Raw genomic sequence first — 70799 nt, 5'->3', positions numbered from 1 at the left:
TTTTACCGGGATGTTTTAGCCAATTTTCAACTCCATCCGCAAGACACTGGCCCCAACTCTGTTACCAATATGTGCCACTTCCAAGTACTCTGTGAGGTGTTTTTTCAAGAGGAGCCCATAGTGGAATTATTCAGAGATCTTTTTCATCTAAACCGCCGTGCCGAGTTTATTGATGGCTCTAATACGGAGTTGGGTGGCATGGCAATTCAGAAAAGGAAAGAGGTCACATACCCTCACGCCAAGCTGCACAGTCACCCCAAGGAGTGGAATCAGACATGGTTCTACTGCAAAGACACCTCCCCTGCTGGTGAGAATCCCTTGCCTGGCTTTTGTCCGGAGCGGCTCAGCAATACACACCCTTTTCCTCAGAGATTGACTGCCCAGGAGAGAAGCAAATATGCTCCCCAGCTGTCAAAGCTCAGAGCCTTTATGGCCAACGGTTTAACCGGTGTTGATCTCGCTCGCTGTTAGATATCATGGAGCATATTGCCCCTTAGTCAGCGCTCCGGTTTGATGTGCGAGTATACTGATAATGTTGATGACCCACTGCGACATTCAAAACTCCAACTCTCTGGTGAAGAAATCACAGAGGCTGTGCGCAAGATATTGAATGAACCGGAACATGTCTGCGCTAAAACCGGCCTGCTTCCCTTCTATGCCACCAACAAACCGCGAGCTGTAAGACTTTGATTTTTCTCTTTGCTGAATCTGTTATTGACATGTCTGGTCATTGTTTGTAATATCAGTGTCTGTATAATCAGGGCGATGACCCGTTTTGGAGCAAAAAGCTGCCGCAAGAGAAACCAGAGAAGGCAGACAAACCGGAAAAAGCAATCCGGCAAAAAACTAAAGCTGTGAAGAAGACTGCCCACAGGAAAAGAACCACTGCATCTTCTAATCCGGCCCCTGATGATGAGGTGGATAATCCGGACTTTGAGGTAGAGCTTGACCCACTTGGTTTATTTTTCATGCGTCTTATTGATGATGATATTTGTCAGGATGATGCCGAAGCCAGCCACGCGGATGTTGCAGAGGTAATTATTCTCTCTTCCGATTCAGAAACTTTGCCTTCACAAAAAATCCGTCAGGCAAACCAGAAAGTTAAATTTTCTCATCCTCTTGCTTATTTGGATCCTAAACTTCTTATGAAGACTCAACAACACGAGGCTCGCCGCACCACCCGGCACAGCGGCCAGGTAGTTACCTCCGCCGGTTTACCGAACAGTCCGGTTCGGAAACGTCATTCCGAGGTCTCTAACTCGCCTATCAGTGCTTGTCCTAAAGCGGGCTGCTTTCGTCAACCTCTTAATCCGTCTGACTCCGATTACCAGGTTATTTCCCACTCATCTTCTGGCGAGTCATCGGCCACTCAGCTCCCGCCGCTCAAAACGGTGCTTGGGTAAGCCATATTTATTGTGATGTTTGCAGTACATTGCCTTAGAACACATGTTGTATTTAATTTGGTTACTCTTCTCAGGGCCAAACCTAGGCCAAGCAAGAAGGCCCGCCTGGACAAAGCGGCCGAAGAAGATGTCATTCTTGAAGCGGCTATCTCTAAGGATATTCCCAACAATCCACCGCAGCCAGATGATGATCTTATTGCTGAAGAGAGACATGTTGATACCTCAGGCCCTATCCAACAGCCCACAGGTTCCATCCGGATTGAAAGCTCCCCCGGTCCAGCAAAATCTACTGAGAAGCCAACAGCTCCAATGCAAACCGGCGGTACCAAGGATGATGAGGTTGTCATTACTGGCACTGGTCATGCTGAACCAAGCAATCCTGTCGCTTTATCCAAACATTCTGCCAAGGAAGAATTTGCTGCTTTTGGCAAAGGCACGTGGAACGCTGATCTGACGGCTTACTCTGCTCTGAACACCCAAGATATCCATTCCGGCTATCTGAACCGGCTGTATACCAGCCGTGACTGCGAAGCCGGTCTGGTTAATATGATGAAAGATAAATATGAGGTAACTTCCATATGCTCCTTCCTGCTTGTATGCTTTTATTCTTGCTGACTCTCCTAGCCCCCAAGGGCCGGTTTGAACTATTCTTTCAAACCGGGACTTAATAATATAAATCTTGATGCTTTGAAATTTGCTGATGTAGCCCCCAAGGGCCGGTTCAACTTAGCGTAGTTAAACCGGTACTTTAAGTAATTGAAACTGCCGCATCAGAATACATATGATCAAATAGCCATTAGCCCCCAAGTGCCAAGTTGAATACTTGTATTGAGCTTGGGACTTTGTAAACAATTGAAAGATGAAGATCGAATATGCATTAGCCCCCAAGTGCCAAGTTGAACACTTGTATTGAGCTTGGGACTTTATAAACAATTGAAAGATGAAGATCAAATATGCATTAGCCCCCAAGTGCTAAGCGCATAACTTGTTATGTGGTTGGTACTTGAATCCTTCTACCGGTTTGTTGAAACATATATCTGTATGCCTGCAGGCGGAGCTGAAGGCGAAAGAAAGCCAAGTCATCGATCTGCGAGAAAACCTGAAAACCCAACAGGCTGAAACCTCCAAGGCAAAAGAGGAATTGGCCAGTGCCTTAAGCGCCATGGAACAACTTAAGGAGAACTTCAAGAAGAAACGGGCGGATTGGGCTACTGAAAAGTCCGCTTTGATCAAACGAGCAGAGGATGCCGAGGCTGCACTGAAACCAGTGACGGATGAACTGACCAGCATAAAGCGGCACGTTCATGCCATGACCACTGCTATCTTTGGTAAGCCAGCTTGCCTTCTGAATTGGTTCTGCCTTCTTACAGAGTCGCCGGTTTATTAACCTTTTATGGTATTTCAGGGACATGCATTGGTCACTTGGGGTCAGATGTGCGGAAGAAATTGAAAGCCGCCTATACCTTGGTTGAACAATTGTATACTGGTGCCCAGCGGATCATCTATACCGCGTCTCATAACAAACCAGCGCCCACTTTGATTCAAGATACTTTGATGAAACTGTCAATGCTTCCTGCCCGGGTTGAAGAGCTGAAGAAATCTACTGCTTGAACCGGTGCAATCAATGCTTTAATCCGGGCAAAAGCCTGGGTGCCGGATTTTGATCCTATTGAAGCGGCTCAGGGTTATCCCAGTTTGAAGGAAGACGGGTCAGAATTTGGTGAAGCGGATCTGCGAGCCATAAACCGGGAGGTACGTCCGCTAGCTTGTCAACTGGCTGAGGAAGCAGATTTGTCTCATTATCAAGCCCAATATGACAGCCAGAACAAGCGAATAGCTGCACCAATCCATGAATCGGAAAACATGATCCCTCCAATCCGTAAGCATACTTACGCTCCCGATATTGACCCGTCTTTGCTTATCCATGACGAAGCTGTTTTTCAAGCATTGATGGGAATTGACTGGACAACTGTGGATTTCCAGCCACTAGGTAGAGAAACGGAAGCTGAAGCGGCGCAGGATGACCCACAACCATCAGGCCAGGCTGGTGGCCAAGCTTAAACCGGAAGCCGGTTTTAAAACTGTCTCTCCTTTGTGAAAAACAATTATGTTATTATGGGCACCATGTCGCCTTGTAATAGGCTAGCTGATACCTTTGATGTTGATATGCCTTCGCGCATAACTTGTTCTTCCTGTGGTAATGAACTTTCCAAAATACTTTCTGAAATAAGAAATTCGTTAAGTGCCACCGCGGTTGTACCGTCAGGCGGAATATGATGTTTGTATATATAAAGTCAAAACATCCAAAACAAATTTTTAAGTATATGATCAAAAAATTTGAGATACATAATACCTGCCACCATTGAGTGTGAAGTTTGGCTTGGCCAACCTTGAAGCGGAGCTTTTGCAAACCCACACTGTTGGAGGAAATAACAACTCCTGTATATGTATGTGACACTGGTTACCATGTAAACCGTGCCAGGTTATAATGAACACCGTGTTACTCCATAAGAGGATGTTAACAACAAGGATCAAACCGGACAAATAGTCTCCGGATTGACGTGAACTGTGTTCCGTCAATTGATTGGTTAAAAAACTTTGTCGGTTTTAAAGAACAAAATAAAAAGCAAAAAAACCCTTCAAAGAAAAGTATGAAGCAAAAGCAACGACAAAAACGTTTGCCAAAAAAGATTTATTTAAGCTGATCAAATGGCGTAACCATGGCCAAACACGACCAAGCTCCTGTTAGGTGTAACTATGGTTCTAGTTAGCCAGGTCCCCAAGTGATTCTTGTGGCATTTATGCCGACCAAATGGCGTGGTCATGGTTCGGGTTCGACCAAGCCCCCAAGTGATTCTGTGGCCTTAGGCCGATCAAGAGGCATGACTGGTTCAGACATGACCAAGTCCCCAAGTGATCTGGTGGCTTTCGCCTATCAAGAGGCATGGTATTGGTTCGGACACGACCAATCCTCCAAGTGATATAACACGATGCTTTTAGCAAAGCGAACTCAAGGGGTAAACCGGAGGCCGCTTTAGAGCAACTCTGTGTAACCTCACATGATGTAAAAGAACAGATACCCCGCTTTAGCTGAGGTTCCGGTTTATTATACTTAATCATAATATATACATTGTATGTACATAAGTATAGCCAATGGCTCAGGTATAGTAAGGCCGAAGATGAGCTATATTCCACGGCCTGTTAGTCTCTTCCTCTGATGTACGTGAGTCCTTATGCTCTCGAATATCGATCAGATAGTATGACCCATTGTGCAGATTCTTGCTGACCACGAAAGGCCCCTCCCAAGGTGGGGATAGCTTATGCATATCAGTCTGATCTTGGATGAGTCGAAGCACCAAATCTCCTTCCTGGAAGGCTCTGGTTCTGACTCGGCGACTGTGATAACGACGAAGATCCTGCTGGTAAATCGCCGATCGGGTGGCTGCGATGTCACGCTCTTCATCCAACCGGTCCAAAGCATCTTGACATGTTGTCTCGTTGTCCGCTTCAATATAAGCCATGACACGAGGTGAATCATGACGGATATCACTGGGGAGAACCGCTTCCGCTCCATAAACCATGAAGAACGGTGTGTATCCTGTTGATCTGTTGGGTGTTGTATTGATGCTCCATAACACAGATGGTAATTCTTCTACCCAACAACCTAGCGTTCTCTGCAAAGGAACCATGAGCCGGGGCTTGATGCCTCTCAAGATCTCTTGATTAGCTCTTTCTGCTTGACCATTGGACTGCGGATGTGCCACTGATGAAACGTCGAGCCGGATGTGCTCCCGTTCGCAGAACTCCTTCATAGCACCTTTGGATAAATTGGTACCATTATCTGTGATAATACTGTGCGGAAAGCCAAACCGGAAAATCACCTTTTTGATGAACTGAACCACCGTGGCCGCATCACACTTGCTAACAGGTTCTGCCTCCACCCACTTTGTAAACTTGTCCACCGCCACCAGGAGGTGGGTCTTCTTATCTTTGGACCTTTTGAAAGGCCCAACCATATCCAGCCCCCAAGTCGCAAACGGCCAAGTAATTAGAATCATCCTCAATTCTTGAGCCGGTACATGAGCACGTCTTGAAAACCTTTGGCAACCATCACATCGTCTGACCAGATCCTTCACATCAGCATGAGCAGTTAACCAATAGAAACCATGGCAAAACGCTTTAGCCACCAGAGACTTTGAACCGGCGTGGTGACCACAATCTCCTTCGTGGATCTCCCGCAAAATTTCACGGCCTTCTTCAGGAGACACCCAACGTTGAAAAGCTCCTGATACACTGCAATGATGCAACTCACCGTTGATGACAGCCATGGACTTGGATCGCCGAATTATCTGCCGGGCCAGAATCTCATCTTCTGGCAACTCGCCCCGATTCTTGTACGTTAGATAAGGAAGCGTCCAATCCGGAATAACATGAAGAACTGCCACCAATTGAGCCTCCGGATCAGGAATGGCCAAATCCTCTTCACCAGGGATCTTCACCGACGGGTTATGCAGCACATCCAGAAAAACATTGGGTGGGACCGGTTTGCGCTGAGAGCCCAGCCGCCTTAAAGCGTCTGCTACTTCATTTTTCCGCCGGTCCACGTGGTCCACCTAATAGCCTCTGAAATAACCTGCAACAATATCCACCTCACGACGATATGCTGCCATGAGTGGGTCCTTGGAGTCCCAAGTGCCAGACACTTGCTGAGCCACAAGGTCCGAATCACCGAAGCACTTATCTCGACTTAGATTCATCTCCTTAGCCATCCGAAGACCATGGAGCAAGGCTTCATACTCAACTGCATTGTTAGTACAAGGGAACATTAAACGGAGAACATAACAAAACTTATCACCTCGTGGGGAAGTTAATACGACTCCAGCCCCCGAGCCTTCCAACTGCCTGGATCCGTCAAAATGGATGGTCCAATACGTATGATCCGGCTTTTCTTCAGGTGCTTGCATTTCCGTCCAAACATTGATGAAATCAATAAGTGCTTGAGACTTAATCGCTGTCCGAGGCACATATTTCAAACTGTATGGCCCCAGCTCTATGGCCAGTTGCTTCCTGGTTCTGGATGATATCTCCCAAAGGAGCAGAACTGACCACCGTAATTGGGTGCCCTTGGAAGTATTGCTTAAGCTTCCGGCTTGCCATAAAAACTCCGTACACCAGCTTCTGCCAATGCGGATACCTTTGCTTGGACTCAATGAGTACCTCGCTGATATAATAGACCGGACGTTGAACCAGATGCTCCTTACCTGCCTCCTTTCGTTCCACCACAATAGCCATGCTGACCGCACAAGCATTAGTAGCAACATATAGCAGTAACGGCTCCTTGTCAATGGGAGCGGCGAGCATAGGCGGATTGGCCAATTGCCGCTTTAAGTCCTCAAATGCTTCATCAGCAGCAGAACTCCAGACGAACTGGTCCGTCTTCTTCAACATCTGATACAAAGGGATCGCATTCTCACCAAGGCGGCTGATAAACCGGCTTAACGCGGCAATCCGGCCTGCCAGGCGTTGAACATCATTGATACACTTCGGTTTAGCCAGGGAGGTGATGGCTGTGATCTTCTCCGGATTAGCCTCAATTCCCCTGTTGGACACCAGAAAACCCAATAACTTGCCCGCCGGTACACCAAAGACACACTTGTCCGGATTAAGCATCATCTTGTACGTCCTTAGGTTATCAAAGGTTTCCTTCAAATCATCAACCAGAGTCTCCTTCTCCCTGGATTTAACCACGATATCATCCACGTAAGCATGTACATTACGGCCAATCTGCTTGTGAAGACAATTTTGTACACACTATTGATAAGTTGCCTGGGCACTTTTGAGCCCAAAGGGCATAGACACATAGTAGAAGGCTCCAAAGGGAGTTATGAACGCCGTCTTCTCCTGGTCCTTAACTGCCATTTTGATCTGATGATAGCCAGAATATGCATCCAAAAAACTTAAACGCTCACAACCTGCTGTAGCATCAATGATTTGATCAATACGGGGGAGGGCAAAAGGATCTGCTGGACAAGCTTTATTAAGATCTGTGTAATCCACACACATACGCCAGGTGCCGTTTTTCTTAAGGACTAGCACCGGATTGGCAAGCCACTCAGGGTGAAAAACTTCAACAATAAAACTAGCTGCTAAGAGCCTGGCTACCTCTTCTCCAATCGCCTTGCGTCTTTCTTCGTTAAACCAGCGGAGGAACTGTTTCACCGGTTTATATTTAGGATCCACATTAAGTGTGTGCTCAGCGAGTTCCCTCGGTACACCTGGCATGTCGGAAGGCTTCCATGCAAAAATGTCCCGATTCTCACGGATGAACTCGATGAGCACGCTTTCCTATTTCGGATCCAAGTTGGCACTAATGCTGAACTGCTTGGACGAATCGCCAGGTACGAAGTCAACAAGCTTAGTTTCTGCTGCCGATTTGAACTTCAGGGCCGGATCATGCTCCATAGTTGGCTTCTTCAACGGAGTCATGTCCGCCGGATCAACATTGTCTTTATAGTACTTTAACTCCTCGGTGGCACAAACCGACTCTGCATAAGCCGCATCTCCTTCCTCGCATTCCAAAGCGATTTTGCGGCTTCCGTGAACCGTTATTGTCCCCTTGTGACCTGGCATCTTGAGCTGCAAATACACATAACAGGGTCGAGCCATAAACTTGGCGTATGCCGGTCGCCCAAACAGGGCATGATATGGACTTTGGATTTTCACCACTTCAAACGTCAATGTCTCCGACCTGGAATCATGATCATCCCCAAAGGCCACTTCAAGAGCTATCTTACCAACGGGATATGCTGATCTGCCAGGCACTACACCGTGGAATACTGTATTGGACGGTTTGAGATTCTTATCTGTAAGTCCCATACGACGGAAGGTCTCATAGTATAGGATGTTAATGCTGCTCCCTCCATCCATGAGAACCTTGGTGAAATTATAACCTCCCACCTGAGGCGCCACCACCAGAGCCAACTGACCCGGATTATCGACCTGGAGTGGGTGATCCTCTCTGCTCCATATGATTGGCTGTTCAGACCAACGTAGATAACGGGGTGTGGCCGGTTCAACAGAGTTGACTGCCCGCCTCTGAACCTTCTGGTCTCGCTTGTCCAAGCTAGTGGTAAAGACATGGTACTGCCCATTACTCAACTGCTTTGGGTTGCTTTGGTAACTTGACTGTTGCTGCTGTTGGTTGTAACCACCCTAGTTGTTCTGACTATTTTGACCATTATGTCCACCCGGATTACCATTAAATCCTGAACCGGAACTTCCTCCACCGTAACCCGGCCCGGACCCTGAGCCACCGCCAGATCCGTGATCATACCGGAAATTATTAGAATTCTTGAACTCCTGCATAATAAAGCAATCCTTCCAAAGGTGGTTTGCTGGCTCCTCCTTCATCCCATGTCTTGGACAGGGCTGGCTTAGCAGATAGTTCAGGCGGTTTGGGTTGGGGTTGGGCGCTCCACTACGATTTTTCGGCCTACCCTTGCGCCGTTGGCCATTATCCTGTACGTTGGTATTAGCCACAAAATCCATGTTGCCATCCGCTTTACGCTTGCCTCCTCCGCCATTGCCTACCCAGTGATACTGCTGACCTTTGGAGCTGTTGTTCTTCTTCCCCTTCCCTGCCTTGTCATCATCAGATTCGGGATCCTTGGTACTATCAGAATCAGCATATTTTACCAAAGCGGCCATGAGGGTCCCCATGTCGGTGCAATGACGCTTCATCCGTCCCAATTTCAACTTCAGGGGCCCAAACCGGCAGTTGCCTTCTAAGGTTAATACTGCGGTGTCAGCGTTGATGCAGTCTGAGGAGTGCAGCACTTGTGAAACCCGGCGCACCCAATGAGTCGTTGACTCTCCTTCCTCCTGGACGCATGCAGCTAAGTCCACTATCGACATAGGTTGTTTACAGGTATCCTTGAAATTGTTGATAAACCGGGCTCGTAATTGGGCCCATGAACTGATAGAATTAGCGGGCAAGTTTTTTAACCAAGTACGGGCCGTTCCTTCAAGCATCATGGTGAAGTATTTCGCACACGCCGTGTCATCCACATCAAGCATCTCCATGGCCATCTCATAGCTCTCTACCCATGTCTCTGGTGGTTGATCCGCCCGTATAATTTGGTACCTTGTGTGGGCCTTTGAAATCCTTGGGCAAACCCACGTTGCGTAAAGCGGGGACAAGGCAAGGCACCCCAAAGAACTAGAAGTAACACCAGGTTCGATCGAAATGGTTGGACGAACCGGCGTGAGATGCCGAGCCTGATGCTGTGCGGCTAACTCGGCCTCCCTACACGCTCGGGCCCGGTTCACCACTTCCTGAGCGTCATCAGCACCACCCGTCGGGTTGTTACCACGGGGTGCTCCATGTCGTTCATTACTTGACACTGCCGGTTCATCCATATGTCTGCTATAGCTCCGGCTTGGACGGGGGGTCGAGTGGATTCGGTCGCGGCTGTACGAGTACGCCTCCTGTTGGGCCAAAGCTGTCCTCAGAAGTTCCTTGACCCATCACGTCTCTACTGCTTGCGGCGAATCACCTTCAACTGGAATGGCCTCCAGTCGTGCAGCAGCGGCAACAAGATTGTCCATTGGGTTGGAGTAGTGACCCGGAGGTGTTAAAGCATCCTGAGGTATAACGGTGTTTGGACGAGGTGGGTCCATCTGACGGGGTTGAACCGGCGCACCGGTCCCAGGGGCTTCTGCCCGGTTCCCCTCCAGCGGATTGCTGGCTCTTGGCCCTGGAGTGTTAAAAAGGTCTCTAGCCTCGAAAACCGGAGTAAGTGGGATCGGTGCTTCCTCCTCATGACTTCATGCGACGCACTCTAGTCCAACATAAGCCTGTAGGCCTGTGCGTCTAAAGCGGCCCGCTCTGCGGCCATCCTGGTATCCTCAGCTGCTAGATCCGTCTTGGCCTGGGCGATTTGTTCCTTTACCTTTGCAATCTCCGTGTTGTGAACATCCTGATCTGGCGGATTAACTTCCGCCATAAGCACAGCCAACGCATCAAATAGTTCTGATAGAACCTGAGCCGGCGGGCGCACAGGGCCTCCTGCCCCGGCAGCCGTCACCACTGCTGAACCGGAGGTTGTTGCCGCAGCGGTCGAAGAATGAAGCGCTGCTTGTGTGCCAGTCATGAATATTCCAACCTGGTTGGGCAGATCAGAGGGGTCCGGAATACTATCGCCATCGGAACAGCCCCCAATCCGGCCGTCTTGTAGCTGATAAAGAGATTCGGTTTCTCCGGTCGATGACTCGTCATCGGAACAAACAACGGTATCGCCGCGAAGCTCCGATCCATCCTCATAACTCCCTCCATGGATGACTCCCACGAAGGCACGCTTCATGGCCGGTTTAACCCGGGCAGATCGCGCACGCTGAGCCGTCTCGACGAGGTCGGTGCAGATGTCTGGCTCAGGGCCCGGTTCACCGATCTTGCCAATGAAAACGTGAATGCTACCAAAGGGGGCCCAGTACCCGTACTCAATTGAGCCGGCCTCGGGGCCCTGGCCTGCGTCGTTGATGTAGAGTTTGCCACGACGACTCTTAGTCATCCGGCCTACCGTGTAGCCCTCGAGTCCTTCAAAGCGGCCCTCCAAGAACCGGAAACCATCGTGCGATAGCCCCACGGTGGGCGCCAACTGTCGTGGTTTTGTCACGGCAGATGTCCTAGAGAAAGGACTTAGTCGTGGAGCCATCGCTACGGGTTAGCTTGAAGGGGTTAAAGCGGACACAAGGACGCAAGAGAGTTTATACTAGTTCGGCCCCTTCAATGAAGGTAAAGCCTACGTCTAGTTGTGATGGAATTGATGGGTGTTTTGATGACTAGGGAGCAAATAAGCTTCGCCTATGTCTCGAGTTGTTGTTTGTTGTCCTTGAACCGCCGCCGGGTCATCCCCTTATATACATGGGTGACGCCCGTCGGTTTACAGAGTCCCAACACCGGCTCATAGATGTGTCCGGTTTGGTCTCTACTTATTCTTTACTTACAATACAAGTTACATATTGACGCGGTTTACGGCTACAGGCTCTCAGCCGATTATGGGTCTTGAGCCCTCATCTATCTTCATGGGCTTTAACATGCTTAACTACTGATGAAGTTAATCCGGCCCAGATAGGCCGGTTTACGCCCAGTAGTAATATCCCCAACAGGTACCAAAGTAATCCAGGAGTGGATCACTGGACAACGGTCAAGAACATCCTGAAATACCTAAAAAGGACGAAGGATATGTTTCTCATTTATGGAGGTGACAAAGAACTCGTCGTAAATGGTTACGTCAATGCAAGCTTTGACACTGATCCGGACGATTCTAAATCGCAAACCGGATATGTGTTTTTATTAAACGGTGGGGCTGTCAGTTGGTGCAGTTCTAAACGAAGCGTCGTAGCAGGATCTACATGTGAAGCGGAGTACATAGCTGCTTCGGAAGCAACAAATGAAGGAGTCTAGATGAAGGAATTCATATCTGATCTAGGTGTCATACCTAGTGCATCGGGACCAATGAAAATCTTTGGTGACAATACTGGTGCAATTGCTTTGGCAAAGGAATCCAGATTTCACAAGAGAACCAAGCACATCAAGAGACGCTTCAACTCCATCCGGGATCAAGTCCGGGTGGGAGACATAGAGAATTGCAAGATACATACGGATCTGAATGTTGCAGACCCGTTGACTAAGCCTCTTCCATGAGCAAAACATGATCAGCACCAAGGCTCCATGGGTGTTAGAATCATTACTGTGTAATCTAGATTATTGACTCTAGTGCAAGTGGGAGACTGAAGGAAATATGCCCTAGAGGCAATAATAAAGTTATTATTTATTTCCTTATATCATGATAAATGTTTATTATTCATGCTAGAATTGTATTAACCGGAAACATGATACATGTGTGAATACATAGACAAACAGAGTGCCACTAGTATGCCTCTACTTGACTAGCTCGTTAATCAAAGATGGTTATATTTCCTAGCCATAGACAAAGAGTTGTCATTTGATTAACGGGATCACATCATTAGGAGAATGATGTGATTGACTTGACCCATTCCGTTAGCTTAGCACTTGATCGTTTAGTTTGTTGCTATTGCTTTCTTCATGACTTATACATGTTCCTATGACTATGAGATTATGCAACTCCCGTTTACTAGAGGAACACTTTGTGTGCTACCAAACGTCACAACGTAACTGGGTGATTATAAAGGTGTTCTACAGGTGTCTCTAAAGGTACTTGTTGAGTTGGCGTATTTCGAGATTAGGATTTGTCACTCCGATTGTCGAAGAGGTATCTCTGGGCCCACTCGGTAATGCACATCACTATAAGCCTTGAAAGCAATGCAACTAATGAGTTAGTTGCGGGATGATGTATTACAAAACGAGTAAAGAGACTTGCCGGTAACGAGATTGAACTAGGTATTGAGATACCGATGATCGAATCTCGGGCAAGTAACATACCGATGACAAAAGGAACAACGTATGTTGTTATGCGGTTTGACCGATAAAGATTTTTGTAGAATATGTAGGATCCAATATGAGCATCCATGTTCCACTATTGGTTATTGACCGGAGACGTGTCTCGGTCATGTCTACATAGTTCTCGAACCCGTAGGGTCCGCACGCTTAAAGTTAGATGACGGTTATATTATGAGTTTATATGTTTTGATGTACCGAAGGTAGTTTGGAGTCCCGGATGTGATCACGGACATGACGAGGAGTCTCTAAATGGTCGAGACGTAAAGATTGATATATTGGACGACTATGTTTGGACACCGAAAAGGTTCCGGAAGGTTTCGGACATTTATCAGAGTACCGGGGGTTACCGGAACCCCTCCCCCGGAACTAATGGGCCTTTTTGGGCCTTAGTGGAGAGAGAGAGGGGCCGGCCAAGGCAAGAGGCATGCACCCTCCCCTTGAGTCCGAATAGGACAAGGAAAGGGGGGGCGGCGCCCCCCTTGCCTTTCCCCTCTCCCACTCCTTCCTTCCCCTCCTTCTTGGACTAGGAAAGGGAGTGGCAAACCTACTTGGAGTAGGTTTCCCCCTCCTAGGGCGCGCCACCCCCTTGGCCGGCCCTCTCCTCCTCCCCCCTTTATATACGGAGGAGGGGGCACCCAATAGACACAACAATTGATCTCTTGATCTCTTAGCCGTGTGTGGTGCCCCTCTCCACCATAATCCACCATGATCATATCGTAGCGGTGCTTAGGCGAAGCCCTGCATCGGTAGAATATCATCATCGTCACCACGCCGTCATGCTGACGAAACTCTCCCTCAACACTCGGCTGGATCGGAGTTCGAGGGACGTCATCGAGTTGAACGTGTGCAGAACTCGGAGGTGTCGTGCGTTATGTACTTGATCGGTCGGATCATGAAGACGTACGACTACATCAACCGCGTTGTGCTAACGCTTCCGCTTCCGGTCTACGAGGGTACGTGGACACACTCTCCCTTCTTGTTTGCTATGCATCACCATGATCTTGCGTGTGCGTAGGAATTTTTTTGGAATTACTACGTTCCCCAACAGTAAAGCCTTTAGGATCTTCTTGGATGATTGTTGTTTGATCTTGCTGAAAAAAACAGAAATTATGTGGTCACGAGAATAATTTCTATTTTTTACCAGAGAGCGATAAAATACCAATTCTAACTGCAGTAGATCAATATACAAATTATTTAGGACTTCCTAATTTTTCAGGATTTTAGGTGTTACAGAAGTATTCGAAACCTAAAGATTACTACAGACTGTTCTATTTTTGACAGATTTTGTTTTTCGTGTGTTGTCTGCTTATTTTGAAGAATCTATGGCTAGTATCGAGGGGTATGAACCATAGAGAAGTTGGAATACAGTAGGTTTAACACCAATATAAATAAATAATGAGTTCATTACAGTACCTTAAAGTGGTGGTTTGTTTTCTTATACTAACGGAGCTCATGAGATTTTCTGTTGAGTTTTCTGTTGTGAAGTTTTCAAGTTTTTGGATAAATATTTGATGGATTTCGGAATAAGGAGTGGCAAGATCCTAAGCTTGGGGATGCCAAAGTAACCCCAAGGTAAAATTAAAGGACAACAAAAATCCTAAGCTTGGGGATGCCCCGGAAGGCATCCCCTCTTTCGTCTTCGTCTATCGGTAACTTTACTTGAGGCTATATTTTTATTCACCACATGATATGTGTTTTGCTTGGAGCGTCTTGTATGATTTGAGTCTTTGCTTTTTAGTTTACCGCAATCATCCTTGTTGTACACACCTTTTGTAGAGACACACATGAATCGTAATTTATTAGAATACTCTATGCGCTTCACTTATACCTTTTGAGCTAGATAAATTTTGCTCTAGTGCTTCACTTATATCTTTTTAGAGCACGGTGGTGGTTTTATTTTATAGAAATTATTGATATCTCATGCTTCACTTATATTATTTTGAGAGTCTTTTACAACAGCATGGTAATTTGCTTTGGTTATGAAATTAGTCCTAATATGATAGGCATCCAAGATGGGTATAATAAAAACTTTCATATAAAGTGCATTGAATACTATGAGAAGTTTGATACTTGATGATTGTTTTGAGATATGAAGATGGTAATATTAGAGTCATGCTAGTTGAGTAGTTGTGAATTTGAGAGATACTTGTGTTAAAGTTTGTGATTCCCGTAACATGCACGTATGGTGAACCGTTATGTGATGAAGTCAAAGCATGATTTATTTATTGATTATCTTCCTTATGAGTGGCGGTCGGGGACGAGCGATGGTCTTTTCCTACCAATCTATCCCCCTAGGAGCATGCGCGTAGTACTTTGTTTCGGTAACTAATAGATTTTTGCAATAAGTATGTGAGTTCTTTATGACTAATGTTGAGTCCATGGATTATACGCACTCTCACCCTTCCACCATCGCTAGCCTCTCTAGTACCGCGCAACTTTCACCGGTACCATAAACCCACCATTTACCTTCCTCAAAACAGCCACCATACCTACCTATTATGGCATTTGCATAGCCATTCCGAGATATATTGCCATGCAACTTTCCACCATTTCGTTTATTATGACATGCTCCATCATTGTCATATTGCTTTGCATGATCATGTAGTTGACATCGTATTTGTGGCAAAGCCACCTTCATAATTCTTTCATACATGTCACTCTTGATTCATTGCACATCCCGGTACACCGCCGGAGGCATTCACATAGAGTCATATTTTGTTCTAAGTATCGACTTGTAATTCTTGAGTTGTAAGTAAATAAAAGTGTGATGATCTTCATTATTAGAGCATTGCCCCATGTGAGGAAAGGATGATGGAGACTATGATTCCCCCACAAGTCGGGATGAGACTACGGACAAAAAAAGAGGCCAAAAAAATGAGAGAAGGCACAAATAAAAAAATGAGAGAAAAGAGTGAAGGGGCAATGCTACTATCCTTTTACCACACTTGTGCTTCAAAGTAGCACCATGATCTTCATGATAGAGAGTCTCCTATATTGTCACTTTCATATACTGGTGGGAATTTTTCATTATAGAACTTGGCTTGTATATTCCAATGATGGGCTTCCTCAAATTGCCCTAGGTCTTCGTGAGCAAGCAAGTTGGATGCACACCCACTTAGTTTTCTTTTGAGCTTTCATAAACTTATAGCTCTAGTGCATCCGTTGCATGGCAATCCCTACTCACTCACATTGATATCTATTGATGGGCACCTTCATAGCCCGTTGATACGCCTAGTTGATGTGAGACTATCTTCTCCTTTTTGTCTTCTCCACAACCACCATTCTATTCCACCTATAGTGCTATATCCATGGCTCACGCTCATGTATTGCGTGAAGATTGAAAAAGTTTGAGAACATCAAAAGTATGAAACAATTGCTTGGCTTGTCATCGGGGTTGTGCATGATTTAAATATTTTGTGTGATGAAGATAGAGCATAGCCATACTATATGATTTTGTAGGGATAGCTTTCGTTGGCCATGTTTTTTTGAGAAGACATGATTGCTTTATTAGTATGCTTGAAGTATTATTGTTTTTATGTCAATATTAGACTTTTGTCTTGAATCTTTCGGATCTGAGTATTCATGCCACAATAAAGAAAATTACATTGAAAATTATGTTAGGTAGCATTCCACATCAAAAATTCTGTTTTTATCATTTACCTACTCGAGGACGAGCATGAATTAAGCTTGGGGATGCTTGATACGTCTCCAACGTATCTATAATTTCTGATTGTTCCATGCTATTATATTATCTGTTTTGGATGTTTAATGGGCTTTAATATGCACTTTTATATTATTTTTGGGACTAACCTATTAACCGAAGGCCCAATGTAAATTGTTGTTTTTTTTGCCTATTTCAGTGTTTCGCTGAAAAGGAATATCAAACGAAATCCAAACGGAACGAAACCTTCGCGGGGATCTTTTTTGGAACAAACGCAATCCAGGAGACTTGGAGTGGAGGTCAAGGAAGCAACGAGGCGGTCACGAGGTAGGGCAGTGCGCCCAGTGATGAGGCTATGTACCTAGGGTAGGGTCATGGATCTGTTCAAGATACCCTCCCCAAGGACATCCCTAAAGGTGCCAGGAGCATTCGAAGAAAAATCATCATCCACTCGACCATGATGTTATGTTCCACTTGACAATCCTGAAGACACTCGACTGTACAGATAATCACTCGACTACCAGAAGATCTAGAGCCACTCCACTCTGCAACGGTCGAGAATTAAGTCATAGCTTTAATGGTCATTATGTATCTTTATTGCAGGCGTTACCAGTAACGCCCCCATCTTTTATGTACCTAAAACCCTCTGTGACGTGGGTTGGCTGGGGTCCTAGCGCACTCTATATAAGCCACCCCCCTCCACAGGCACAAGGGTTCGCACTTTCTGTAACACACACGCATATAATCCAGTCGACCGCCTCCGGGCTCCGAGACGTAGGGCTGTTACTTCCTCCGAGAAGGGCCTGAACTCGTAAACTCATGTGTACAACTCCTCCATAGCTAGGATCTTGCCTCTACATTCCTACCCCCCATTCTACTGTCAGACTTAGAACCACGACACCCAGGGGGGCAGGTGCGCCCCCACCCTCGTGGGCCCCTCGTAGCTCCACCGACCCACTTCTTTCGCCTATATATACTCTTATACCCTGAAAACATCCAGGGGAGCCACGAAACCACTTTTCCACCGCCGCAACCTTCTGTACCCGTGAGATCCCATCTGGGGACCTTTTCCGGTGATCTGCTGGAGGGGGATTCAATCACGGAGGGCTTCTACATCAACACCATAGCCTCTCCGATGATGTGTGAGTAGTTTACCACAGACCTTCGGGTCCATAGTTATTAGCTAGATGGCTTCTTCTCTCTCTTTGGTTCTCAATACAAAGTTCTCCTCGATGTTCTTGGACATCTATTCGATGTAATTCTTTTTGTGGTGTGTTTGCCGAGATCTGATGAATTGTGGGTTTATAATCAAGATTATCTATGAACAATATTTGATTCTTCTTTGAATTCTTATATGAATGATTTGATATCTTTGCAAGTCTCCTCGAATTATCAGTTTGGTTTGGTCTACTAGATTGATCTTTCTTGCAATGGGAGAAGTGCTTAGCTTTGGGTTCAATCTTGCGGTGCTCGATCCCAGTGATAGAAAGGGAACCGCCACGTATTGTATTGTTGCCATCGAGGATAAAAAGATGGGGTTTATATCATATTGCTTGAGTTTATCCCTCTACATCATGTCACCTTGCCTAATGTGTTACTCTGTTCTTATGAACTTAATACTCTAGATGCATGCTGGATAGCGGTCGATGTGTGGAGTAATAGTAGTAGATGCAGAATCGTTTCGGTCTACTTGATTCGGACTTGATGCCTATGTTCATGATCATGCCTAGATATTCTCATAACTATGCGCTTTTCTAACAATTGCTCGGCAGTAATTTGTTCACCCACCGTAATATATGCTATCTTGAGAGAAGCCACTAGTGAAACCTATGGCCCCCAGGTCTACTTTACATCATATAAGTTTCTGATCTATAATTCTAGTTTACTATTTATTTTGGAATCTTTATTTTCCAATCTATACAACAAAAATACAAAAAATATTTATCTTATTATCTTTATGAGACCTCACTTTTGCAAGTGACCATGAAGGGATTGACAACCCCTTTATCGCGTTGGTTGTGAGGTTCTTGTTTGTTTGTGCAGGTACTAGGTGACTTGCGTGTAGTCTCCTACTGGATTGATACCTTGGTTATCAAAAACTGAGGGGAATACTTACGCTACTTTGCAGCATCACCATTTCCTCTTCAAGGGAAAACCAACGCATTCTCAAGAGGTAGCATCGTCCTCAGGCATATCAAGTATAATAAAGTCTGTTAAGATAGTAACATTTGCAACTACAACGGGCACGTCCTCACAAACACTGGTAGGTATGGTAGTTGATTTGTCTGCCATTTGCAATGATATTTCAATGGGTGTGAGTTTATTCAAATCAAGTCTTTTATATAAAGATAAAGGCATAACACTAACACCAGCTCCCAAATCACACAAAGCGGTTTTGACATAGTTTCTTTTGACATGGTATAGTTGGTATTCCGGGATCTCCTAGTTTTTTAGGTACTCGATCCTTAAAAGAATAATTAGCAAGCATGGTGGGGATTTTAGCTTCAGTTTTTTTTATTTTATTAGTGATAATGTCTTTCATATACTTAGCATAAGGGGGCATCTTGAAAATATCAGTCAAACGAGTACGCAAAAAGACTGGCCTAAGCATTTTAGCAAAGCATTCAAATTCTTCACCATCCTTTTTCTTGGATGGTTTAGGTGGAAAGGGCATGGGTTTCTGAACCCATGGTTCTGTTTCTTTACCATGTTTTCTAGCAACAAAGTCTCTTTTATCATAACGCTTATTTTTAGGTTGTGGGTTATCAAGATCGATAACAGGTTCAATTTCAACATCATTATCTGGCTCTTTATGATTGTCTGGTTGGGTGTATTCATGAACATCATCGTTATCATTATCATTATCACTAGATGAATGTTCATTACCAGATTGAGTTTCAGCACCAGAAATAGAGACATCATTATTATCCTCGGAAGGTTTTTCGATCTCAGGTTCACTAGAAGTATGAAAAGTCCTATCATTTTTACTTTTCTTTTTCTTAGAAGGACTAGGTGCATCAGTATTAATTCTTTGAGAGTCTTATTCAATTCTTTTAGGGTGACCTTCAGGATAAAGTGGCTCCTGAGTCATTTTGCCCCTCTAGTTGATACTCTAACAGCATGATCATTCATATTATTGTTCATTTCATTAAGCAACTCACTTTGAGATTTACCAACTTGTTCTAACTGAGTTCGAACCATAGAGGCATGTTTTCCTACACCTGTTACATCATTGGTAATTCTAGATAACAAGTCACTTAAGCGAGCAATCATGTCAGAATTTTGTTTCAATTGTTTCATAACATTTGCATTGAAGTGATCTTGTTTTCTAATGTAATTGTCAAATTCATGCAAGCATTGATTAGGATGTTTATTATAAGGGATGTCACCTTCATAAAACTGTAATAAAGAATTTACCTCTACCACCTGTGGTGGTGGTGGCGTGTCAAGACCATGTATTTCTTCAATAGGTGGTAAATTCTTAACATCCTCAAGTTTAATACCTTTTTCCTTCATACACTTCTTTGCTTATTGCATATATTCAGGACTGAGAAATAAGATACCCCTCTTCTTTGGAGTGGGTTTAGAAGGTGGTTCAGAAAGTGTCCAATAATCATGATTCTTCAATATATTATTCAATAATTCTTCAGCTTGTTCAATAGTCTGTTCCCTAAAAACACAACCAGCATAACTATCTAGGAAATCCCTAGAAGCATCAGTTAGTCCATTATGGAAGATATCAAGTATTTAATTTTTCTTAAGAGGATGATCAGGCAAAGCATTAAGTAATTGGAGAAGCCTCCCCAAGCTTGTGGGAGACTCTCTTCTTCAATTTGCGCAAAGTTAATATTTCATGTAAGGCAACTTGTTTCTTACGAGCAGGAAAATATTTTGCAGAGAAGTAATAAATCATATCTTGGGGACTACGCACACACCTAGGAGCAAGATTATTGTACCATATCTTAGCATCACCCTTTAAAGAGAAAGGAAATAACTTAAGAACATAGTAATAATGAATTTTTTCCTCATGAGTAAATAGGGTGGCTATATCATTTAATTTGATAAGATGTGTCACAACAGTTTCAGTTTCATATCCATAGAAAGGATCAGATTCAACCAGAGAAATTAACTCTCGGTCGACAGAGAATTCATAATCCTTATCAGTAATAAAGATAAGTGAAGTAGCAAACTTAGGATCATATTGCATTATAGCATTCAAGAATTTTTCTTTCAACTTGACTAGTAATTTCTTAAGATCATCTCTATCCTTACAAGCAAGAAAATCCCTAGCAACCTCTCCATCCATAACACAACCCTCAGGTATCTCAGGCAATTCATATCTAGGAGAGCTAGGTCTAATAGGTGTTTTATAATTCTCAGTTTCAAAGACATTCTCAGTTTCAGTAATTTCATCAATTTCAGTGATTTCATATTCTTTAGCTTTAGCAATTTGTTCATCAAGAAATTCACCTTGTGGCACATTATCATCAAGCAAGGTACTAGCATAATCATAAGCATCATTCATAGCAGAAGTAGCATCATCAATTACTTGCGACATATCAGGATTAATAGCATGTGGAGGTGTTGCAAGCTTATTCAAGACAGAAGGTGAATCAAGTGCAGAGCTAGATGACAGTTCCTTACCTCCCCTCGTCTTAGAGGGAATGATCCAAGTGACTCAAAAAAATATAGCTATGCTCCCCGGCAACGGCGCTAGAAAAAGGTCTTGATAACCCATAAGTATAGGGGATCGCAACAGTTTTTGAGGGTAGAGTATTCAACCCAAATTTAGATTCGATACAAGGGGAGCCAAGGAATATTTGTAAGTATTAACAATTGAGTTATCAATTCAACCACACCTGGAGATTTAATATCTGCAGCAAAGTGATCAATAGCATAGTAGTATGATACTTTTGATAGCAGTGGTAACAGTAATAGCAATGGTAACAGGGATAGCAATAATTTTGTAGCAGTTGTAACAGCAGTAGTAACTTAGCAAGAACAATATGTGAAAAACTCGTAGGCATTGGGTCGGTGATTTCGTTGGATGATATTCATCATATAACAGTCATAACCCAGGGTAACACAGAACTAGCTCCAGTTCATAAATATAATATAGGCACATATTCCGTAAATAGTTATGCGTGCTTATAGAAAAGAACTTGCATGACATCTTTTGTCCTACCCTCCCGTGGCAGCGGGGTTCATAAGGAAACTAAGGTATATGAAGGCCTCCTTTTAATAGAGAACCGGTACAAAGCATTAACACATACTGAATACATGAACTTCTCAAATTACGGTATTCACCGGAAAGAATCCTAATTATTATCACCTTGGGGTATATGTGTATCATAACACGTAATATGTGCGTATAATTTGCAAGATCGGATCAAGAACATAGATATGATGGTGAAAACATAAACCGTCCAAATCTGAAATCATGGCACTCGGGCCCTAGTGACAAGCATTAAGCATAGCAAAGTCATAGCAACATCAATCTCAGAATATAGTGGACACTAGGGATCAAGCCCCACCAAAACTATCTCAATTAAATGATGAATCCCATCCAACCTCTCACCGTCTAGCAAGGCTACGAAGGAGGGTTAGTGATGACGAAGACCGAATATTCCCCTCTCCCATGAACGGGCTCCAGATCTGGCCTCCTGTTGAAGAACAGGAGGTGGCGCTGACTCTGTATCGTAAAACACAATGAAACTTCCTCTCTTATTTTTTTCTCCAAAAAATAGGATTTTATGGAGTTGGAATTAGGGTCAGCGGAGCCTCGTGGGCCCCACTACCTACCAGGGCACGCTAGAGGGGGGTGGCGCACCCTGGTGTCTTGTGGGCAGCTGGGCCCCCCTTTAGTGGGTCTTGATTCCAGTAATTTTTATTTATTCCAAAATAATTCTCTAAAAAGTTTCGTCCAATTCCGAGAATTTCTATTTCTGCACAAAAACAACACCATGATAGTTCTGCTGAAAATAACGTTAGTTCGTGTTAGTTTCATTCAAATCATGCAAATTAGAGTCCAAAACAAAATCAAAGGTGTTTGGAAAAGTAGATACGATGGAGACGTATCACTGACACAAGGCACTAGATTAATAGGTTAGTTCCGAAAATAGTACAACTTGTTGATAAAAATATGTAAAAATAGTACAACCAAACATAGTAGATACGTCGGAGACGTATCAATTTCTTCCCTTTCTTTCTCTCTATAATTAGACCACAATATTGGTATGGACATGTGATATCTAAACTAATTGAATGCAACATCACTTAGAAACAACATCTAAAGAAATAATACATGAGGGCAATTGTTTCTAACAATATATCACCATGTAGGATAACAAGTTAAAGGCCAATGCATTGGAAGTGCCCTTAACAGTTTAGCAAACAGTGTTGACCTCTAATTCAGATTTCAGATTCTCTTTGTGCACATGTTTTGAGTGCTAAATATTATTCAAATGAGAATATTTTAGAGACTGGATCGAACGAGGGATAATCGTACACATTCTATTGGTGTGCTTATCACCGATGAAGGATGTGTAGAGTCGTGTCCCCTTCCGGGAACAGATCGATTTAGGTTTCGGATGGACCGTCTAGATTCGGCCGGTCTTCGTAGTTTTTACAGGCCTTCATCGACGTTTTCTTTTTCTGGACGGCGATTTACTTCACACATCGTAGTCGTCGGCGTCCCCTAGTCTGTATCGACGACTTTCGGGTCGCTATTCTATAAGTTCTTAGGTTATAAAAAGGTTGCTCTGTCTAGGTGACATCGAAATATGTTCATAGCAACGCTGTGAATGAAAGAGGAACAAAACTTCAACACAACCAAGGATTTAAATAAAACTTTATTTTTATGTATGAGTGTGTATGTAAGGACTTGTGATACTTAATATATACTCCTTCCGTTTCAAATTACTCGTCGCAGAAATGGATGTATTTAGAACTAAAATACATCTAGATACATTCATACCTACGACAAGTAATTCGGAACGAAGGGAGTAGAATCTTAAGCCTTTTGGGAAAAAATTGTAATATTCAGGCCCTGTTTAGAATCCCACCTGCTCCATGAAATATGAGGAGCTATGGAGCCAGGAAACAGGGGCTCCGCGTTTTAACACTGTAACTCCACCTGCTTCCCGAGTGAAGCTGTGGAGCAGAGGTAATCCGAACAGGGCGACATTCTCACATTTTTTGATCAGAAAACTAATAAGATCACTCATTTCTGGCAGAAGTGAGTGCGTGGCCAATTGAGCCCAAGCTGGTTTGGCTGAACCATGCACATACGACCGCGTCTGAATCGATGCTTCTCGAGGAAAAACAAACTGAACCAGACATCTCGGGCTCCCTTCCCAGTCCCCATGGGATCCTCCTCCCCTTCCCCGTCGCCGGAGCCGCCGCAGTCGTCCGCTCCTGCGGATGGAGCCTCCAATGCCAGCCTGCGGTGGCACATCCTGCGCCGCGCCCTGCTCTCTCGCTCCGCCTCTCCCCGCGCATCAGGTCCTGCCGTTTCCGTCCTCTTCTCGCCCCACAGCAGATTTTGTACTCGGATCGATTTCGTTTAGCTCCCGGTTCCATTTGATCTGCCGCTGTTTACTCCAGTAGACGAGATAGCTTCTACTACATAGGTAAGGACGGTGAAGAGGGCTTCCCGCCGTAATTATCTTCACTCTCGAGACCTCGTAGCACCGATAATTGGGCTATACCTTCTGACTGAACAGGAAGAGTGTAGGTGGATCTCTTGATTTACTAGTGCTGTAATGCAAGGGGAGCATTGGCGTTTATGTTACTACCGACTTGCATTTCAGAAGATCGAGACACAACACGATTGCTGTCAACGGCTTATTATGCCATTCCAGCTCTCAATTCATGTGCCTGCAAATTTTTAATTCAGGCAAAATGGTTAGCACGCATATTGGTTGTGGCACATGCCATTTATGTGTATACCTGAGTACCAATTAAAAGAAAATTGCAGGGGAAGTCCCGGCACTATAAATAGAAACCCAGATCTGCATCCACCAGGACTTGAAACCCAGCTGGTGGGATTGTAGATCCAGTCCCTCAACTGAATGAACTTGACCCATTTCCCTTATATCTGAGTACTTGATTAAAAGAAACAGGTCTAGCTTTCTCTGGAGTATGATTTCTTGTTTGAATGAGATGGTGCATGAGGTTCTTGCTTTGAAACCATGTACTTTTACGCATATGGGCAATATGCTCACAGCTTATCCTTTGATATTAGCAGTACTGTATGAACTTGTGAATGCCGAATGTACACTTTAGTTAGCCATAACTGTTTTTATGTACGGAGATTATCATCATTTTCATCTAGGTAGACCCTGTTTAACTGTAAGGAAGATGTTTACTGTCAATATTAGCTGTTTTTTATAGTACACAACATCATCGTAATTTCCTTTCATTTCAATGTTGTTCTGGTTACCGTAATGCAGCTGGCTATTTTTGTCAGTGTTGTTTCTATTTAACCTTTTGCAACTTGAAGTGGTTTACCCACCCCCCAAAAAAACACCCACTAAAATCTGCAATTTCTACCTTTTAGAGGTTAACATTTTTTAATTCGTTTTTATACAGAGGGAACTTCTAATGACCCGCAGGAGAAAGGTGATACCAACAAAATTTCAAGGAAGACGTCGCGTGGTTTTAATCTGTTCGAGTGTCACACAGTGCCGATTTCACAGTTAAATAAATCACAAGGAGATTCATTAAATGGAAATGAAAATGGTGTGGAATGCCAAAGAGATGTCTATGTTTGTTATAAGCTGCCCTGTGGAGGTTCACCGGAACTTAATGTAATGTAAGCAGTCAACTATTTTCCCCGTAGTTACTGTCATACTAAATGCTGTTTTTCTCCGGTTGTAGCACACACATTGATCTTCTACTTGTTTTCTGATAAAATTGGGAATCACATTTTTCTCTTTCTGTCCAGTAAGCCCCACCAATTAGAAAACTAGAAATGTTCGCTATAATTCCTTAGTTTAATATTTTAGTGTTTGATTACAGATACAGAAGAGATGATTCCCTGGAACTAAATGACATTGAAGCTTCCAACAGATTCAATATTGACACTACTGGACTTGTATGTAAGTTTCTTGTTCAAACTGATCTATTATCTTTGTTATATCATGGATTGTGTCATTCTATCTGTTAGCCTAAGTTTCTTGTTCAAGCTGATCTATTATCTTTTTTTCTCATTTGCTGCAGTTATTGGTTTAGTTGTCATAACTTACTGCCTGCCAATTGAAGAGTTCTCAATTTTTTGTTTGGAATGTAAAGAACGGGCTGACACTTCGTGTGGAAAGGGAATATAAACATTTTTTTTCTATGCAAAATATGAACTGTTTGGTCCCTTGTTCATTTTACTTGCCTTTCCTGTCATTTTTGGCCAAGTAAGGTTTTGAAGCCCCCTGTGCATAGGAAGCCTGGTTAGACTAGAAACAGCAATCTAACATATCCAATAGACTCTTGAAGTTATCTATTACAAGATTCACCCATATTAACAGTATTCATGCCCTCAAGTTCTAAAATGGTTCGATCATCTCTAGTAAACCACCTAACTAGCTTAGGTTCCGGCCAGGTAAAAAAAAACAGATGCTCCATTAATCCCACGAGTCTAGTATGGTTAACCTAGAGCTTCTGAAGTAGGACTGCTATACAACTGCAGATTTGATAGTGTCATGGGCTCATGGCTAATATATAACTCTGAATTCTTTGTTATTCTTACACCCACTATGCTGCTCATGTGATACTGTTCATCTATGTCTATCTTTATTGTTTCTCTTTCTTGAAGGTTGTTGGCCGTCTGAAGAGGTCCTTGCCTTCTACTGTATCAACCATTCAGATATGTTCAGGTTTGTAGTGAGGTGTATTTATCCATGTGACACACTTGGATTAATTCGTCTTACTTTATCAACAGTACGCTTGCTTTTGCAGATCGCATAACATGCTTGAGTAACTTGAGTTGCTCTTGTTCGAGTAAATTGCACAGATATTCCACTTGTCCTGAACCTGATTCAGAAGATTTCAACCCACAGTTCTAGGTAGGATTCATGAGAGCTCAAAACTATCACAAGGGTCAGATATTTTGGTCTCTGCTTTAGCCTTGTAATAATTTTCTGCTCTCACGAATCCTACATTCCTACCTAGAACTGTGGATTGAATTTTTGTTTTAGCATACAAACATCTATTGCTGCTTTGACTAGATTCACTCTACGTGCTAGTGCTATATTTCTCAGATTATTTTCCTTCCAAATTCATTATAGGTCTAAAAGGGTGCTTGAACTTGGAGCTGGTTATGGATTGGCGGGACTTGTTATTGCAGCCAGTGTAAATGCTGGCGAGGTTGTTATTTCTGATGGAAACCCACAAGTAGTTGGATGTATCCTTCTTAATGAGTTATATATAAAAGCTGTTGCATAATTTAAAGTTTGTTAGTATTAATGTAATATGACCTACATACTACAAGTGTTATTTTTTTGCTACTTTTCGTGAATACTGCGACTCAACCGCAAATAAAAACGGGCTGTTCTAGATGTTACCTTTTATGGCTTTGTAATCCATTAACCCTCAGATATCCAGCAGAACATATCCATCAATGCAGAAACTTTTGGTCAAACGAAAGTTAAACCTATGACACTGCACTGGGATCAAGAGCAAGCTTCAGACATGTTGAACTCTTTTGACATCATTGTTGCAAGTGACTGGTATGTTCTACCCCTCCCCCCCCCCCCCCCCCTTTTTTTAATATTTGTTCTACCCCTTACCACTTCATTATTCTTGAACTGATCTAATCAACTACTACTGCTAAGTGCCATTTCCTGTGTCAGTGGTATCCTGTAATGTGGTGGGCCTGTAATACTGATTAGGTGAAGAAGTTGGAGTTTCTTCCATTGTGTGAAAATATAAAACTGTTTTAAAAGTTATATGATTGCATCTGCGCTTTGATTTGATCATCATTCTTTCATATGCATCCAGTCAAAAACTCAAAATACAGAAATGGCTAAACTTGTATCCCCCCTGCTGAAGAGATGATAGTAATTGTACAATTCATAGCGCAACCAGCCTATTGTAGGTCAAGTCCGCCACTAATATACAGACGCAAGACAGTGTTCAGTTTTACCTGGATTGTCTTATTCACATCTCACTTGTCTTGCAGTACATTTTTCAAGCAATTCCATCAAAGCCTTGCCCGGACAGTCAAATCTTTGTTGAAGCATTCAGAGACCTCGCAGGCTATCTTTCTGAGCCCGAAGAGAGGTGATTCACTCAACAAGTTCCTAGACATAATCAAAGAATATGATTTATGTTATGAGTTGATAGAGAACTATGATCCCACTGTCTGGAATCTGCACAAAAGCTATTTGGCGGGAGATGACACATCGTGGCCCAACTATAACGAGGAGCATTGCTACCCTTTGTTGGTCAGAATTACCTTTGGAGATTTTGTTTGATCTTAGATGTGTTCATTTGTATGCATTAGCACGATCTGTTTGCTATTCTTCTCCATGGAATACAACAGTGTAATATCTGTGACTGAATCTTAGTTGATTTTTTCCATGACATCATCCCATTTTCTCGGAGTGACAGAAAGATGATAGATACACTGGCAAATTCCATTTCCTCATCGGTCTTCCAAATCCTAAATATTTAACGAGTGTAATTCTTCTAGTAGATTCATAGCAGCCAAAAATGGCTAATAACTTTGTTGGTTTCTTCTTCAGTATTGTTCATTTTTGGTCCCATCCGTAAATTTGCAACTGATGCAGCCCTCATACACCTGTAACTTAGTTACTTTATTTGTGACATCATTTTGGTATTCAAAAATATGCATCCATCTATTTGCTCTTTCTAGAGTAATTTAGCATATCAGTTACCATTTGTCACTGAGATTAGTCATCATGAAGCTTGCTAATCTTTATTCGTGACACTCTAATACTTGTATCTTTGTCTTGATTAGCATATGCTTTTAGTCGGTGGTGCCAGATTAATTATCCATTGATTAGACGGTGCTGGTTGAAACCGATGTTATTTTGAGCTGCTTTCTCTGGCTTTGCGTCGGCTCAGTTGACGTCCTTCACGACATACGTTAACCCAATCTAGTGGTTGATGTATCACGTCCTCTATGTTCTTTTATGAACTGACGCCTCACTGCCTCGTCAGATTTTCGGAACGCAGTTGGTTCTTATCTACTCCTACTAATTGCTGTTCAAAGAGCTTTTCTAGTGCTGACTGGATGAAAGCGATCTTCAGAACCGCCAGCAAGTTTCCACGGGTAGATGATACGCAGCTGCTGATGCTTCTGAACTTGTTGTAGGTAAGATCTCAAGCTCATCTACAGTCAGATCTCCTAATTTTTGTGACGCCACTGTACTACTTGCATGGTTTTGATTTCCGTAACAGTATGTGCGTGGTCAGTAGCTGACAACTATGGATAATATACCCGTATGGTAACGATGATCCCACAAGTAATGGCCGTCACAACGGGATCAACCCATTGATATTTCAGTGGCATTGCTTTGATTAAACGTCTTCATCAACCGCCTCATTAGGTCCAGCGTTCTTGTCAGTCCCCCATCTGCCCTGGGGCTAGAGGATCTTACGACGAATGTGCGTATTCCATGGGAAAAAGTGGCTTCTTTTTTGCACATTGCATTGCAACGACATTGCGAGGAAAAAGCCACCCACTTTTATGAAAGTTTTCCGAGTACTTGCGTATTAGATACCATGTGTTAGCTTCTATGGCTTGTCGGAAGGATGAGGTTTTATGATCGTTTTTCTTATGTCGATATGTCGGTATTGCTGCGTACGTGCAGCTGGGAACTTTCGGCCTTAGGTCGTGACTAAATGGATTGTGGATTTGCTGTCCCACCGGTAATCCCGTTTTTAGGGATTGCCCATGGAGCTGAAGGTGACGCTGCACTGTGTAAGGTACAGAGTAGGGATTCTTCGAACTAGCTTGATCTCACTCACGAATTCGAGTCCAGTATCAGTTGTTGCCTTGATCCACTGGATGCTGATCCAATCGGTGGTCTCGCCTTAAGTAGTGGCCGCCTCGCCTGGGCTTCACTTAGTCCATTCGGGCCCAGTGACGCGGGTGTTGGGCCTACGAGCCCGTGGTGCTGGTTGGGCAGCAGCAGCGCCACGCAAGCTGCTGCCGTGTGGACTTGGCCCGTTGGTGACGCTGGGTGCGGCGGGGGCGCTGACATCCCCTCCTCCTTGGGATGAGGCTTGCCCCCAAGCCTCTGCACCAGGGAAGCGCGCCTGTAACGCCACCTTGTCCTCCCAAGTGTCTTCCAACGCTGATGGGTCCGACCATCATATCAGGATCTGCTCCACGAGGGTCCCGTTCTTCCGGCGCCAGCGTCGCTGCAGAACTGCGACTGGTACCACTGGGATGTTAGTAGGATGGGGAAGAACATCAGAGGTTGGCGTACCCGGGCCAAGGCAGCGGCGAAGCTGGGAAACGTGAAACACGGGGTGCACTTGCGAGTGCGATGGCAGTTCCAACTTGTAGGCAGCATCATTTATCTTGGCGATGATCGGAAATGGTCCATAGTACTTGAAGGAGAGCTTGTGGTTTGCCCTTCTCGCCACCGAGGTTTGTATATACGGCTGCAGCTTGCGATAGACAACTTCACCCACCTCGAAGACGCGCGGCGACCGGCGTTTGTCAGCTTGCGCCTTCATGTGCTGTTGCGCCCGATGCAAGTGCTGTTGTAGTAGATCCTGGACGATTGCTCGTTCGTCCAACCACGCGTGGAGGGAAGGAACCGTGCAGTCGGAAGTGGGTGCCAGCCCCCATTGTCTTGGTTCATACCCGAACATTGCTTTGAACGGAGACATGCCGATGCTAGAGTGGTAAGAGTTGTACCAGAACTGCGCCAATGGGATCCAGTGACTCGAGCGCCCCGGGCAAGCATGAACGAAGCAACACAGGTAAGTCTCAACGCACTGGTTCACCCTCTCTGTCTGGCCATCAGTTTGCGGGTGATTCGCTGAGCTCATCCTCAAATCTGTGCCGGCATACTTGAAAAGTTCACGCCAAAAATTGCTGGTGAAGACCGGGTCTCTATCTGACATGATTGAAACAGGGAAGCCATGAATGCTGTAGATGCTGGACATGTATAATAGTGCCACCTTCGAGGCTGTATAAGGATGCACCAACGGTAGAAAGTGAGGGAACTTGGTCCTCTTGTCGACAACCACCCAGAGGCAATTGAACTTGCCCGACTGCGGTAGGCCGTCTATGAAATCCATGGTAATCATGTCCCACGGCTGCTTTGGAATTGGTAATGGTTCAAGCAGTCCTGGGGATGCTGACCTGTCGGGTTTGGCCTGTTGGCAGACTGGGCAGCATCAGACATATTGCAGGATGTGCACCTTCATCTTAGGCCACGCAAACAGGCGACGAACGCGCCTGAAAGTGGCTGGGAATCCACTGTGACCCCCCATGGTGCTGTCATGGAAGGCTGAGATGATGCGTTGCTGTAAAGCTGTAGAACCCCCGAGCCAGATTCGGTCTCGAAAGTGCAGTATGCCATTCTGCAGGGCAAAGCGTTTCTTTGGATCCTCTCGCAGTGCGAGCTGCTGAAGTAGTTTCTGCGCCTGGGGATTGCAGTTATAGCTGGCCAGCACGTCATCCAACCAGCTAGGCTGACATGAAGTGATATCAAACAGCAGTTCTGGAGACTGCGAACGCGACAGCGCGTCAGCCGCAGTGTTGTCCGACCCTTTCTTGTACCGAATGACATACCGCAAACCCAGTAGCTTTGTAAACACGCGCTGTTGCCAAGGCATTGTCAAACGCTGTTCTTCCAGATGAATAAGACTTTTTTGGTCTATGAAGATGACAAACTCGCTGTGCTGCAGGTAGGGTCGCCACTGATCGACAGCAACCACAATAGCCAGGTACTCTTTTTCATATGTTGACAGGCCTGGTAACGAGGGCTCAAGCCTTTACTCATGAATGCAATCGGATGCCCCTCCTGTTGCAAAACTGCCCCGATACCTTTGTCGCATGCGTCAGTCTCGATCGTGAAGGGTTTACTAAAGTCTGGCATTGCCAACACCGGTGCCGACACCAACTGCTGTTTGAGAAGGGTAAAAGCTTGGTCGGTGTTCTCTGTCCAGACAAACGGAACGCCCTTCTTCAAAAGATTGAACATGGGGCGAGCTATGATGCCGAATCCGCGCACAAATCTGCGGTAATAGCCCGCCAGTCCCAAGAAACGACGCACCTCCTTCGCGTCCGTAGGGGTTGGCCATGCTTCCACTGCTTGAATCTTCCCTGGGTCTGTGGCCACTCCTTCACTGCTAATCACATGCCCCAAATAAGATAATTGCCGCTGTCCAAATTCACACTTGGACTCCTTCACTTTCCATTGGTCTCTGCGCAGAAGCTCGAGAACCTGTCGGAGGTGGGCTAAATGATCCTCCCAAGTCTTGCTAAAAACAAGGATGTCGTCGAAGAAAAGCAAGACGTAGTGCCGCAAGAGGGGGTGCATTGTTTCAGTAATTGCTCCATTAAAGGTACCAGGTCCTCCAGCCAGTCCAAACGAAAGCACTTTGAATTCGTAGTGATCTGAGTGGGTTTGGAAAGCTGTTTTAAATTCCTCCCCTTCGGCCAAACGAATTTGGTGGTACCCCACGCGCAAATCCAGCTTGGAGAACCACACTGCACCATGCAACTCATCCAACAGTTCTTCAATAATCGGAACAGGAAACTTGCTGACGTGTGTCATCGCGTTGAGGTGTCTGTAATCGACGCACATTCTCCATGTGCCGTCTTTCTTCTTAACTAAAATGACAGGGGAAGAGAACGTGTTGTGGCTGCGCTGAATTACTCCGGACTGTAATAGCTCTTGGACCTGTCGCTCGATCTCTGACTTGTGTTCTGGTTTATGACGATAGGGCCTAATGTTAACAGGTTGCGCCCCCGGCATGAGAGGAATCTTATGATCACAAGCCCGTCGGGGGGGTAGTCCCTGCGGCTCACCAAACACATCCTCAAATTCTGCCAGTAACCGTTGCAGACCAGGGGCTTCAGGCACTGAGTGTTTCGGCTTCTCGTCGATTGGGTAGAGCAGACAAAGATGCAACAGAGCCCCATGTCGATGCAGTTGTTGCAGCTGAGCACTGTTGATGACATGGCATTGGGTGGACTGCGCTTCGTGCCCGAACAAACTGGCTGGCCCGAGAGCTGTTGGGATACGCAAATGCTTGTTCCTCCAATCAACAGTCATCGGGCTGTGTTGCTCCAGCCAATCCATCCCAAGAATGGCATCATACACTCCGAGCGGTAAAATCTTCATATCCGTGACGAATTCCAATCCTTGCGACGACCACTGGCAATCGGGAATAGATGCCGAACAGACTAGTTCACCTCCATCAGCTACTTTGACCCGACATGGCTGGTGCAGAGCTCGGGCCCCTGACAGGCGTTCGGCCAGACGCTGGTTGATGAAAGATGTGGAACTCCCACTATCCACCAAAATGAGCACCTCCTGATCTTGCATGGTTGCCAGCAATTGGAACGCTTTGGGTGACACACCACCATCAAGAGCTGGTCGCGAGATCGCGTGAACTTGTTGTACTTCTCCCTCGACCTCATTGCTGGTTTCAACGCTGAATAGCTCGAGCATTTCTTCTACCACATGCAATTGGACGGTGGTCGGGCAGACATGATCCTGTCCCCAGCGCTCACCACACTTGAAACACAACCCCCCCGCGCGCCGGTAGTCTCTGAGAGCCTTGATCTTTGATGTGTCCGCTCGAGCAGCTTCGGTGCCCTGGCGATCCGCTGCAGGTGCAGCGGGCACCAGACGTGCCGGAGGAGGAGGCAAGGGCAGGGGTGTGCCCGCGCGCGGCGCCGCATCCGGTGGGCGCGGCAGGTTGCCGAAGACGCCGTCGGCCACTTCCTCCTGAAGCAAGGCCAGCGCACACGCGGTGTCCAAGTCCGGCGGCCTCTGGACGAGCACCACCGCTCGTATGTCCTTCCTTAGCCCCTCGACAAAACGCGTCAGGAAATAGAAGGGATGAATTGTGTCAGAATACGAAGATAAATGATTAATGATCAATTCAAATTGCTCTATGTATTGAGCGACTGAACCCGTTTGGCGGACAGTGTAAAACTGCCTGATCAGCGTTTGATGCCGATCGCGCCCAAAACGAGTACAAAGGAGTGTGGTAAAAGTATCCCAATCATAATCCCCGAGTCGTTTCTGAATGGACCGTAACCAAACAGAGGCTGCCCCTGGAAAATTCAGAGCTGCCATGGGGACCCAAAACGATGGTAAAATCCCAAACATCTGGAAGTATTGCTCGCACAATGTTTTCCATAGATTCGGGTTGTCTCCCGTAAATTGAGGAAACGAAATGGACGGGTGCGTTTGTCCCAGTCCCGAGAGGAGTTGACTGGCATGAGCGAAGGGAGACAACGAGGAAGGGGATGGCGCCAGGGAATTGAACTGACCCGATGCCGGGGGCGGGGGCGGCGTCTGGAATGACACCGCCGGGGGCCCCCGTGGTAGGTTGAAGACGCCGTGGCCATTTGGCCCTTGAGGAGCGTCGGCCGCGCCGGTCCTGGCCCTGAGGTGGGTACCGGTCGTCGCTGGCGGGATGTAGCTCGATGCGGGTGCTCGATTCCCCTCGATCTCCTTGGTTTGCGCGAGTTGGAGCGCCGCCACCACGTCACCCAGATCGGAGACGCGCTTCTCCAGATCGGGTCGCCAATGGACGAGGTCGTCGATTTTGGCTGTGGACGCCTGGATCTCGGCGATGGCCTTGTTCTGGGCCTTGAGAGTATTGTTGAGGCGTTCGAGGAAAGCTTCAACGGTTGGATCGATGGCGACGAGCTGTGATCGTGCTTGGCGCAGTCGCCGCGTCTCGATGATCTTGGCCAGAGTGGACGGTGGAAGGGGTGGGATTGGTCTCTGATACCAGATGTAAGGTACAGAGTAGGGATTCTTCGAACTAGCTTGATCTCACTCACGAATTCGAGTCCAGTATCTCGATTACAGGGAAATTGTGATTACAGAGAGGGGAATGGAACTAGGGTAGCCGCCGCCGTTGTTGCCTTGATCCATTGGATGCCGATCCAGTCGGTGGTCTCGCCTTAAGTAGTGGCCGCCTCGCCTGGGCTTCACTTAGTCCATTCGGGCCCAGTGATGCGGGTGTTGGGCCTGCGAGCCCGTGGTGCTGGTTGGGTAGCAACGGCGCCACGCAAGCTGCTGCCGTGTGGACTTGGCCCGTTGGTGATGCTGGGTGCGGCGGGGGCACTGACACACTGGTCCTCTTTAGTCTTTACCTGCTACTAGTAACCCTCTGTATTTTGTTGTACCCCTTCGTTTCTGCAAGGCAGATAGAAGGTTTTTACAATAATGAAGGCTACAATGAACTGACAGACAGCTCATTTAGATTTAGCTGCCGTGGTCGCCAGCTTCCCTTAGCTATTAAACCCTCTCCGCCATCGGTGTACCGCATCAACCTCTTCCCCAAGCTTGCAATAGGCTAGCTCTAGCGTAGAACCCTAGCTCGTTATCGATAGAACTCTGTTTATCTCTGAAACCTGGTATCGCTACACTGAAATCGGGGCATCTTTGAGTGATAATCGAGCTAGATCGTGTGCGGTTCTACTTAATCGTGTTGAGATCCTGTCAATCATCCGCTCGCCGAGGGTAGATGCGCCAACGCGCCATGTGACAACCGATAGCAGCATAATGATGGCCTATTCTCAGTCGCTAAGCATGCGTGCATGTGAGGTGGCAATGCTGATTGCATGGACGGGGGATCCGAGGAAGGCATGCATGTTCCATTCCATAACGATGGATCTATCAAAGGCAACCAGCCTGTTTTAACTGTTGTCGGCGGCACCGATCCATTATTCTCTCTCTCCCTCTCTCTCTCCCTCTGTCCTCTTTACAAGTATATACACCCCTTTTGCCACCAAAAAGGATTTCCCTTTGGGATCCTTTTATCACCGGATTGTTGCCAATGCACTCAACTTTTGGCTCAAGATTCCTCGGCCTGGCTTAACAAACTGAAATCAGAGCTGATCTCCCTTCCAGTTCATGAGCAACATGGGAGTCAACCAAAATGGTGAGCGTGCAAGTGCAAGCATAAGCAACCGCCGTGGCCAAGCACACAACCACCTGCAAAGTGTAGTGCTATTTGGCAGAAAGAGAGGCGGTGACAGACAGTGCTGCTGCACCACAACCACAAGAGTGCCGAATATACTAGCCTCTGAATACCTACTTAACGCAATCATAAGCCCGTATTTATCTTCTTTATTTAATGCTGTGTTGAGCCTTTTCTAATACGAGTGCTTGTTAATTTGAGGCACAGCTGCAGTGACGATGATCTAACGGTGCTCGTATTCTAACGGGAGATCCAAGTCGCGTATCGGATTCGGAAGTTGGTCTCGTCGTCAGCAGGAAAACGACCCGGTCGGTGGCCGATCCCTGTCGCCGTTAGCCCACAGCCTCGTGCGATGGCGTCGCCTCTGCCTCAAAGTAACATGTGGCCTTGCTTGCACCAGTTTAAGTCAGATTTCCGGCAGTCCCGGCGATCCCCAGGTCCATCAGCTACACCGCCATATCGGAGAAACCGGTCGATTCGGCGACGGAAAGCCGACAGGTCTCCGAGCTAAAACCATGGCCGCCTCACCCCTCTCCGATGTAGGTCACCCTGCGTGTCCCGTCGCGTGGATCGGGCAACCGAAATCGCCATGGAAATAGTTGGTAGGTACTATGAACTTCCCTGCAACCTACCGATTGCTTGCATCTGAACTTCCCTGCAAGATGAGTAGGTCACTATTGCCCCACACGGAATAACATCCAGCATGCGGAGGCTAAAGGTGATATGATTTTGGTAGGTACTTCCTCCGTAAACTAATATAAAAGTATTTAGATCACTAAAGTAGTAATCTAAACGCTCTTATATTAGTTTACAGAGGAAGTACTGTACTACGCCGTTCGTCCGTTCGTAGGCAGGAACAAGAGTAGGCACCGAGCCGAACTGAACCTTCCTTTGGCCACACTCACCAAAAAAAGCAGTGGACCAAACGAAGGCAACGGCCACCACCGCCGGCCGTGCCCATCCATGTCCTCCCCTCCCCTCCCCTCCCCACGAGGCCACCACGCACGCACGCCCGCCGGCCCGGCATCTTGTCCGCCGGTCCTCCCCGATGGCGCCGCACACCCCATGTGCCGAACACCAAAGCTTGCGCCATCAATCTGCACGCTACTGACTTTTCTTGTACAGTTTGTCGTGGTAGGAGTGGTATTCTAGTGTTTTCAGCCCATGTCGCCAACTCGGCCATTACCGGGCCACTCGTTTCGTCTTCCTTTTAGCTGTTGATTGAGTGTCAATCATCAGCTAGCTGCGAGCAAATGTTTGGTGAATGTTCCAGCATTATTATGCGTGTCTGGCAGCTAGACTGTCAGTGATAATGGATGGAGCTGCCACGTCTCTGACTGGCTATGGTTATGGCAAATCAGCGACATCAACAGTGCGGTAAGCGAAGCACTGTGGCACTACAGAGCAGAGATAACATGAGAGGCATTTGTACGTCCTGTTCCATTACTGAAACGATGTGAACTTGAGCCTAATCTTCGCTTCGTGCATATCATAGCTTTGAGAGCAAATCCCAGAATAAGTGCATCGATCAGGTTTAGCCTGAGCCTCTACTATAGTTTGTTCGCCACTAGCGATCGGCCGGAGAAGTGGACGGCGAGTGGGTATATACAATCATAGATTAGCTCTTGGGCAGCGGGCCGGGCTCATTCATGCGTGTAAGAATCTTTTCTACTAGTAGTATATTTCCTTTGTACTCGTACTCCACAGCCGTGCAAACTAGAAAAAGGAAAACGAAAAAGATGGATTTTACAATGGCGATCTTGGTCAAATCGAATCATTCATTCCCCACTCGCCGTGCACATCAGCAACGACCCAGTCTTTCCGCGAGCGCCGACGGCGGCGGGGGAGCGCGCCGTCTCGCTTTCGCTCCGGTGGCCCGTGCCGACTTGCAAACAGTGTGTTCTTCTGTTCAGCTTCTAACTTCTCTGTTTTTTTGTTTTTGTTTGTTTGGATGGACGGATATGGCGGGTCCTTCTCTTCTAATAATGGCGTGATGCTATAGAAGCAGCCGGAGGAGGAGTAGTGCGAGCGGCGCGGCCGGGATCATCGCCGTCGTCCTCGGCGTCGCCGCCGACATGTCGCCGGTGGCCATGTTGGCGAGCCAGGAGTTGTCCCCAAGTATCACGCCCTGGCCGTCGGCTTGGCCGCCTGCCTGCCTCGGCATCACCGGGGGCGCGAACCCTGTCGAGCCCGGCAACGTCGGCGTCGGCACCACCGTCGCCCCACCCGCCGATTTCAGGCTGCACACGGAAAGAATAGCGGAGCATGATGAGCTTAGTTCACGATCAGATGCGAATGCTCGAATAATAAAAGAGGATCAGGAGAAACGTAATCCAGCACTGAAAGTTGTTTTTTGCGCTTTCTCTTTTACCCTTTCCCGCCTTCCGCAAAAGTGTTACGGCAGTTTCATGGCGACATCGGCCATCATTCATATGGCCTAGTCTTTCCTGACTTCATCACAAGATAAGAAAATGCCTGCCCTGCCCTGTTCGGACGACTGACGTTGATGTGCAAACCGACGGCGGTAAAAAGTGAGAGCCACAGGGGGTCAAACCTCCCTGGACAAGCTAAGCACCCACTAAATGCAACATGAATGAGGCATCTACTACCCACTAATATACTGGTAACTCCAGACTGATCATCACAATGCATTATCTTCCATTTTCAAGCCTCTCGCTCTCACTGTCCCCTGCCGTTTCGTAAGCACCTCATATCGGAATACCGCGCACTCGCGAGCATTTTGTATGCGAGATAAGGTGACATGGAGTGCCCATTGCTCAGGCACCAACCAGAGCATCCATGCCGATCTCATCATCGTGATCGTGTCCCCATGCTTACCTAACAGTGCGTGCAAATCATGGCGTGATTAACCACGCACGACCTAGACGTCACGCGAAAGCAAGCCTTAGCTAGTGATTAAATGCAGTGGCTAAGGCAGGAGTATGGACCTTGGGGTGGCGACGGGGCAGAAGGTGATGGTGTAGTCGCGGCCGCCGGCGCAGGTGAAGGTGCTGGTGGGGTCGTCGAAGGCGTAGCTGTAGGAGCGCGGGCACGCCAGCTTGAACGCCTGCGAGTAGGCGGTGGGGCGGCAGGTGTTGGGGTTGGCGAACGCGCCGCTGCAGCAGTACTCGGGCTTGCCGAACGCGTCGCACGCGCTCCGGCAAGCGCCGCCGCCCGCCGACAGCAGCTCCGCGGGGCACCGCAGGTTCAGGTCCGCCGAGCAGCCCGCGGCCGCGCACGTCGTGCCGGTCGCGCTGCTCCCCGCGGGCTCCACCAGGATCGGCAGGTTGTAGCCGTCCACCAGGCTCACGTCGTAGAAGTCGTTGTGCCCGCCGCCGTCCAGCGTGAACTCCGCCAGCGTCGCGGGCGTCGCCCCGTCCCGCCCGGAGCACTCCAGCGTGCCGGTGCCGCAGTCGCCCGTGGCGCAGGAGAACCGCCCGGCCGCGTCCTGCGCGCAGCCCGTGCGCGCCCACATCCGTCCGGACCAGCCGGTCGGGAACGGCAGCGCGCGCGCCGCGCCGGGCGGGAGCGCGAAGCCCGTGGGCTCGATCCTCGCCGTCCCGGCGTTGGACAGGATGCCCGGCCACACCGTCCCCGTGCACCGGTTCAGGAACGTGAATGTCACTGCTCCGCCCTCTGCACCAAGCAAACACAACACAAGGACCATGTCAATTCAGCTCACCATTACAAGAACTCCTCCTACAATCAACCTCACTCGATTTCCTCTACCACGATCGAATTACCTCTGAGGCATATACAAAGCAGCGCAAGGACGACGCAAACACTTCGGATTGCCATGTTCTGTTCTTGAGGCAATGCAGCTCGGGTTGGCACTGGTGGTCACTAATGGCGAGGGCAGGGAGAGGTATATAGTGTCATTACAGCGTAGACGCAGACGCAACCTGTCAGTATCAGTATCAGTACTGGCAGTCCAGCAACCCCGGCTGCAGTACTAGTTTAGTAGGAGTACTACAGCAGTGGGAGACGGTAGAGGGAGGCAGAGAAGTCTTGGGCTAGGAGAGGTGCAGGGTGCAGCCACCCATAAACTATCAGGATTAGGATGAGAGGCAGAGGCAGAGGCCAGAGGTGCAGGGAGCGGGAAGAAGGGGAATCTGAGCGCTCCCTCCATGGCCGTATTTATAGCCTCAAGAGCGGCCGTTCACTGACCGGCCTTTATCATGCTTTCGCTTTACTGAAGAAACAACGGAATGGGGCTCGATTGGATTCAGATAACCTTTTCTTCTCTGCAATTTGCATCGGGAGGCTAATTGTTCCCTGCAATTTCCACGACGGATCGATCAGGATTGTATCGGGGTTTGGTGCTTGGGAATGGCCGTATCTTCTGGCGGAAAGGCGCGGGTTGTGCGATGAGATTTTAGTGGAGGGCCAGGATGGCTATGGCTTAACCGACACTTGTGGGGATTTTTGTTGAAGGATAAGATAATGCAATGTGCAGGAACCTTGCTGAAAATCTTGGTGGCTCAATGCATCCAAGCTGATTTTTGAAAGCTCAGTCGTCGGCACTTTGCATGTGCACTTGATAATCCGGTTGTTGCTTCGTCTCTGAAGCGAGCAGTAAATGTCTTGAGAGAGATGGAAAACTGAAGAACTGAGATGGTTAGTGCTGGCAATCGGCTACTATCCAATGAAAGAGTGCTGTTTCTTAAATGACGTACTGTGTGCTTCAGGTTTGCTGGACTGTCATGTCTCGGTGGCGTATGTGTGCAGCCTGACTTGCTGATGTGCAGAGAGTAAAGTTAATTCAGTGCGAAAAGAGAGGACTGATAAACTGAATAACTCGCCCGTACCCATTACAGCGAGGCGACATTCTGAAACCAAAGATGAAGTCCTACTAGATGCTTATCTCATCCAAAAAAAAAGGTCCCGGGTGCTTACATCCAAATAAAATGGCACTTCGTTTTTAAAAAAGAAAACAAAATGGCACTTTGTTAGTCGGTAGACGGTGACGTATTTGAAGACACTGCCTGTCCTTTTTCTCTATCTCTCTCCGAGGAGCTGTATTTGAAGACATGCCTATATTCTGCGTAAATATGTTCAGGTTCAGTTCTCAACACTTGATGGATTTGCTAGAGGTGCATCCTAAGGGTGACAGTTAAGTTTTCTCTCGTGACTGGTTAGGCGATTCCCTCCACCGTTTTCTGATGTGTGCGCCGGCACACATCCACTGCAAATCTAAGCCCCCAGCAACCCGACCACCGCATTGGGTAGCCATATGACCACATCTTGTCACCCATCCACCATAGAAGCCTTCGGTGTGCGGCTAGGGCGCACAATCGTACACCACTAGTAAACCCTAGTTCCCTTCTTTCGAGTCTTTGATTCCAATTGTTCACGGAGCAGATGGATCGTGTGGAAGGCCTGATGAAGGGGTTGAAACTGTTCGATCTAGAGAGTAAATGGAGGAGGATTGCATGGAGTGATGGAAAGAAGATGAGAGTTGTGCAACTACAAGCTTTGGGAAAACTCATGTTAGATAACTAGGCTTTGCAAAGAGAATGATGACGACGTTGAGGAGGATCTGGTTCCGCTGCGAGGTTTGGATTGTAAAGACTTGGGAAACAACATTTTCATGTTCACCTTTCATCATAAGTCAGGCAAAAAAAAGGTGCATGACGAGGGGCCTTGGATGTTTGGAAAGACTTTGCTAGTATTGGAAGATTTTGATCGCGCAAAAGTCTGAAGGAGTATGTGTTTCAGAAGATCCCAATTTGGGTCTATGTCTTTGATCTGCCTCTAGGGATGATGTGTCGTGTGGTGGGTTCGGTTGTACTTCCTCCGTTCCAAAATAGATGATTCGACTTTATACTAACTTTAGTATAAAGTTGGGTCATCTATTTTAGAACGGAGAGAGTAGGAGACATCATTGGTGAGGGTTGGAGGTTGATGTTGGGCCTAATGGAATGGCGGTGGGGAAATTCTCTATAGTTAAGATCTGTATGGACATGTCAAAATCGCTCATGAGGGGTTTTGTCTTGGATGATACCGATGAGATGGAGGGAGAGCAGAGGGCACTAATGGGAGGAGAAGAGGAAGAATGAAGATGATAATTAATGTTGAGAAACGTAGTAGAAAATAAACAAAAAATCCGTCCTATGAATCAAACCCATGAACACCATGAAGATGCACATGGGATTAGATTGGATCTTTACCAACTCGGAGTAGTAGCGAGAGAAAAGTTGGTGAAGATTCTCGGTGCATATTCCTGCAACTAGGATTTACAACCTCCCAACCGCAAGAATTTTCTCCCTCGAACAAAGATGGAAAGCACGATTTCTCCGGCAGATTGCACACATACGAAGTCACCGATCCAATAGTGCTTCCTTGTCCAAAACTTAGTGTTGTTGGAGAACTAGGAGGGGGTGGAGCGGCCTTGTGGTGTGGCGGAACTTTTTCATGGAGGACGAGAGAGAAGGGTGGGGGCAGCCTTGCGCAGAGAATTGTGCAAAAGGAGGGACCGACCCCTCCGCTATTTTTAGGAGGAGGAGGGGAGAGGTGGTGCCTTAGGAGAGGGGGCAGCCCCAAGGGCGTGCGCCCATCTACGGCTGGCTACCCCCTTAAAGGCCTAGCCATTAGGGTAGCCCATGGCGCTCCTCGCATTTCTAGTGGGCTCCGGAAAAATTGCGGAGCCCTCCTATGTAAATAGGGGTAAACAATTTCTCCTCCGAAACTTTTCTGAACTCTCGATATTATTTGAAACTCTTTTTTTTTGTTTTAGTAGGGCGGGTTGAAACGGTTCTTATTCATGAAAGGTAAAGAGACAATGGTGAACTTCGTCACCCAAGCTATCCTATGTATGGTATGAGTTGTTTTGATCTTAGGAAGGGTTTATGCGAAGACCTCAGCAAGATGATATGTCGGTACCGTTGGTCTCAGTAGAAGTAAGAGAAGAAGATCACTAGGTCAGATAGGAGAAGATAAAGCTACCCAAGACGAGTGATGGGTTGGGGTTCAGAAGCCTGCACTCAGTTAACCTCACTATGCTTGCGAGACATGCATGTATGCTGCTACAAGCCCCAGATTCCCTATGCGTCTGAGTGCTGAAACCAAAGTACTACCCACCGGGGAGCATTCTGACAACTGAGCCGTGTGCCAATAGGTGTTACACACAGAGAAGCATTCTTAAAGGCATATATATTGTGAAGGAGAGGTACATCTGAAGGGTTGGCTCTGGGGAAAGCATCAAAATGTGGTCGGACCATTGGATCCCAAATGATGAGATGAGAGAACCAACTACCACACAAGGTGGTAAACTAGGTATCTAAGTTGATCGACCCGATTTCTCAGTCCTAGGACGAGGATTTGGTTAGGCAAACCATTCGGGCGGCGGATGCGACATGCCGACATCGATACTGTGGATCCCTCTAAGTGAGCAACATGATGACTTCATCGCATGTCATTTTGACTCTAAAGGATTATTCTTTGTCAAGTCAACGTACCAGGTGCAGTGGCGTTGCATGGAGACAGGTTGTTTAGCAAACTGTATGTAAGCTCGACTACTCTGGAAAGGTGCATCATTTCCCGCGGAGGTTTGATCACAACAGTCACCCGCTCTACATGAACAGCGAAAGGAGGGGAGTTGAGCTCGACACTCGGTTTGAGTTATGTGGCAGGTGTACTTTGAGGACAGATGGCATCTTTTCTTAAGATGCAAAAAAGTCAAGCTATTATACTGAATAAATATTTTCTTAGGCAAGTCAATAAATGTTTACTATTTATACCAAATAAAACCACTTTCACGCAATCATATTAATATACGTAGGTATACCTAAATCATGGACTAACGCAATAGATATTTATATCAGTTGCAACATAAGGACATCTATCTAGTAAGTACTGCCTCTGTATCAAAATATACAACTTTTATTGTTTTTGCATAGGACATAGAAAACATCTTACATTTTGTTACGGAGGGAGTACCTTTTTAAATGTACATTCGTACACGTTGGTGCCTTTTCTACTGTCGACGTACAGCACACGTTCCTATTACTTTTGAACACTTTCTTGCAGATAACTTGGAAGAATAAGCGACTTATTTTCTAGTAGAGGGAGAGCTTCACTTGCACGGTGCACTGACAAGAATTCGTCTTAAAAGGAGCGTGAAAATGGAACTAAATCAACAAGAAGTACATTAGTGGAAGGAGAACAGATTTGGTTCTTTTCTTTCATTAACTCAAGATGGGCTCCATAACCAAGTCAGCAAGAAACGCAGATAACCTTATTATTCCCTCCCTTTATCCGCTGCAAATCCTTTTTTTCAGATGAAGCTTCGTCTGATATGCCATCACTTGGACATACTTTGTCTAAATAAACTCACATCACACCCCTATATGGTGCCAATTACGTGTGCGATGAGCACGAGTGAGGGGCCCGATGGGCAGCCAAATCTGCAGTTAACCTTTATTCTCTTCGCTTTCCAAGTTCTCCTTAACGACAATTCTCTTCTTCTTAATTAATAGATGAGTCAAATCTTTTGCCTCTGATTTTTTTCTAAATCTCCTCGAGCAGAACAACATATCTGCACAATGAGCATCGTCACTGCATCACAACTACGTGTAATGCACATCCGAAGACCACACAAAAAAATTCGGGGTGCAAAATATCTCAAGAAAAAATGGCAATATCTGCCGCTGAAGGGACAACGCCATGCACTCGTACAACGACCGGCAGAGTGTCGACGCCATTTTCTCAGTAGAGAAGAAAACTCGTACAGCGACTCGCGTAGTGACGAGGTCTGACGTGGATAAACACGAAAGAGAACACGCATAGAAGACACGTGAATCGCCTGCCTTGGCATCTTGTTGACTGTATTTAGTGTGCCGAATCTCTTGCAGGCCCAGGAAAACATAGAATTGGGGATCCCTTTTTCTCTTGCGCCTGGCACCAATTTTTTGTCGCGAAAAGGAACCTATCACCTTCTGACTCCGAGCGCACTCTTTGCTACAGTAAAATTCGAAAAAAATACTAAATAAATTGAAAAAAATCTGAAATTTCTTGGCAACAAACATTGATGTGCTTTATCATGTGTGCGAATTTTGACGATGAAATGACCTTCATGCAAGTCTCGGCAAAAAAAATATTAATGCTCCAAAGTACTATAAAAAACAGTCTTTTTGAAGTATCTATTTCTTTTTCTTACTGAGACATCCACAAATGTCGTTGAATCGTGAAATTTGGTACACATGTGAAGCACACATCAATGTTTGTTGTAAAAAAAAAATCACTTTTGACTCTTTTGATTTTTTTTTAGTCATGCTCAAATGGCGTGTCGGATGGGGCATGGAGTTTGTAAGCTTCGGCACAAACTCCATGCCCCTTCCGACACACCATATATTACTGATCATTCGTCAATGTCACGCAAAGCCTAGCATCGGAGCCGAATGAGTCGGCCGTGAATGGAGTCTACCTTCTCAGTGCACAGAAATGTGCCAAGTTTCCGTATATCGCATGGTCGCTCAAAACGAACGGAGATAAGAGAAATGTATCCGAGTGCATGAGCTGAGAAACTGCTTATAGGTTTATAGCATGCCTATGTATGCAGCTGACAGATGAAGTGCATGATCTTTGGTCCCAACTTTCAACCGTCTAACAGCAAAGAGGGAGACGGATCGAGTCAGCCGGCGCTGTCTGGCCGCCGCATCAGCGTCATCTCGTCTCGCTGGGTAAATGGATCGCCGCTAGATCGCCATTGCCAACTTTCCCGAGAGGATGGATACGTTAGAAGGGAAAGAGAGGTCTGGTGAAATAGTTTATTGTATTGCTTAAGCTTTATGGGCATATATATAGGAGTACATAATTTTCTTGGAGTACAAGACAAGGTAGAATAATATCTTACGCTATCCTAGCTTTCCTAATAATCACGATACTCAACATTCCCCCGCAGTCACAATGGTAGTGACGCAGAAGGTGAGACTGAAGAAGAATCCGAAGGTAAGCCGATGGACACCCCCCACAGTCGTAACGGTCGACGCATCACGGAAGTCGTGGTTGGAGTGAAAACCGACGAGATTGCTCAAGCAAGACGGTAGCCCTTTGTGCCGTTTGTCGAGGTAGCCAAGAGCGTGTGTGGTGGAGCCGTGGTCGAGGTAGCCGTGCGAAGAATGCCGGGGTCGATGTCAAGTCGGGGTGGCCGGTGTCGAGGAAGTCGCCGTGGAGCCGCGGAAGAAGAGCAGCGGCGGCGGCGGCCTAAGGAGGCGGCGGCGGTGCTCGAAGTAGGCGATAATGAACCCGACAGCGTGACGAAGACCGGCGCGGACGGTGACGTTCCCACGCCAAGGGAGGCGGCGCGGCGCATATCACGTGGAAGTCAACGCGCGTGTACGACGGTGGACCACGGGCCGCAGCGTTACGGCCCGAAGGGGCGATGCAACGGCGGCGGGCAGGTCGGGGCGACGGCGGAGAAGACCTCAGGGCGGTTGAAAGGATCGCGTGCCACGCTCACTACGGGGCGACGCAGCGGCAGCGCGAGGGTCGGTGCAACATCGGGGACGGCCTGAAGCGGACGGCCCTCGGTGCTGCGGTTGACCGCGGGCCGCAGCACTACGGCTCGTAGGGGCGACGCAGCGGCAGCACGCGAGGTGGTGCAACAACGGGAACGGCCTTAGAGCGGCGGTGGGGATCACGTGCCGCGCACTACGGCCCGAAAGGGCGACGCAGTGACGGCGCGGATCGGTGCAGCCATAGGAAAAACCATGGGCGGCGGCGCTGCGATCTGACGGGGCGATGCAGCGGAAGCTCGTTGCTCGATCGGTGGAGAGGCGTGTAAACTTAGACGTTGATCTTCACTGAATCTTTCAAGACGCGCGCAAGTGATCGGCCGTGCGGCACGGATGAAGTGGACTAGCTGCTTGATCGGCGATGGAGGTGTCCGCCGTGTGGGTCGGCCGACTGGACCAGACACGCGCGTGCAACCGGACGTGGAACGGGCTATGCAAAGGCCGATTGAACGTACCCGTACATGCATGCGAGCAGCCAGAGCCCCACGTACAGCCATACACTTGATGAGGCAGATGGATGAGATGCCCACGCCACGCGGTGTGGACGTGGTCGGGCGCTCGGTGCTCAAGCGGCGAACCGCATCCGCGCGTGGTGCGTGAGGCCGCGGCCACGCAGAGAGGACGCGAGGTCCGTTCGGGCCAGCGCGCCGGCGGACATGCGTGAAGCTCGAGGCACCATCCAGCAGGAGTCGAGGAAGATCTCGACGAAGGAGACACGCGTTTGTAGATGATGAACGGCAGCGAGCGACTCAACCCGATCTATAGATCGGAGAATCAAAAAAAACACCGATCAAACGACCGGCGAGAGAGAAAATCCCGGATCAAAGATCGGGAAAAAGATTCTAGGGCAGCCGGTCAACATGACCGGCGGACGAACCCTAGGTACGGACGGCGCGGCCTCCGGCGACGGTTATGAAGGTCGACCGTTCCGGGAGCGGCGCGCGGGTGCGGAAGCGGCGGCGGCTAGGGTTTAGAATCCGGAAACTGATACCATGTTAGAAGGGAGAGAGATGTTTGGTGGAATAGTTCATTGTATTGCTTGAGCCTCGATCATAGGCATATATATAAGAGTACATGAACATCTTAAAGTACAAAGCAAGATAGAATAATATTCTACGCTATCCTAGTTTTTTTAATAATCACAATACTCAACAGGATCGCTGCCATGTTCCGCGAGTAACTTTTGTCGCCGAAAAAGGTCTCACACTCGGCTCGACTGCCCACCTTCCTCCCGGCCCTCACACACGTTGATGCACAGTGTGCCACCATGTCGATCCTTCGCAAAAGCTCACTCGCTTCAGTCATCTTCCACTCGGCTCTGTCCGGCCATGAGAGCAGAGAGTGGAGCTCACGTCCTGGTTGTTTCCTTCTTTGGCTGCTCTTTGCCACCGATCCGTTGCTCCCTTTCCTACGAAGGCACGAGGCAAAGTTGGATGGAGACACATACGCGGCTACTAGCTGTAGCTTCATAGGACGTTAGGGCGTCTCAAACAAGGATCACCAAAACGTCCGTAAATATTCAGACAGAATTGCTGGGTTTTTTTTTTGAAACGTGGCAAAAAATTTGTCATTTTCATTGATTAAGAGAGAAGTTTAAGAGGTTAAGGCCCATAACCGAATTACAACAGTCACTCTCGCGGCATTATGTTACTCAAGTGCCTCGCCTCCGCCATGCTCCAAAGTGACGCCTCCTCTTTAATCCTAGCAACAATGACTCCAACCGGGACAGCAGTATTACGAAAGATCCGCGCATTCCTCTCATTCCACAACTCCCAAGAGATAAGAAGCATCAAGGAAGCAAGTGGTCTTCGTGATTGTGTCTTCTTGGTAGCATTGTGGCTCCACCACTCTTTAACGGAAGTCACGTCACTCCAATCACTAGAATGCACATCATGAAGACCCAGCCAATCTTTGATCATGCGCCAAACTCTCATAGTGTATCTGCATTGGAATAGAAGATGGTCCGCTGACTCTTGAACCTGCTTACATAGGGGACAAAGGTTACAGTTTGGCCACCCACGACGTTGAAGCCTATCCGATGTCCACATCCTATTGTTGATTGCCAACCAAGCGAAGAACTTGTATTTAGGAGGTGCCCAAATCTTCCAAACGGTCGATACCATCTCAGTATCAGTATGGCCAAAGAACTGCGCCTTGTAGGCCGACGTCGCCGAGTAGTATCCAAGCATTTGATGAAACGTAGCAGAATCTGCCTAGAAACAGATTAGTCAAATCACAACTTCCTTTTTTGAAAAAGATTACCCCCGATCACTGCATAGAGCGATCTATATTGCATTATTCAATTAGGTCTTACAAATAAATACATGAATTAACTTAAAGTCACCTTCCTGACTAAAAGTGCCGCCCTATCAAGATTGATGATGTGACCTGACTTCGCATCACGCACATCAAAAAATCCGGTGGCTTTATCATGCCGCCCGCCAGTTAGCCGGAAGCATCAACCGGTCTAGCAGACTCTCAATGTGCATTGCATGCGCACGCTGTAGAATCTGTCTCCTTCATCTTTCGCAGTCCCATCTTCTGTTGTTGAAGCCATCACGACGCCGGACAACGCTAGGCTCTTGCGCGCACCCATCAAATGGCAGACCTTGCTACACCTTGCCACCAAAACTCGATGTCATTGATACTGTAGATGCCATGCTGTTCCACCTTGGTCTTCGCATGGGAAGCATGCGGGGACCTACGCCCAGCCATCGAAGCCAAACACTTGTCCCTCCAGTCGATGTACTACCTTAAAGATAATGCCGTATGGGGATGACGAACCTAATCTGGGGTTTCCTCCGTGACACACAGGAGACGTGAATCGCCCCACAACGCCTCCAATGAGGCCACGACGCCCGCAGGCGCCGCCGTTGACGGTTCAGGCCGAGACCGGACCTTTCTTTGGCAAAATGTTTCACAACTATTACTTTCTTTTTCGTTTTCGTTAAAAGGGAACATCGTGCACGATCAAAAGCTTCCATGCATCGTGTGCCTAAGATCTTGTGCTATTTGGAAGTTCAATTCCCGCGCAAATAAAACATGCGCCGTCCGCGATGTTTCACCCTTGGCTGGAGCCACATAAGCACTTTTTCCGGTACAGAGAAAGCAAGACCTACGTGTGTGCAGAGTTGAACCGGGAAAGCGGCAGAAGTCGTCTCGCAGAGTCACAAAAGTGTCCGATCTATCCAACAAGGATCAGTACCTTAATTGGGCTAGTATCCATCCTGCAGGCTGCGATAAAGCACACACTTTGCGCCATCCGGAGACTGTTTTGAGCCCGTGAAATCTTCTTTTGAGCTGCCGAAATTTCTGGCGGGGCGACGACCCCGTGCATGGGTTGATAAAACGGTTCGACATGCGTCATGCGAGACCCTGGATAAGGTGATCCGCATGTGCATGCAGGTCAGCATGTGAACGTCCCTGTCCATTACCACCTCGGGATCTATCTGTGAACTTTTGTCTTTTGGTGAGAAATCTATCGTGAGCCCGTAACCACCGCAGAACCGATCATTGCATGCGGCTCTCGGCCGGTACGCCGGGATGCGTCGAGGCTGCGGCATGCTGCGTTGGCTTGCTCGTGGTTGGTTCGGTTCACGGCGATTGATCTGCACATGCATGCAAAGTTGCAAGCCAAATCGCCGCCGGATGAGGCAGGTCGCCCCACCTCTCGGTGCTCGGTCCCCCGGATGGGGAGTTCCGTTTCCAGGCGGCATGTGTTGCTCCAATAGGACAATGAGAGAATTCCATTCGACTGTCTAATTTATAACCTTGAATTTTAAGACTGTCTACTTTACAACTCCGAAATCTGAAAACTTTTCAACCCCAACTCCTCTCAAACCAGTTTTCTGGTCAGGTTTGACCAGTTTTAACTTGTTGGCCGCCTAGTCAGTGCCTAGTTAGTGACCTGCGTACGCCACCAACCCCACCCCGGCCTACCGTCATCATGTCCGATGCCGGCAACCGCAGACCGGCGACCGATGGCGCCGACATATGCCGCCCCTACCCACCCTCGTGTCCGGATCCTCCTCCACCTCACCTCTTCTCCCCCAACCCGCCACGCACCTGACCCAATGCACTCAAGCAGTGGTCGACCTAGAATCTCCGTCTTGGGGGATGCCAATGTTCAAAATTTGTAAATTTTACACTACAGGTGATATAATTTGGCCTAAACATTATCATGATCTCAATAATTTTCTTAAAATTGTCTTAACTCATTAGGTATTTAGTGTCAAGTACGTAGTATGGCACCCCTACTAGATCCGCCGCTGGGCCCGTGGGGCCATACCCCTGAGCAGCCGGAGCCTAGAGGGCGAGAGCCGACACAACGGCGGCTACTACACCCTCCTCCCCTGCTCGACAACCTCCTATGCTGATGTTGTAGTTCTTGATCGGACGACAACTACGGTAAAAGGGGAGGTGTAGGGAACGACAAAGGCTATCTCGCGGCGGCGATGGGGAGCTTCCTCTGGCTAGTTGACAGCGTTGCAGGAGGTGGCGGCTGGATGCTTGGGGTGGTGGGCATCGACCGTGTGGCGGCGGGTTGGGGTGGGAGTGGTGGCGTACAAGGTGGGCGGCAACGGCGGTTGAGTCTAAAATGACTCGGGATGAGAAAGCGAGAGACGTTTTCGAAGTCTGGGGTTGTAGAACAGACGATTTTAAATTTCAGAGATTTAAAAATAAACAGTCAGCATAGTTTGAAGTTGTAATGTAGGCTAGTCTCTAGGAAAATCTCGACTCACCAACACAGAAGTGGCAGGAAGCTTTACATGCATCTTCTACGAAAACTTCGGCAGATCACCCCTCAAAACCTGGCCCGCCCAATGCAATCTTTCTCCGAGAAGCATATTTAAATCACTTTAATATCTCGTGCAAGGCAAGACACGGAGTACTTACGCCTGTGTAATCTCCACACGAAATATCGATGTGCCTTGGCAGTGGCGGGAGGTCAAACGAGGGGGGCGATCATTTGCAGCTTGAGGATTACAAAAGTGGAGTTCCTTTCTTTGGAGGAGGAAATGAAATCCCAACAAGTCCAACACGTAAACCTAACAAAAATGCATAACAGCTGCGCGTCGTCAGAGTTTTCTTTTCTTGCTCACCTTCCCCGTTTCTTCTCCGGTCATCAACCACCGCCACCGCCCCCGTCCAACGCGGCCACGCCTCTATAAATGGATTACGGCACGGCCAAATCTCTCCTACCTCCATCGTCGTCCAGCTCTCGACCGCTCAGATATTTGAGGGGACGAGGCGGCGGACGTAGGTAGGACGGTGAACGGCTACGGACAAGATAGAGAGACGGTGAGGGGTGAGGGAGCCGTTGCCGACATACGTCCAAGAGCAGACAGCCTTCAAGATCTGTCCCATCCGGCCCCACTTGCAGTGTCCGTTGGGCAGATACGGCCCCCTCTCCTGCTTGCTTGGGCTGCGCCGTCTATATAAGTCAGCCGGCCGTCCTCACCTGGTCACCCTCTCCCGGCCATTGCATTACACGAAAGCAGAGCATACCTGAGCAGAGCTGCCCCAGAGCTTGGAGCTGAGGCCTTGTGGACGACTAGTCAAGAGTGAGAGAACGAAAATGGCGCGGAGCCCAGCTCAGGTCGCTCTCCGGCTGATCACCCTGCTCCTTTTGCTTCCAGGTAAACTGATGTTTGCGCTTCTGATGATCTGATTTGTTGCAATGTGCACTCTCTGTTTCTGTTTGGTGTGCGCGTGGCTGATCGGCTCGAGTTCTTGGGTGCTTTGCAGCGGCGTGGTCGGCGACGTTCACGATGACCAACAACTGCGGCTACACGGTGTGGCCGGGGCTGCTGTCGGGCGCCGGCACGGCGCCGCTGTCCACGACGGGGTTCGCGCTGGCGCAGGGCGCGTCGGCCACGGTGACCGCGCCGGCGAGCTGGTCCGGGCGCATGTGGGCGCGCACGCTCTGCGCCGAGGACGCCGCCGGCAAGTTCACCTGCGCCACAGGCGACTGCGGCTCGGGCGCGCTCCAGTGCAACGGCGGCGGCGCCGCGCCGCCGGCCTCGCTGGTGGAGTTCACGCTCGACGGCTCCGGCGGCATGGACTTCTTCGACGTCAGCCTCGTTGACGGCTACAACCTCCCGATGCTGGTCGTGCCGCAGGGCGCCGCCGCCGCCGGCTCCACGGGCGGGCCCAAGTGCATGGCCACCGGCTGCCTCGTCGACCTGAACGCCGCGTGCCCGGCCGCGCTGAAGGTCGCGTCGGCGGGCGCCGCCAGCAGCGCGGCGGTCGGCGGGAGCGCCATGGCGTGCCGCAGCGCGTGCGAGGCGTTCGGGTCCCCGGAGTACTGCTGCAGCGGCGCGTACGGGAGCCCCAGCACGTGCCGGCCGTCGGCCTACTCGCAGTACTTCAAGAGCGCGTGCCCGCGCGCCTACAGCTACGCGTACGACGACTCCACCTCCACCTTCACCTGCGCCGCCGGCACCAACTACGCCATCACCTTCTGCCCGAGCACCACCAGGTAACCTCTTTTCCCGGACCCTTCGTGTTCCAGCACGTTCAGCAAACCAATCAAGCAAGCAATCCTAGCCCCGTTGTGTTTGATCGTGGGCCGTAGATTCGCTAAATGGCGCGAAAATGCACGGTCGAAATGCCTTTTTGGCAAACAAAAAAAATGGGTTTATGGTGGCAGGGACCTGCACACGTTGAAGTCTTTCTTTAGGACGTGGCGATTCATAAGGTTTACCTTACTATAGATATTCAAATTTGTGCAGTAGGAGTATTTTACAACAGTTTGGTTGGGATTTTGATAGGACATGTTGAATATGGCTAATAATCCACCGCACACAATAAAATTAATATGCTTGTCAATGTAAATGGCGGTCAGTCGGCAAAGAACATCAAATCATGTGCTCATACGGTCCAGCTCGCGCTGTGCTCATACGTACTGTTGCAACACAGCCCTGCCATGGCGACTGAATATAATATGCGGCGTCTGGAATTTGTTTACCTCCAAAGAATCAGACCAATTCTGACAGGACTGTACAGTATTCAACGGCCGAAATGCACGCAGCAGTGTGCAACGGCTAGGAATCCATGGCATGGTGGGGTCCCTGCTCGCACGCGCGCACAGGACAGATGAACTGACGCAGCCCGATGTGAACCGGCTTCTAGCCGTTTCGCGCGTGCGGTCCCGTAGGCCTAGTAGGCCGTCGATGGCTCGCATTCATTTTCGCTGTCCTCTTCCCAACTTGATGCCACGTTCGTGTGCTCAGAGTCAGAGAGACACGTCGTGTAGGCATCTACGCCCGTGTCCAAAAATATCTGCGTCCTACAAAAATATCTGCGACGCCATAAGTATCTTGCGTGCACGCTGCTCCGATCTTGTACCATGTACCGTGTGCTGTGCTGACCCGTACTATGCTTGTGTGTTTTGCTCCGCAGTGGGAAGTACGCCGACGAGAACCCGCAGGCTGCCGGCGTGCCGCCCGCGAACGGCACGATGGTGTACCGCGGCGGCGAGCAGTTCTCCACGGGCGCTGGGGCCTCCGTTGCCGCACATGCGTCGCAGCTCCTCCTCGCGGTGGCCGTCGCCGCCGCTGTGCTGCTACTGTGAGCGCTGGCCATGCGTGCAATGGCGGCGACAGCAGCATACGTACTGCCGCCTCACGAGGTGTCCTTGTCCGGCGGGCCTCTTTTGGCGTGACGGAGGCAGAGATAATACTCGAGCGGAGGGCAGGAGAAGGGCGGGCGGGCAAGATCAAAGGCTGACAGTGCCGCTACTGATCACTGATAAAACAGGATATCTTCACAATACTGAACGCAGCCTTCTAGATAGCTTACAGTAGTGTCGTAGGCTTAGGTTAATGTTTACTTTCTACGCTTCTTTGATTTGTTGAGCGGAAATGATGACGTGTTCATTGTTCGTCGTGATAATGGTATGAATCATCTCAATACTGAACGCAGCCTTCTAGATAGCTTACAGTAGTGTCGTAGGCTTAGGTTAATGTTTACTTTCTACGCTTCTTTGATTTGTTGAGCGGAAATGATGACGTGTTCATTGTTCGTCGTGATAATGGTATGAATCATCTCTATTTTAGCGTGCAAGTTTCCACACCGAGCAGGGAAATCAGTAGGCAGTAGCACCATGGTCTGAAAAGAACCAAAACGGACGTCTACGGAGTAGCTTATCGTTTGCCTAGGTTGGGCTTACTTCCAAGTAGGAGTACTCATATTTATGCTGCTCATCGTGGCGTATGGATCGACGACGACTTCGCCTCCTTTTGTTTGTCGGATGTCGCCCTGACCATTGTCCAAAGGTCAGATGTCCACAAAGAAATGAGCAAAACTGCAAGGTGGAATCTCTAGGGTCACTTCTTTTGGGAGCTCCAAGGAGTCCGACTCAATAGAAAATTCGCTCTCTTTTCTTTTTGAGTATATAGAAAACTTGTCAAACACATGCTTCTTGTCAGGATCTATTGCAAGTAGGTAGAGGCAGTTGAAAACGTTCAATAGTGATTGTCCTAGATTTTTAAATAACATTAATATCATTCATTTGGAATTGTTTATTCGGAAATAACATTAATATCATTCACTTGAAATTGTTTCTTCGGAAAGTACACTGTATGCTCATTACCATTGATATCAAAAGTGACATTACTTTTATTGCAATTAATAACATCTCCTGCAGTATTTAAAAATGGTCTACCAAGGATAATCAATATGTTGTCGTCCTCAGGCATCTTAAGTATAACAAAGTTAGTTAAGACGGTAACATTTGCAACAACAATAGGCACATCCTCACAAATACCGATAGGTATGGCAGTTGATTTATCAGTCATTTGAAAAGATATTTCACTAGGTGTGAGTTTATTCAAGTCAAGTATTTTGTATAAAGAGAAAAGCATAACACTAACACCAACTTCTAAATCACATAAAGCAGTTTTAACATAGGTTTTTTATGGAGCAAGGTATAGTTGGTATTCCCGGATCTCCAAGTTTTTTAGGTACTCCATTATTAAAAGAATAATTAGCAAGCACTGTGGAGATTTCAGCTTCTGGTATTTTTATTTTATTAGAGATGATGTCTTTCATGTATTTTGTATAAGGGGGCATTTTTAAAATATCAGTCAAGCGAGTGCGCAAAAAGATTGGCCTAAGTATTTCAGTAAAGCGTTCAAATTCTTCATCATCTTTCTTCTTAGTTGGTTTGGGTGGAAAGGTCATGGGTTATTGAACCCATGGTTCTCTTTCTTTACCATGATTTTATTCTCCTCGAATCTAACTGATGAACTAGACAAGGGGAATTATGTTGTTCCTCCCATCCACCAACACGGCATATTCGAATTACCACCATAGGTCCTCACCTAGCCTGACCTAAGCCATCTACTTCCTGTCCAAGCCAAAATGAGATGGAGAAGACGAGGGATTATATAGCAAAGAGCCATTACACCCTTAACGGTTCCAGTTCGAGCCTGCTGGGGAGTCTTGTGCGTACGAGTGGACCGGCCTAAAGGCCCGCGAGTTGAATCACCCTTGTCCTACGTCCGCTGACGGTCGATCTTGATCACCTTTTGTTTGTCAGTGAGCTCGCTGACATTCCCCTTTCTTGAGATGAGGCTTGACCCCAAGCCTCTGCCCTTGGAGTCAACTGCTTGCATCACTATCTTCCCAAGTCGTTGTTGGCGATGGTGATCCACTCCATTCAACAAGCACTTGAGTAATGGTCTTGTTATCCACAGTACGGAGGCGCTACTGCAGCACTCGAAAGGTACTTGCAAGTGAGCTTCGAATGAAGGAAGAACATCATGTACCTAATATTTTGGAGGAATGAACTTCTTCAACTGAGAAACGTGAAATACTTGATGCATTCTACTGTCCACCGACAATTGCAACTGATAAGCTACTTCACCAATTCTCTTAGTAACAGGAAATGGACCAAAGTAACAAAATGAGAGCTTGTGGTTTTCCCTGTGAGCTACTGTTGCTTGCACATACGGTTGGAGTTTTAGGAAAACCATGTCACCAACAACAAATTCTCTTTCAGTCCTCTTTTTATCTGCTTGGGCCTTCATACGCTGTTGGGTTCTTAACAGTTGCTGCCTAACTAAAGCCTGCACCAAGAATCTGACCACTATTGCAAATCCAGAGGAGCTACTATGTCTTCAGGAGAAATACCAAAATAACGAGGTGTATGACCATACAAAACCTTGAATGGAGACTTACCTAGAGAAGAATGGTAATTGTTGCTGTACCAACATTCACAAAGAGCTAACTACTTGTTCCATTTCCTAGGGCGAGCTGAAATCAAACACCTCAAGTAGCATTCAACCTGTTGATTAACTCGCTTTGTCTGGCTATCAGTTTCTGGGTGATATGCAGTGCTCATATTGAGAAGAGTACTAGTCCTCTTGATCAAGATTTGCCAAAACTTACTAGTAAACACAAGATCTCCGCCGGAAACAATATACAGAGGCATGCCATGTAACTTGTAAACATTGTCAAAGAACAGTTCAACAAATTTCATAGCATTGTAGTGGTGCTTAACAGGAATGAAATGGCCATATTTGGTAAACTTCTCAATAACAACCATAATCCAGTCAAGCTGATCTGGAGATGGAAGGCCCGAGATAAAATCCATTGTCACTGTTTCCCAATCTTTCTTAGCCACTGGTAGAGGAGAAAGGAGTCCAAGATAATTAACTCTCTCTGGTTTGGCCTGTTGACAAACAGTGCAAGACTGAACAAACTCTTTGATGGAGTTTTTCATACTATTCCATTTGAACAATGCATGTATTCATTTATAAGTGATAGGGAAACCAGAATGTCCTCCTAGTGGACTAGCATGAAATGCAAGACAAAATCTTGTTTCCATGGGCAAATCATTGGCAATCCAAATGGAATTTTTGTATCTCATTAGGCCATTAACCAATGTGTAGTGAGGTTTTGATGTGGGGCTTGCTGCCAACTGCTGTAATAATTCCTCGGCCTTCTCATAATGAGAGTAACTTAATATAATATCTTCCAGCCAACTAGGTTGAGAACAAGAAATTGCAAACACTTAATTCTGCTATTGTAACTCATGTGGTCTTCTTGACAAAGCATTTGTTGCAGTATTATCTGCCCCCTTTTATAAATGATCTTGTAATTGACCCCATCAGTTTAGTAAGGATTTTTTGCTGCCAAGGTGTATGCAATCTCTGATTAGCTAAGTGCACCAAACTTTTATGATCTGGTTTTTTATCAAAAACTTGGAACTCGGTTGGTCCGGTCGTTCCACGATGACCGGTACCACCGGTGGTCCGAGCGGTTCTTCCGCTCAGAACTTAGCCGCCCAAGAGCTCAAGGCCATGCGGTTGTTCCGGCCAGGCACCGCCCAAGTACTGGTCAAGCTCCTGTTTTGATGCGGTGGTTGTGCGGTAGCCAGGCGGTTAGTCCGGTTATCTCTCTTAGCCGGTACTACCGCCCGCCTGTCCGGTTGTACCGCTTGGTAGGGTTCTGCTGTTACACCGTGAGTCCCGGTTGTACCGGGACGAGGACCGGTTGTACCGCTACAGTGCAAAAACGCAGTAACGGTTGGAATTGTGGGGAGACTACTTAAGGGGGCTTCTCCCACCTACCACTCTCACCTTTGACCTCTCTCACTCCACCATTGATGCCCTTCAAGCTCTCTTGCCCGATCTCTCTCTCTAGCCACTCAAACTTGTTGATTTGCTAGGGATTGAAGGAGGAGACCTAGATCTACACTTCCACCAAAGGATATTTGGTTCCCCCATACTTTCTTGTGTGGATTTTGTTACTCTTGGGTGTTTGAGCACCCTAGACGGTTGAGGTCACCTCGGAGCCATATTCCATTGTGGTGAAGCTTCGTAGTTTTGTTGGGAGCCTCCAATTAAGTTGTGGAGAGAGCCCCAACCTTGTTTGTAAAGGTTCGGTAGCCGCCTTCAAGGGCACCAATAGTGGAATCACGGCATCTCGCATTGTGTGAGGGCGTGAGGAGAATACGGTGGCCCTAGTGGCTTCTTGGGGAGCATTGTGCCTCCACACCGCTCCAACGGAGACGTACTTCCTCTCAAAGGGAAGGAACTTCGGCAACACATCCTCGTCTCCACCGCCTCCACTCTTGGTTATCTCGTGCCTTTATTTAAGCAAGCTTACTTGTTTCATATCTCTTGCTTGCTTGTGTACCCATCCTCGTTACATCATATAGGTTGCTCACCTAGTTGCATTTCTAGACAACCTATTTTGATGCAAAGTTTAACTTGTTAAAGAAAAGCTAAAAATTGTTAGTTGCCTATTCACCCCCCCTCTAGTCAACCATATCGATCCTTTCAATTGGTATCAGAGCCTCGTCTCTTTATTAAGGACTTTACTGTCCAAAGAGTATGGTTGATACCGTAGACGGTGTGGAGGAACACTCCGGTGTGAATCCGATCTCGTCTACGGGAGATGGGGGAACTTCGGTCTCTCGTGAGGAGTTCAATGTGGCCTTGGAGACATTGAAAACCTCCATGACGACCGAAGTCGAAAGCATGTTTACTAAATTTCTTGAGGGGCTTAAACTATCCACCGCACCGTTGAAAGTGGGTGATCCCGCCAACAAGGTGACGGATGCTATCCCCGACAAGGGGGAAGCTAGTAGTGAAAAGGCTCCTTCTTCTAGTGGCAAGAATGGCACCGACATCTTTGCCCATGTGGAACCACCACTAGTTTATGGCGGACCGGTTCCTTCCACTCATTTGAATCATGCCAATCCTCTCCCTAAGATTGTGAAAAATGAGGATTTTGATTCTTGGGTTTACCGCTTTAAACATCATTTAAATCATGTGAACACTAACCTTTGGAGAATCATTGAAGAAGGTTTCTATCCACATGATCCAAGCAACTTCACTCCTCGAGAAGCCGCGGACAATCAATTCAATGAGAATGCTCTCTTCATCATTCAAGATGCTATTCCACCCGAAGACCTACCTCATCTTCGTCCTTTCGCCTTGGCCAAAGATGCATGGCATTGTGTCGTGTCTCTCTACCGGGGAAGCGCAAGCATTCAACGCTCCAACTATGAAGTGGTACAAGATGAGGCCGATGAGTTTGCAATGAAGGAAGATGAAGAACCTCGTGAGCTCTATCGGAGAGTAACCAAACTCGCAGTCTCACTACGAGATCACGGGAGCAAGGACACGGATGACAATTGGATCAAGCGCAAATTCCTCAAGGCAATGATGCCCTATCACAAGGCCATGTCCTCCGTCATTCGTCAAAGACCGGACTTCCACACTTTGACCTCAAGCAAAGTGTTGGATGAGTTTGTGGCCATGAACATTTTGGACAAGACCGCCGACAATGCGGTGCTCCGTTCTCAACGGGCAAAGAAGTCTAACCTTGCATTGAAGGCCAAGCTCATAGTGGAAGACGAAGAAGAGGAAGAAGAGGAGAGCAACCCCGAATATACGAAGTATGCATATCATGAACACATGGCACTTGCTTCAAGGCAATTTTGGAGCAAGAAAAACTCAAGGCCAAACTTTAGCAAAAACAACTCGAGTGGTACAAGGGGCAAGCAACGTGTAAGGACTTGCTACAATTGCGGCAACGTGAGTCATTTCGTTGCGGAATGCCCATATGAGAAGAGGGAAGACAATGGTGGCAAACTCATCCGAAAGGACAAGGCCAAGTTGTTCCCCAACAAGAACAACTTCACCAAGAAGACTCATCCCAAGGCCTTGGTTGTGCAAGAAGAGTACAATGAGGACGATGACGATGATGAAGATGATGAGTTGGTTGCCATGGCCTCCGTTGCCATTGCAACAACGTCACGGGTGTCTCTCTTCGACTCACCCAACGAGAGAATCACCGCCAAGTGCCTCATGGCTAAAGCCACCAACAAGGTAACCTCCAACATCAAAACTACCATCATTAATCATCCTTCCCCAACGGATAGCATTAATGAATTTGAGGGAGCTAATGTGGAGGCTAACGAGTTTGAGGCCTTTATGGTCAAACTCAAGGGAAAATCCAAGAAGCACTTTATTGCTCTCTTGGAACAACTTGGTGAGGCCAATGACATGATCGAGGCTCACGAAGACACCATCTCTAAGATGGAAGGACATAGTCATGACTATGCCGATGAGATTTCGGATCTTTCCAATGCTCTTGAGGAAGAGCGTAGTCTTCGTTTGGCTCTTGAGGAGTCACACAACATAGATCATGCTAAGTTAGAGAAAGATTATGATCATGCCCTCGTTGTTTCTCGTGTGCTAAATTCCGAGAAGGCCAAACTCAGGGTTGATCTTGCTAGACTCAAAGAGGAGTTTGATATACTTGACAAGGCCCACAAGGCCTTGAAGGGTATTCACACTAGTCTCAAGGAGTCTCATGATCAACTCCAAGTGAAGCTAACTAAGGAGAAAGCAACTTTTCCTCATATGGTTTTAATTGATAATGCAAATGCTACTAACCCGTGTTGTGAGCATATACATCTTGTTGAGGAAAATGCTAAGTTGAAGGAGCAACTTGAGAGAGGTCTTACGACTTGCATACAAGGCAAGAAGAACCTCAACGATCTCTTGACCAACCAAAAGGGAGGTGTGGCCAAGGAAGGGGTTGGGTACATCCCCGACTCCAAGAACAAGAAGAAGAATGACAGGACCAAACGACCTCCTCCTCTCATGCAAACCTTTGTGAGGGAGGGAGAGAGTGCCCCCGAGGAGAAGAAGAAGAATAATGTCAAGAAGGGCAATGTCACCCCTCCCAACAAAGCCAGCGATTTTAATCCTTCTTATGTGTTATGTCGTGCTAGTGATGGGCATGTTTATGCCAAATTTGTTGGTTCTCTTCATGAATACATTGAATGGTCTATTTGGGTTCCTAAGACCCTTGTTACTAACATCAAAGGACCCATTATAAAATGGGTACCTAAAACCAAGCATTGATCTCTTGTAGGTGTTTGCTTCCGGTGGTGGATCATGGTTGCTTGATAGCGGAGCTACAAATCATATGACCGGAAGCAAGGACTTGGTGGTGGACGTGCACAAGGTTCCATCTATGCCCACCAATGTCGAGTGGGGTGACACCTCATCTTCTAAGGTATTGGGACTTGGCAAGGTGGTCATCTCTCATGATCTCACGATCGAGAAGGTCATGCTTGTTGAGTCCCTTGCATACAATTTACTTTCCGTTCGTCAACTTGCAATCATGGGCTTTGCCACTTTCTTTGATATCGATACCGTGGCCCTCTTGTGGAGCAAGACTCTTAAAGTAGCCTTTGTTGGGCATGTCGAGAACGGTCTATATGTGATTAACTTTTCGGAGCGACCCACTAAGACCGCGACATGCCTAATGGCTAAAGTTGATGTGGGATGGCTTTGGCATCGCCGTTTAGCCCATGTCAATATGAGATCTTTGCAAAGTCTCCTCAAGGGGGACCATGTCCGTGGACTAACGAATGTTAGTTTTGCTAAAGATCATGCTTGCAGTGCCTGTATCGAAGGAAAGCTACATGAGAAGGCTCACCCTCCCACGACTATCATTTATTCAAAGAGGCCTTTGGAGCTCCTTCACATGGATCTCTTTGGGCCTCCATCCTTCGATAGTCTTGGAGGAAGGAAGTATTGCTTGGTGATTGTGGATGACTACTCAAGGTACACGTGGGTGTATTTCTTCAAGAGGAAGAGCGAGACCCAACAAACCGTCATTGACTTTGCAAATGAAGCACAACGTCAACACAATGCAAAGATCTTGACAATAAGAAGTGACAACGGCACCGAGTTCAAGAACTACACCTTGGATGAATTTCTTAGTGATGAGGGAATCAAGCATCAATATTCCGCACCATACACCCCTCAACAAAACGGTGTTGCGAAAAGGAAGAACCGGACATTGATGGATGCGGCAAGGACCATGATGGCGGAGTTCAAGTCTCCGTACAACTTTTGGGCCGAAGCCATCAACACCGCGTGTCATGCATCCAATCGGCTCTACCTCCGCAAGGGCTTGAACAAGACTCCATATGAGATACTCACCGGTAAAATGCCCAAGCTCAAGTACTTCCGGGTGTTCGGGTGTAAGTGTTTCATTCTCAAGAAAGGTGTTCGGTTGTCTAAATTTGAGGCTAGAGCTCATGAGGGCATATTTGTTGGTTATGCTACAAAATCTCATGCTTACCGTGTCCTCAATAAATCCACGGGACTTATTGAGGAGACGTGTAATGTGGAGTTTGATGAGAATAACGGCTCCCAAGTGGAGCAAAGTGGCACTTGTGATGTAGGTGATGAAATTCCTCCTCAAGCCATAAGAAGAATGGGTGTTGGTTTTATCCTACCCATTGAGGAACCCCTTGTGGCCGAAGGAGAAGGACAATGCTCCACTCAAGTGGAGCCATCACCAACCCAAGGCCCACACGCTTCCGAAGAACAAAGTGAAGGCCCTCAACCTCATGAACAAGACCAAGGGCAAGATCATACTCAAGATGGTGTTGACACACCAAGTGATGCCCATGGTCAAGTTCTCTCCCCCGAGCAAGTTCAAGATCAAGAACAAGTTCATGACGGCGCTCAAGATGATCAAGTAACCGCTCCTCAACTCACCACCGAGGAGGAATTAGAGCGTCGTGCCGCCAAGATTGCATCCAAGCTCTCCACCAAGGATCATCTCATGACGAATGTGCTTGGAAGCTTAAGAAAGGGGGTAAGCACTCGTAGACAATTAGCAAATTATTGTGAGCATCACGCGTTTGTCTCTTGTGTGGAACCCCACAAGGTCTATGAGGCACTAGAAGATCCGGATTGGCTCAATGCCATGCACGAAGAACTCAACAACTTCGAGCGCAACAAAGTGTGGAGATTGGTGCCAAGGCTAACGGGGAACCACAATGTCATTGGAACCAAGTGGATATTCAAGAACAAGCAAGATGCCCATGGGATTATCATTCGCAACAAGGCTCGTTTGGTAGCACAAGGCTACTCCCAAGTCGAGGGTATCGACTACGGTGAAACCTTTGCTCCCATTGCTCGTCTTGAATCCATTCGCTTGTTAATTGCATATGCTTCTCATCATAATTTTAAGTTACAACAAATGGATGTGAAGAGCGCTTTTCTTAATGGTCCCATTAATGAATTGGTTTACGTCAAGCAACCCCCCGGGTTCAAGGATCCCTACTTTCCCGATCATGTGTATCAACTCGATAAGGGGCTCTATGGCCTTAAACAAGCCCCACGTGCGTGGTATGACCACCTTACCGAGTTGTTACAAGACCGTGGTTTTGAAGTTGGGCTAATCAACCCCACTCTTTTTACTAAGAAGGTCAAAGGGGAGTTGTTTGTGTGCCAATTATATGTTGATGATATTATCTTTGGTTCTCCTAACAAAGCTTTCAATGAGGAATTTGCCGCTCTCATGACCTCAAAGTTCGAGATGTCCTCCATGGGAGAGTTGAAGTTCTTTCTAGGGTTCGAAGTGAAGCAAAGAAGAGAAGGAACCTTCATCAATCAATCCAAATACACTCAAGACATGCTCAAGAGATTCAAGCTAAGTGACGTCAAGCCGGCTTCCACTCCAATGCCCACGAAGTGCCAACTTGACTTAGATCCCAATGGTAAAGTGGTGGATCAAAAGGTATATCGTTCCATGATTGGATCCTTGCTTTACCTTTGTGCATCTAGACCGGACATCATGTTAAGTGTGGGAATTTGTGCACGGTTTCAAGCCGCACCTAAGGAAAGTCACTATGTGGCGGTCAAACGAATCTTTCGATATTTGGCTCATACCCCAAACTTTAGCCTATGGTACCCTAGAGGATCAAACTTCAAGCTTGTAGGGTACTCGGATTCCGATTGGGCGGGAGACAAAGTGGATAGGAAGTCCACTTCCGGAGGGTGCCAATTCCTTGGTTGCTCTTTGGTAAGTTGGTCTTCCAAAAAGCAAAGTTGTGTGTCTCTCCCGTCCACTGAGGCGGAGTATGTTGCCGCCGGTAGTTGTTGTGCTCAACTCCTATGGATGAGGCAAAATTTAAAGGATTACGGTGTCACTTGTGACAAAGTGCCTCTTTGGTGTGACAATGAAAGTGCCATCAAGATCTCTCTCAATCCGGTACAAAATTTCAAGACGAAGCATATTGAGATCCGGTATCACTTCATCCGGGATCACATTAGACGAGGAGAGATCGAGCTCAACTATGTCAACACTCATGACAACCTTGCAGATATTTTCACGAAGCCCTTAGATGAAGCAAGATTTCGCGAGTTAAGGCATGAGCTAAATATCATTGATTCGAGCAATGTGGCTTGAACCCTTGCACACCCTACCATGCTCAACTTGTTGTCTAGTTTAGGTGTAGGCATGGACATAGGGGGAGTGTTGTTCTCTCAATGAACTCTCCCTCCCCCCATTATGCATAAATTGATTGTGTCTTTCACATTAGCCATTTTTGATGGTACTTGTGCTTCAAAGACAAGTTTTGGTCATGGACCCAAGGATAATTCTTCGCGGTGCCATACCAATTGACTCAAACATAGGTGGCCTCGGCCACCGTCCTCTCTTCGGGGAGTTGGAGTTAGCCTTGCTATTCTCGTGTTGTTTTCTCTCTTTCTCTCTTTACTCTTTGTGTTAGGTTCTCCTAGGGTGTTGTTTCTCTCCTGTTTTTGTGCCCCTTCTTCCTCCCTTCGGATCGCACTCATTTGATCTTGGCTTGGGCTTAGGTGGTCGGGCGGTACAACCGGTACCACGAGCGGTTCTACCGCTGGTACCGGGTTGTGCCGTCCCAAGGGTTTCTGTCGGTGCCTGGGCGGTTCCACCGCACAATCCCACGGTAACCCACGTCCGGTACTACCGGTTGTTGCCGTGCGGTACTACCGCTGCCTTCCAGGCACCGGAAGTACCGCCTCCATCCACCGTTCTGTACCAGACGAGCGGTACAACCGCTCCCCTAAGCGGTTCTACCGGGGCGTGCGTACGGGCCTATATATACTCGACGGGGCTGAAGGGTTGTATTTTTCCCTTCGTCCTCGTTCCTCTTTTTCTTGCCCTAGCCGCCGGCCATCTCTACCCATGCCCCGGAGTGCTTCTCGCGCTTCGGATCCTTGGCTCTCCGTGGAGGCCTTCCGAACTCTTCCCATGGATGGTGGTAATGCCTCGTGTTCTTTGCCTCTAGATTTTTGTTTAGGGTTATTCCTTGCCTAGGGCTTTACCCATCTTTCTGCGTTTAGTGTTCAATCTATGGCTTAGAAGAGTTCTTTGTTAGCCTCCTGTCTTGTTTGCAGCACTTAGAATTCGGAATATTACTTGTGTGATTCGTATGCCTCGGTTAGATCTATCTTCCCTGGTAGTGCCACTGTCAACGGTTCTACCGCCCCTACGGGCCGTACAACCGCTGGAGCGGTACTACCGCCCCTACGGGCGGTACAACCGCTGGAGCGGTACTACCGCCCCTACGGGCGGTACAACTGCTGGAGCGGTACTACCGGCGGAAGATCCGGTACAACCGGAGTATATCAACCACTAAGCACTGTTCTATCTTCTCTGTTGTTGCAACTTGTTCCTTTTCTGCTAGTGGGTGCAATCCTCTCATCCTTGTTGGGTTTTTTTGTGTGTTCTTTTCGTGTGTGTGTTCAGGTGGCTCTAGTTCTTGCTCTGCTCCTCGCAAGACCAAGAAGAGGGCATGAAGGACCTTGCGCCCGGTTGTGTCAGATGATGAAGAAGTTGTGATTCCCACCAAGCCCACTCGCCGTGAAAAGTCTGCAGCTGCTAAGCAACGTGTGGTCATGCCGTTGCATCGTTGGAAAGCCAAGGATTGGGAAGCCTACCGCTCAAAGAATCCGTATGAGGTTCCCATTGCTCCCCGTTGGACCACTGTTCAGTTCCGGAATGAGATGCAAGTATGGATTGTTCATGAACTCTTTGAGCACAACAAGAATAGATATGCCAAGCAGTGGACGATTGATTTTGATCATTGGAGGAACAACATGGAGTATTTTGGTGAGGCGTTAGCTCTCTGCGAGGAGTTTGATCTTGTCAAGATCATGTCAGTCAACTGTGACTTTGATGTTCAACTCATCCATCAGTTCTATGCCACAATTCATTTTGGGGAAGATGATGCATGCACTCTCACCTTCATGTGTCACGATGAATTGTTTCACGTTCCCTAGAGGGCTTTCTGCAATGCTATTGGGTACGAGGATACCGGTCTGCAAGGAAGGGGTGGCATTCGCCCTCATGATTTTCCTGAGTCCATGCCTAAGGAGAAGCTTGCCCCTCTGTACATTCAGGGCCGTGGGATTATTGGAGAATCCAAGGATTTGGAGAAGGTCTATGACATCATGCACCGAGTGTTCCGCAATGTGCTCTTGCCCAAGGTGGGCAATCAAGATGAAATTCATGGCTATCTGGTTGATTTGATGGTTGCTATGAAGACCATGGTGGGGACAGGGGCAACGTTTGATGTGTCAAATTGGCTGTGGCATGAGATGTACAACATGGTCATCTACCGTAAAGTCCCAATCTACGCTCCGTTTGTCATGTGCTTTCTGAACTCTGTGTGGGCTGTTCGTCATCCTGGAGAGCTCCTCACTTCTCCAGACAACCTCACTGTTCATGAGGTCAAGCTCCTTAAGAAGAAGAAGCATGCCGAGCCTCGCTTCCCTGAACATGCTCCTGAGGATGTCTATGCTACTTCTGACGATGAGGACTTTGAGCTGGAGCCAGGGGCCAAGCCTTCGTGGGTGGCCAAACTTACTGCCAAGGTAAATAAGACCTTTTGTCTCCAGGCTGACATCCAGAAGAAGATGTATGAGGCACATGTCAATGAGAAGCTCGCACGGCGTCGCCAAATTGCAATGATGAAGCACCTCAACATGTACGTTCAGAGTGGCTCTGAGAAGAGCATCACCCCAGAGGAGCGTTGGATCTCTACCCATAGCACCTGGACTGATGATGAAGCCCCTCCCCAGCCATCATCCTCATTTGCAGCAGCTGACAATGCCATGGAAGAATCTGATCACGACGATGATGACGACTCTGATGATGAAGATCCAGATGCGACTGAGGAGTCAGAGGAGGATGCCTGAGCTTTGGGTCGCTAGCTTCGCTCTTTTCCTTTTTGGTGTCTTGATGCCAAAGGGGGAGAGGGGTCTATAGGTCTCGGGGATTTGCTTGGGTTGTTTTCTCTTGTTCTCGTGTTTTTGTGTTTGTTTGTGGACTTGTTTCATTCCGTGCTATGTGTGAGACTTGCTAGACTTGCTACTCCGTTTATTCGTAGGTCTTTATCATTATTATTGTCTCTAAGTATTATATTGTCTATCCTTTTGAGCTCAGAGTGATGAGTCTATAAAATCTAGGGGGATTCTAGTCCTGAAAGTGTGCCCATGCCTTCTAACAGCTAGTACTTGTTGGGGCACACATTCAGGGGGAGTTCCGTCTAGATTTTATCTCTTGCAAATCGTGTTGTTGTCATCATCCACCAAAAAGGGGGAGATTGAAAGGGCATTTCCCTACTTTATGTTTTGGATGATGATGACAACCCTTTGTGGTCTAAACGTGTGCTATATGTTTCAGGTTCTTGATGCTTAGGCTTACATCGGATTGCTATTACCTCTCGAAGGAAAAGATCGAAGACGTGTCCTCTACGTTTTTATTTTCTTTGGTCGTAGAGTACCCGTACTATCAAGAGGGAATCCTCATTAGGAAGCTCTCGGGGAATCAGTTCACGTACACTTTTCTCACCCTCTCTTTGCCTTCCTCAGGTGTGTGTGAGAGAGAGAGTTTTCCTTGCCTCTTCCCCTCTTTCCTGCTCACTGTTTCTGCCCAGCGGTTGTACCGCTCTCTGGAGCGGTTGTACCGCTGGGTCTTGTCGCTCACCAGCTTTTGCTCGAGCGGTTGTACCGCTGCCTCCGGGCGGTGGTACCACCACCATGCTCTGCAACAGCTAGGGCGGTGGTTCCGTCCATGTACCGCTCAAGTACCGCTCTCGCCTCTGGTTTGATGCTGTTCTTGGGCGGTAGTGGCCCGGTTGGTCCGGTCGTTCCACGATGACCGGTACCACCGGTGGTCCGAGCGGTTCTTCCGCTCAGAACTTAGCCGCCCAAGAGCTCAAGGCCATGCGGTTGTTCCGGCCAGGCACCGCCCAAGTACCGGTCAAGCTCCTGTTTTGATGCGGTGGTTGTGCGGTAGCCAGGCGGTTAGTCCGGTTATCTCTCTTAGCCGGTACTACCGCCCGCCTGTCCGGTTGTACCGCTTGGTAGGGTTCTGCTGTTACACCGTGAGTCCCGGTTGTACCGGGACGAGGACTGGTTGTACCGCTACAGTGCAAAAACGCAGTAACGGTTGGAATTTTGGGGAGACTACTTAAGGGGGCTTCTCCCACCTATCACTCTCACCTTTGACCTCTCTCACTCCACCATTGATGCCCTTCAAGCTCTCTTGCCCGATCTCTCTCTCTAGCCACTCAAACTTGTTGATTTGCTAGGGATTGAAGGAGGAGACCTAGATCTACACTTCCACCAAAGGATATTTGGTTCCCCCATACTTTCTTGTGTGGATTTTGTTACTCTTGGGTGTTTGAGCACCCTAGACGGTTGAGGTCACCTCGGAGCCATATTCCATTGTGGTGAAGCTTCGTGGTTTTGTTGGGAGCCTCCAATTAAGTTGTGGAGAGAGCCCCAACCTTGTTTGTAAAGGTTCGGTAGCCGCCTTCAAGGGCACCAATAGTGGAATCACGGCATCTCGCATTGTGTGAGGGCGTGAGGAGAATACGGTGGCCCTAGTGGCTTCTTGGGGAGCATTGTGCCTCCACACCGCTCCAACGGAGACGTACTTCCTCTCAAAGGGAAGGAACTTCGGCAACACATCCTCGTCTCCACCGCCTCCACTCTTGGTTATCTCATGCCTTTATTTAAGCAAGCTTACTTGTTTCATATCTCTTGCTTGCTTGTGTACCCATCCTCGTTGCATCATATAGGTTGCTCACCTAGTTGCATTTCTAGACAACCTATTTTGATGCAAAGTTTAACTTGTTAAAGAAAAGCTAAAAATTGTTAGTTGCCTATTCACCCCCCTCTAGTCAACCATATCGATCCTTTCAGAGAGAAATCCATGTTCTTAGCTGCCTGAAAAGTTCTTGGAGCACTTTGTAAGACCAAACGCCATAACTGTGAACTCATAATGGCCTTCATGATATTGGAAAGTTGTTTTGAACTCTTCACCAGGAGCCAATCTGATTTGATGATACCCAACTTTCAAATCTAACTTGGAAAACCAATAGGCCCCATGCAGTTCATCCAATAGTTCATCTATGATAGGTAGGGTATATTTTTCTTTTAGTGTGAGTGCATTGAGGTGTCTATAATCAATGACCATTCTCCAAGTACCATCTTTCTTTTTGGACATAATAGACCATAATAACAGGAAAGGGAAAGGGACTATGGCTGATTCTGATTAAGCCTTGCTACCAAAGTTCCTGAACTTGTTCCATTTCAGCCTTTTGTTGTGGTACAATTATATAAGGTCTAATTGTCACTAGTCTAGCTTCTGATATAAGTGGCAATGAAGTATGTGTAGAAAAAACTTTAGGAAACTTATCCAAAGCGACTCACACTTCTTGGTGTACCAGTAGATTTTCTTCAGTATTGTTAGTGCACATGGCCATGACACCATAAGCACATTTAGCGAGTAGTTCTCCTTGTAGAGTGATCCATTTTCCTTGAGACTGATAAGCCAACCATTTCCGATCCCACTCCACTACCATAGGACTTTGCAAGGCTAACCAATCTAACCCAAGAATGCCATCATAATAATTACCTAGTTGCAGAATTCTGAATTTAGAAGTGAAAACATGACCCCTGACATTCCCATCGACAATTCTGCACCAACTGTGTGCAATATAACTTGTCACCTCCTGCAACATCACTGGACCCGCCTTAATCTTCTACACATTAGGCAACATTGAAGCTGTAGAGGAATTAATAAAAACAAATGTGTGCTCCCTGAATCCACCAGAAAATTGACAAGTTGCCCTTGCACCTGCACTATCAGTTTTAGGGCCATCGTTGGAGTTTCAATGCTACTAACTGCTGCTGATAACACCATAAGATTGTGAGAGTCACTATCTAAAGATTCTAAGGTGACTAAGACAGTGCACTGTATATCCTCTATCAGCTCTTGTACAACATGCAACTGAACTGAAGATTTGCACTAATGATCCTTGGGCCATTTTCTTCACAAAAAACATAAACCCTAGGATTTCCTATAATTCCTGGGAGAACTCCACTTATCATTAGCTGCACCTTGTCGACCATTGTCAGTCAGTCATTTATCTTCTCCTGTTCTTTGTTTGACAGAAACTATCGAAGATACTGACTGAGTTTTTTGATACGTCTCCAACGTATCTATAATTTTTGATTGTTTCATGCTACTATATTACCAATATTAGAAACTTTATTTGCAATTTTATATCATTTTTGGGAACTAACCCGCCAACCTAGTGCCCAGTGCCAGTTGCTCTTTTCTGCTTTTTTTGGTTTTATAGAAAATCTATACCAAACGGAGTCCAAACACGATGAAACTTTTTGATAATTTTTTTCTGGGCATAAGAGACATTAGAAGCTTCGAGGGAGGACCATAATACCTACAAGGAGATGACA

General features: G+C 47.2%; 4 protein-coding genes across 4 annotated transcripts; 2 read left to right on the top strand and 2 right to left on the bottom strand.

Annotated features, from left to right (window-relative positions):
• The first annotated feature begins 23811 nt into the window (after nucleotides 1–23811).
• Nucleotides 23812–28128, top strand: LOC125527664 (S-adenosyl-L-methionine-dependent methyltransferases superfamily protein). Its single transcript, XM_087518678.1, has 7 exons — nucleotides 23812–24049; nucleotides 25139–25361; nucleotides 25568–25647; nucleotides 26355–26415; nucleotides 26827–26942; nucleotides 27135–27267; nucleotides 27720–28128. The coding sequence occupies exons 1-7, from the start codon at nucleotides 23827–23829 to the stop codon at nucleotides 28012–28014; spliced, it is 1131 nt and encodes a 376-aa protein (XP_087374804.1). The 5' UTR covers nucleotides 23812–23826; the 3' UTR covers nucleotides 28015–28128.
• A 2791-nt stretch (nucleotides 28129–30919) lies between these two features.
• LOC147976293 (uncharacterized) lies at nucleotides 30920–35031 on the bottom strand. Its single transcript, XM_087520810.1, has 4 exons — nucleotides 35020–35031; nucleotides 34869–34911; nucleotides 31572–34538; nucleotides 30920–31497 (listed from the first exon to the last, which is right to left on the bottom strand). Exons 1-4 carry the CDS (start codon nucleotides 35029–35031, stop codon nucleotides 30920–30922), a joined length of 3600 nt encoding a protein of 1199 aa, XP_087376936.1.
• A 2317-nt stretch (nucleotides 35032–37348) lies between these two features.
• LOC147976292 (thaumatin-like protein 1) lies at nucleotides 37349–39877 on the bottom strand. Its single transcript, XM_087518677.1, has 3 exons — nucleotides 39442–39877; nucleotides 38647–39334; nucleotides 37349–37938 (listed from the first exon to the last, which is right to left on the bottom strand). The coding sequence occupies exons 1-3, from the start codon at nucleotides 39494–39496 to the stop codon at nucleotides 37695–37697; spliced, it is 987 nt and encodes a 328-aa protein (XP_087374803.1). The 5' UTR covers nucleotides 39497–39877; the 3' UTR covers nucleotides 37349–37694.
• An 11525-nt stretch (nucleotides 39878–51402) lies between these two features.
• Nucleotides 51403–54266, top strand: LOC147976291 (thaumatin-like protein 1b). The gene is made up of 3 exons (XM_087518676.1): nucleotides 51403–51851; nucleotides 51961–52693; nucleotides 53617–54266. The coding sequence occupies exons 1-3, from the start codon at nucleotides 51791–51793 to the stop codon at nucleotides 53786–53788; spliced, it is 966 nt and encodes a 321-aa protein (XP_087374802.1). The 5' UTR covers nucleotides 51403–51790; the 3' UTR covers nucleotides 53789–54266.
• The last annotated feature ends 16533 nt before the right edge of the window (nucleotides 54267–70799 follow it).

The sequence above is a fragment of the Triticum urartu genome, chromosome 4A (genome assembly GCF_056163025.1).
Source record: "Triticum urartu cultivar PI428250 chromosome 4A, HENAU_Tu73, whole genome shotgun sequence".
In the NCBI taxonomy this organism is placed as follows: Eukaryota; Viridiplantae; Streptophyta; class Magnoliopsida; order Poales; family Poaceae; genus Triticum; species Triticum urartu.
Note: the sequence above shows the minus strand (reverse complement) of the source record. Positions and strands in the feature narration are given on the sequence as shown.

Excerpts from the sequence above, each read along its gene's own strand:
- LOC125527664 (XM_087518678.1), top strand. The coding sequence starts at position 23,827 with ATGCACATACGACCGCGTCTGAATCGATGCTTCTCGAGGAAAAACAAA. Across the intron at positions 26,943-27,134 it reads AAACCCACAAGTAGTTGGAT|ATATCCAGCAGAACATATCC; the intron begins GTATCCTTCTTA and ends ATTAACCCTCAG. Across the intron at positions 27,268-27,719 it reads ATCATTGTTGCAAGTGACTG|TACATTTTTCAAGCAATTCC; the intron begins GTATGTTCTACC and ends CTTGTCTTGCAG.
- LOC147976293 (XM_087520810.1), bottom strand. Across the intron at positions 34,539-34,868 it reads CAGAGGGTTACTAGTAGCAG|CTAGTTCGAAGAATCCCTAC; the intron begins GTAAAGACTAAA and ends AGTGAGATCAAG. Across the intron at positions 31,498-31,571 it reads GACTGACGCATGCGACAAAG|GCCTGTCAACATATGAAAAA; the intron begins GTATCGGGGCAG and ends CCTCGTTACCAG.
- LOC147976292 (XM_087518677.1), bottom strand. The coding sequence starts at position 39,496 with ATGGCAATCCGAAGTGTTTGCGTCGTCCTTGCGCTGCTTTGTATATGC. Across the intron at positions 39,335-39,441 it reads GCTTTGTATATGCCTCAGAG|AGGGCGGAGCAGTGACATTC; the intron begins GTAATTCGATCG and ends TGCTTGGTGCAG. Across the intron at positions 37,939-38,646 it reads TGCCCCGTCGCCACCCCAAG|CCTGAAATCGGCGGGTGGGG; the intron begins GTCCATACTCCT and ends TTCCGTGTGCAG.
- LOC147976291 (XM_087518676.1), top strand. The coding sequence starts at position 51,791 with ATGGCGCGGAGCCCAGCTCAGGTCGCTCTCCGGCTGATCACCCTGCTC. Across the intron at positions 51,852-51,960 it reads CCTGCTCCTTTTGCTTCCAG|CGGCGTGGTCGGCGACGTTC; the intron begins GTAAACTGATGT and ends GGTGCTTTGCAG. Across the intron at positions 52,694-53,616 it reads TTCTGCCCGAGCACCACCAG|TGGGAAGTACGCCGACGAGA; the intron begins GTAACCTCTTTT and ends TTTGCTCCGCAG.